This window comes from Papio anubis, chromosome 1 (assembly GCF_008728515.1).
Source record: "Papio anubis isolate 15944 chromosome 1, Panubis1.0, whole genome shotgun sequence".
NCBI lineage: Eukaryota > Metazoa > Chordata > Mammalia > Primates > Cercopithecidae > Papio > Papio anubis.
In genome coordinates this window covers 58,309,600-58,381,688 of record NC_044976.1, presented here as the reverse complement: position 1 = coordinate 58,381,688, position 72,089 = coordinate 58,309,600, and the positions used below count along the sequence as shown (strand labels likewise).

Below are 72,089 nucleotides of genomic sequence, written 5' to 3'. Positions count from 1 at the left end.
TGATGTAAGTGAATGAATTGCAGGAGCATAAAGTGTTGAGGCAATCAAGGAGTGAAGTTTGGAAGAAAATATATCAGAAAAACTGGAAAGATGGGAGAATGGGATGCTAAAAACTGAGATTTTTGGAGGTTGTTCGCATAGAGATAATTGCATGGTCTAGGGTATAAGCATAGGAAAGTGTGGCTAACATGAATAGAAGACCAGATTCTTGACAGTAAGGAGGTTAAGGACCTAAGTGATTAAGGTGTTGGATGGAGAATGAATCATATCTGTAATATGGTGGTTAAGAATGATGAAAAGAGGAGATGTGGAAAAAAAGAGAATAAGCTATATGCCAAGTCAATGAACAAGAGCAGCAGACAGCTAGCTCGATGGTGACTACCTGCAGCACTCTGGGGTGGAGGGCCTGGGGCTTCCAGAGAATTGGGATGTTCTAAGAAGGAAAGGGCAAGTGGCAATGAAAAAGACCCCTGCCCACCTCCAGTTCCAGTGATACCAGGGCCTGAGAGGACAAAAACAGCTAACAGAACTGTAACCAAATGACTATGGGGGAGGCAGTATTCCCAGAGGAGAACCTAGTTTCAGTTAGAGCAAGACATTGAAGCCCTCTTTTGGACAAGAGGTTAAGGATATGGAGAATTTTGTTGATAATAAACTGTGAATTCCAAAGGGCACAGTGGAAGGATTGGGGCATTGGGTAAGGTGAAATGTTTGGCAAATCTGGATATACAGAATGTATAGGGATACAGGTCTGGATAATGTGGGAAGATCTAGGAATGCAGGGCTTCTGGGGACAGTGTTTAGAGTAGTAAAGCAGAATGAACGTGTCCTGATGTGTTCTGTTAGGAGAAATTGGGTAATCAGTTCTAATTTTAGCTTCCTTCATAGAACTGTTATTTTAGGCAGCTTTTAGCAGTAAAGAGAGAAATATTCAGAGACCATATTGTCTTGTCAAGAGCACAGAGATCTGTGTTCCTTACCATCAATTTAAATCCTGCTAAGGAGTGTGCCAAGACAGTATTCATGGTATTGCTCCATAATTCCCTAGTATCGCTTCCAGAAGGCTAATGCCATTATTCTATTTTATTCTTTGAATGGCATCTCATTCCCATCCTATGGTGTCTCTTAGAGTAATCTGTTTATCCCGATGCTCTGAAATTTTAAGACCATGTGTCATTGTGTGGGCCTTCTTTATTCATTGAGTTCAATACTTGGTAAGCCTTTTGCCTTTTTAGTCTGGAAATTAATGTTCGTGTGTGTGTATGTGTGTGTGTAAATATTTCTCATAATGGAACTTTCCTTACTTGTTTATCATGGCTAAGAAGGATCCACTTGAAAATGGATTGGAGGATGTGAGTGAATGGGTAGAAGGGAACTGAGGATTTCACTACAGGCCTTTACTGAATCCTCCTGGTTTTAGTGTAGCAGCTCTCCCTCAGGGTCTGCTATGCCTGGTGTTGTCAAGTTCAGAGCTCTTGTGGTTCAATTTACCCACAGAGCACATGTCCTGTTCCTTGCTGGGATAAAGAAGAGGTAACTGCCTGGCTCAGAGAAAATAGGTTTACTTATTTACAATATAGAAATATAATAATACAATATTATTTCTAGCCTCATGCCCTACCCCCACCTTCCTCGGTAGCTGGTCCTCCAACTTCTAGATCTTTCCAAGATTCTGCTATGTTAATGGAATTTCTTTTTGCTGCCATTTCCCTTCTGCAGATCCTACTATTCAGCTGTCTCCTGTCTTTCAATACCTCCATCTCCTTTCCCTCTATGAGCTGGTTACCTATCATTGTGTTGAACAAACCATCCTAAAACTTAATGGTTTAAAACAAAAACAATTATTTTCTTTCCTCTCACAGTTTCTGTGGGCCAATAATTTTGGAAGCATCCAAGTGGGGGGCTCTGTCATGCAGTTTTACTCAAAGGGGATAGGCCAGGATCGCCCTCCATGCAGTCTAAGGATTTTTCCATGTGATCCCTCCACATGGGTCACTTTAGTGGCCTGAAGGTAATAGGGCCTCTTGCATGGTGGCTTATGGCTAAGATAAGCAGAAGCTACATGTGTGTTCTGACCCAGCATCAAAAGCCACCAAATGCTACTTCAGCTTTCCTATTGTTCCACCAGTTAGCAGATTCAAGGGAAGGGCCATAGAAATTCCACCACTCAGTGAAAAACAGATAATTTCCAGCATGTTTTAAACCGATGCATTCCTTTTCTAATTATATTTTTCTTATTTCTTTTCAAGGATAGGAGGTTAGAAACAGCTGTCATTTAGATCCTGAATATCAGTTGCCAGCCTTTGAAACAGCAGGTAAAGTAAGTTGGAATTAATTAGCATTTAGAAAACCTGTACACTGTATCACACCAATGCAAGGAAATGCCTGTTGTTTCTTGCAAATTACTTTGTCTATTAAAATTAGTTTGGATAAAAAGACAAAAACGTTGCCAGAGTTGAAACATTGACAAAAGAGAAGAGAGTCCTCTTCTCTTTCTAAAATACTGTACTCATATTCATAAGTTCAAAGGTTTCACCAGACGAAAAATACATTTGAGTTTATTGCACTCAGGAGCACATTATAATTTCATATTCTGATGGAATATCTAATACACACTTCCTTATGACCATCTCTACCACTGACCAACACAATGGCTCTACAGAAATTTTTTTTCTCTTTACTTTTTGTTTGAAAATAATTTCAAACTTGTAGAACAGTTGCATGAATAAAGATAGTATACTGAACACCAAGATACTCTTTACCCATTTTCACTTACTGTTAACATTTTGATCTATTTGCCACTTGTTCTATAATTTGAGTGTCTCCTCTCTTTCTCTTTCCCATTCACTTTCTCCCCATATATGTGTGTACATAGGTAGGCACATGCATCTAACATATGCATATGTATACATCTCTGTATACATAAATGCATAATAACTTTACAAGCCAAGTGAGAATAAAGTTGCATGAGGTCATGAGGCATGCAACTTTACCCTCAAATGGTTCAGAAAAAATAAACACACATGCAGGCATACACACACACACACACACACACTTGATGTCCTTTATAGCATTTTTTCCATGTGTCATCTCATTGGTTTCCTGTATATTAGAACATTTCCCCAGCCTTTCCTTTTCTTTTAAAGCATTGGCATTTTGAAGAATACAGCCAACCCCCTTCTTCACTTTTTAAATAGAACCTTCCTCATTTTATCTAATGTTTCCTCAAGTATAGATTAAGTTTATGGGTTCTAGCCCAGAATACTACACACATGATGTTGTATTGTTGTCTGGGTATCAAAATCAGAGGCATAGGATGTGTCCCTCATTGGTGATGTTTATAATAATTACCTGGTCTTAGTGTTGCCCAGTATCTTCACTATATGGTCACTATTTTTTCTTTGCGAGTAAAAAGCAATCAGTGGGAAGGCACTTTAAGATCATGAAAACATCCTGCTCCTCGTCAAAATGTCCCCTTAGATTAAGCATCCATTGATGATTCTCGCCTGAATCAGTCTTCATTATGATGATATTATTAAATGATTAATTTCCAGGGCCATCTCTCCCTCCCATCTGCCAGTTGGCACTCAGCATTCTCTTGTAAGCAAGAACCCTTCCTTATCCATATATACATATGGATATATATACACACACATATATATATGCATACATACACACGTGGATATGCACATATTTTATTTATTTATTTACTTATTTATTTTAATTTTGGGGACAGTCTGACTCTATCGCCAGGCTGAAATACAGTGAGTGGCATAATCTTGGCTCACTGCAACATCTACCTCCCAGGCTCAAGCAATCCTCCCACCTCAGCCTCCCGAGTAGCTGGGACTACAGATGCGCATTACCACACCCAACTAATTTTTGTATTTTTTTTTGTAGAGAAGGGGTTGTGCCATGTTGCCCAGGCTGGTATCAAATGCCTGGACTGAAGTGATCCGCCCACCTCAGCCTCCCAAAGTGCTGAAATTACAGGCATGAGCCACCATGCCTGGCTACATTTTAAATATGTAAGAAATCATGAGGCCAAACATACCTCTAAATATAACCCAGCTTCACTGGATTTCTTCATGCTTTCCTTCATTCCATTGTTTTATGTCTCCTCCTTCACAATGAGAATCTTGGTTCCCCAAGACATTAACACATTTACTCATGGGCTTGACCCTATAATGTATTTAAAATATTTCAAAAATTGCTTTGCCCATATCTTTGCAACAAACGAAACTACTAATAAGAGTTTAGGCTTTGTTTGCATCCACCACCACCAAGACTGAGGATATATTATTATGTTATTGTATTCCTTAGATGATTTCCCCCCTTCAAAATGGTTATTTAATTCATTTGAAACAAAATATGTTCCTTTATTTACTCTTCATTCATTTGTATGTCTTGTCATCTATTATCTGTTGTCTTCTCCTCTTCCAATCATGTCCAACGTTATATCTTTGCTCTCATATTAGTAGCGTTTGGAGGAAATGTGGAAAGATAGGCACATTACTCACAATATTAACTGAACCAAAGTGATTTTTAAACATGTAAATTAAATTAAATGTGTATTTGTCACAATAGACTTAGTTATGCAGCAGAACAATCACAAAATTTCAGCACTTAACATAGTCTTCCTTTTTCTCATTCATTCTACGTATACTGCATAGATGAGCTGAGTAATTGCAGTCACCCAGATACCCAGGCTGATGGAGGAGTGGATGTGACACACTTCTGTGAATATCAGGATGGGGGAAGTAGAAAGTGATAAATAAGACACTGACTCAAAGATTTTACTGAAGCATGACATATGTTACTTCTCACAATTTATTGGCCATGTCTAACTTAAAAGCGGGCTGGAAAGTGTAATCCTACCATGTGACCATAGGAAGAGAGAACATTTGTGCACAGAGCTAACAGCTGCAGCAAAATTTCTGGTCCCAAGTTCTCCAGTGTCTTTCTGTCACTCCTAAAATAAAATCCACACCCCTTACCATGGCCTAAAATCTCTCCATAATATGACCCTTACTACTACCACAGGCTCATCTTCCGCTACTCTCCCCATTGGACTGTACTCCACACTAGTCTCCTTGCTATTTTTCAGAATTACCAAATTTTTGCCACATTGAAAACATTTTGCAATGCTTCCCCTCTCTGGATCACTTTCTCTAAGACCCTCATGTGGCCTACTGCCTCCATTCATTTAGATCTCCATTCAAATGCCACTTCCCCACTGAGACTCTTTATGACATATGTTACTGCTCACATCTTCTTGGCCACGTCTAACTTAAAAGCGTGCAGGAAAAGTGTAATCACCCTCTATAAGCGCGCACACACACACACACACATGCATACACTGGTGTCTCTCTCTATCCACTTATGCTACTTAACATCCTTTATACCAATTATCACTGCCCAATATATTATCACATATTCATTTTTTCTTTTTTCATTTGCTCTTTTTCTCTAGAATAAAGGCAGACTGTTTTCACGGGGTTTATAAACATTATCACCTTAGTCCTAGGACCTAGAACAGCATTGAGCACAGAAGGGGCTGCCCAATAAACATTTGTTGAAGGCATGATTAAATGCTTCCCACACTAATCATTAGACTAAGCCCCATCACAAGCCTCATTTAGACCGGTGCTGAGGGCTTAGTGAGCATTCAAGTAGAGAACTTCCCTGGACTCTGACACAAAGGGCAGCCACCCATTGTGGCCACCCATGTGGCCATAAGTGGTTTGACCTTCCTCACCTTTGACCTTTTGCATCATGTGTATCCCCACACTTGGAAGAGCTACTAGGCAGGCCAGAGGAGAGCTTTTCCTTGACCTTCCTAGGTTTTCTCTAACTCTATGGTCTTACTTAATTCTCTGACTACATACGTTTGCATTTCACTCTCTTCCAGTTGCTGAATTTCCTTTCCATGCCTTACTTACTGTGTACCTGATCCCCTTTCCCTAAAGCAAAGTGAACCATTCATTTTGCTTATTCTACTGGATGAATGCACTTAATCATTTTCATGCAAACAAAAGATAGGTAGAGGAGGGACCATGTCTTGTTGGCTGCTATATCTCCAGTGCCTCTTTGCGTTGGATGTGTCCTGGTGCACAGCAGGACTCAACACATATTTGTTGGATGAACACATGAATAAGTGATGAGTCCCAGTTTATATTTGCTATACATTGATTGAGTACTTGTATTTCTGATGTACTGTGCCGGCTACTGAGGACTCAGAAAATAGCTAGTCTTTATTCTAGAGTTGTCCTTGTCTTCTCTGGTTCTGCCTGGCTCACTGAGCAGCAGTCTCCCCCTTCTGGGAAGGGTTCTTCCTAATATCCTTTTCAGCTGTCCTCACTGCCTCCAACACCAATTAGACAATGCCTGATAACTTCACCTGGCATTCTGTATGTTGGCATCTGGATTCCCCACCCCTAACAAGTCCCATGCCTCCTCTTGAATCTGCCATTGCTAAGCACCAGCTGATGATTGCCCAGACCGAAGCCATCTGCTGATTATTAAGGAAAGTTAAATAAGCAAAGATGCTCCAGGGAAGTTAGGAAAAAAAAAAAGAAGAAGAGCATACACATGGAGAATTGGCAACTGGTTGACCCATGTGACACAATGTTCATTGTGGCTATGTTGGGCATGCGTCCCTCAGGATTACTCAGCTTACTGGCTCATGGGAAGCCCTTCTGGTGAAACCTGCCCTCATGCTCCTCCCTAGCACAAAGGCAGCCTCCAGCACTTCATTAGATGCTTCTGTCATTCACTCTATCTGAAACACAGTTTCATTTGGGACCAGGGTGGGCCTGGTTAAGTGCATAAGTTTGGTGCTAGCCTTACAGTATTTAGTGAACTTTGTATTGGGTAGCCAGAAAAAGAATAAAAGACACTACCCCCGATCTTATGAAGAAGCTAAGAGAGTGGTCAAAGCTATAGTTTAGATGACAGAGATGGGAAGTTGGGTAGGAGATTTGATCAAAAGTGCTGCTCAGAGGGCAATAGGGTCAAAAACAAGAATATCAAAACCAACAGTTAAAAGCTGAGCCAAAGATATAGTATTAACTCAAGAACCAGAAGCTGGCTGGATATGCAATGTGGAAAGAGCAAGGTCAGGAGAAAAGACAGGAGGGTCCTTGGTAACTAATAAGGATGGGATTAAGACCCTCAGAGCTTACTTTCAGTCACCATACACTTCTTGGTGCACTAAGAGGTCAGAAGGGGTTTTCAGAAATAAGGCAGGCTCATTCCATGACCAGTCAATTAGTATTTGTTAATTACTACTATGTACTAGTCTTACACTATATGATCCAAGAGATAGACAGATATATAAAACCCAAGCCTAGTTACAGGGTTCTTAACAGGCTTATGGGGAAGATAAGGACCACCTATATTGCTTAACATATTAAAACACTCAAAGAAGGATCTGCTTCAGTTATCTGATTTTTTGCTGTATTATTTTTTTAAATGTGAAAAACCTTACGAAAAATGCTATGAAAGTTGAAGCTGGAGAACTATTTATTTCAAGCTTAGAAAAATAGGGAAAGTGACACTTTTCTGGGCTTTGAAAGCCATTTGAGAATTGAACATAAAACCATGTAGTCAGGAGAAGCACCAGAGATAAATAAAAAGGAAGTTGTAAAGCAACAGAATATAGAGGTAAAGAACATGAACACGGGTATTGAACTGATCAAGCTCAAATCTTGGTCCAGCTACTTAGCTGCTTGGGCAAGTAACTTGGGCAAGTAACTTAACCATTTCTATGTCTCAGTTTCCTTAGCTAGTGTGGAAGTTGTTTTCAAAAGTGGCCACAATTCCTCCCATACTCCTTACAAAGGTATGTTGCCATTCTTTCCTTCAAGAGGGGAATCTAGTTCCCCTCCTTTCCATTTGGGCTGGTTACTTGCTTTGAGGAACAGAATCTGGCAGAAGTGGTGCTGTGCTGGTCCAGGCTCAGGCCTTAAGAAGCCTGGCAGCTTCTGCTTTCACCCTCTTAGAAGCCAGCCAGCACGGAAAAAAATTCCAGCTAGACCACTGAACGGTCAGAGACCACGTGGACAGAAGGGACATGTGGAGGAGAATTGAGGTGCCCAGCGGACAGCCAGCATCAATGCCTCAGATGTCAAACGAGACCGTTTTGGATCTCCTCATCTTAGTTGAGCCACAGCAGGCTGTGCACACAGGACTGAGATGAACAGTCTTGCTGAGCTCTGCCCAAAGTCCTGGCCCATAGACTTGGGAGCAAAGAAATGGCTTCTGGTCAAGCCACTATGGTCGGGGGTGATTTAAATTACCCTCTTCATTGTAAACAGCCCAACTATCTTCTTTGTTCACTACCTCATTACCACAAGAGATGGCAGAGTTTGGTTAGCAATGCAGAAAAATCTCCAAGTATTCCAGGTGTAAAGAACTTACTCATCCACTTGGAAAACTGGGAAGTAAATGTCAGGGAAGCCAACACTGAAGATTCAGCCTGAGGATCTGAAATGGGCTCTAAAGAGTTTGCCTTCAAGTCGATGAAATACGAAGAGCTCTGGGAAGCTCTTCATTGTGCCATTCTGTTGCAGCAAAGCAAATGGTCTTGAGAGCTCACAGAAGAACCTCTCTGAATTTTGTACCTGTACCTACTTAGGGTGCAACCAACTGGAGAAGAGCAGCATCTCCTTCCCTTATACCTACCAAATCTCCTGTTTCTACTGCTCATTGGTAAGCTCTAACCCAAACTGCATAGGAAGGAGACTCTGGGAAATGGAGTCCATGGCTTCTTAGAGTCTTTAGCTAGAGTGCTGATAATACCGAGTTGACAACAGACCATTCAGTTCAAAGTGCAATTCATTAGTTGTTAGAGAGTCTTGACCTATTCAGATCTTTGAAATAGACTATGCTTCTTCCCCATTCCCAAAAGTTTAATTCAGTCAGATGATACAGAACAACAGGAGGAAAAAGAACTGAGTGTCCAAGAATACCAACAGAATATTCCCCTCCTTTTCCCTTGAAAGTAGTAAGGCAAACAATAGCTGCAGTCCTGGGGTGGAACTGAGAGGGTGGAGCAGAATACTCCGGGTGACTGGAGCCATTAAAAAAAAAAAAAAGTACCTGGCAAGAAGACTTCTGTAAAGGAAGGGAAAAATAAGTATCTGCTGAGAGCTACTTCCACTCAATAAAACTTTGCACTCGTTCAAAAAAAAAAAAAAAAAAAGCATCCAGACACAGATCAAGATATCCCAGTAGAGAAATTAGGACCTGCTCCTTCTAGTGATTGGGGGTTACCGGGGTTTATTCATGATGGAATTGTCTGAGAGATGTACTTAGTCTGCAAACTTTATGGAAGATATTGGTGTTCACTTATTTACTCCATAAACATTTCTTGAACTCCATGAACTTGGAAAGTTGTCAAGGATATACAATTTCTTCCCTCAAATCTAGCAGTAAATTGATACCAATAAGCCAAAAATATACAATATACTAAAAAAATGTGTATTTAGTCAAAGGAAACATAAGGATGTTATCCAAACACCAAATGAGGAAGCAGTCAAATCCAGGAGTCAGGGGTAGGATTTGGAAAACCTCAAAGACAGATAGCTTTTATATTCATACTTTTGAAAAATGACTAGAAATCCAAAGCAGACAAAGAGGATCAAGGACGTTCCATGCATACACAAAAACATAGAAATAGAACATTATGTGGTACTCCATGGACCCATAAGTTGTGCAATAGGTCTGAGATCCAGTATGTCAGGAATATAGGAAACAACAGAGACAGGGTAGAAGGAGGAGTTGGACCAGCCTGTGAAGACTTCTGAATGCTATCAGGAGAGTTCGAATTCTGTTCTTTTTCTTTCTTTTTTTTTCAGAGATGTGGTCTCACTATGTTGCCCAAGCTGCAGTTCAGTGACCATTCACAGGCACAATCATAGCACACTACAGCCTCTAACTGCTAGGCTCAAGCCATCCTCCTGCCTCAGCCTCCTGAGAAGCTGGGACTACAGGTGTGAGTCACTTCACCCAGCTTGGATTTTCTTCTTTAAGTCAGTGTTTTCCAAAATGGATTTGCGTTTGCACCCAGGGTTGCACTACATTCTCCATCAGGATGCTGAAAAAAATTGTGACAACAATATCACTACAGCAGTCCTTTAAATGAAATACCCCAATAAACTGAAAGTAGAACAACACAGGATTTAACTGAGGTTTTCAAAATAATCAAATGCATCCAATTGCATTGCTGTCATCAAAAATATGATTATTAGTGCAATAAGGTAGTATATACTGCTAATATCAGGTTGATGCAAAAGTAATTGTGGTTTTTGCCATTACAGAAAAACCTTTTGCACCAATCTAATAACAATATGAATATTAATATTTTTCTATCTTTGTTCTTTTATTTTTATTTTTATATTTTTTATAACATATATAATTTATGACCATAGTAGTACAGGTATGTGATTTATAAATGCCTAAATAAATGTATGTTGTGGGTGCATGCTGCAAAGTATTTTACTAATAGATGTGCATAATCAAAACATCTGAAGGCCACTCTGGCAATTGATGGACGTATAAAACAGTGGCCTCTTACTGTGAGTTTTTGGACATACCACTCTCATAACTGTTTAGAGAATAACTGAGGGAGAAGAGAATGGATGCAAGGAGACCGCTTAAGAGTAGTCAAGGTGGGAAATAGGGATGCCAGATTAGGTGATTCTGATTATTTAAAACTCTTGAAATAAAATGCAATAAGCAAAGGGCATCAACTTTCTAGCGGGCACCAACTTTCACGAGAATAGTGAAGATTTTCCATCTTCATCCTGACAGAGAATGCTGTGCAACCCCTGGCACAAATGCCAATCCACCTAATCTTAGGGGTCTGGGAGATGCAAAGCCAAAAGAACCATCGCATTCTTCCCAAAATAACTCAGGCTCTTGGTGGCAGAGACACAAGGGTTACAGATAATTTTTAAGCTAGGTTTTCAAATATTATGGAGACTTCTTCCAGTAGAAAGGGATGCATAGGACATTCCAACCCACAAGATTATACATGCAGAATCACAGAGCAATGAGTGTGCCTCACATATGGAGGAAATAAAGATGCCCATAGATGGAGCCAAGGATGGGAAGTTAAGCTGGCCCAGATTATGAACGGCTAGGAATGCTGTGCTTTCTCAGGAATTCACACCTTATCATACAGTCAGTTCGACAACGAATATTCCCTAACGGGCGTGATCACTCTCATCGATGACTTTAGATCTGGAGACATAGTGGTTGGAAGGAAACATGAAAACAGCCAAGCTCTCCCAGCAACTTTGGGAGTTGGCTTGCTTCTGTAGTTGCACCTTAAGACCACATGGGGGCGGATTCAACTCATCGCATCCCAGAAGCTCTCTGGCTCAGCTCAGAACGCCCACCAGATTTTACCTAAGCTCTCCAGTAAAGTGCACTCTTGGGTGCTGTCCTATATTGCCTGTCTTCAGGGGAATGCACTTTTTCTGCAGTTAATGATGCTTTATGGGTTTTCGCCAAATAGTCCTTGGGATTCTCCAGGTAAAATTCTAATCTGTTGTTTTGGTGTTTTCGTTTTCAAACTACACAGATGATATTCCATGAGATTTGGCAGTGCAGACACTGAGAGACCGTGCAAACACCGTTTTGCTTTACAAAATTTAGCACATCGTGTAGCCTAACCTCATACCCTCCATGTTGTAGACAAAAAAAAAAAAAAAAGCCTCAAGGAGGAGCATAGTACAGTGGAGAAATAAAAGTAGCTAGAGAGAACAGCACAGTGGTCAGGAGACTGCGTGGGTCTGAATCCTGTCTTCATCACTTAATGGATGAGTAGTTTGGAGCTATCCTTCACTTCACTCCTATGTCTTCATTTTCCCATCTTATCTTCCTCAAATTAAATTAGTTTTTTTTACAAAATGCTTTTAAAATGCTTCAAAAGTTGCCAGGAATTAATAAGAACTATATACATTAGGCATTATAATTTCAAAGATTATATTTTCACATTTAGAAATTGTATTGGTGCTATTGTAAATATAAAAGTTATTTTGTTACGTGTAAACGCTTCCATTTTTACCTTACGAAATCTAATCTCTTTATCGTCTTTTAAGACATTTGACATACCTTAATGTCTCTTTCAGATTGCTTTATTTTCTGTACTTCTTAGAGTGTGAATTTTTTCCTTTTGTTTTGTATCTCTTGACTCAGTCAACAAATGTTTGTCGAATATTTACTATGTACAGATCATTGGTGACATAGCAGTGAACAAAACAGACGAAAACCTCTCCCCTCATGGAGCTTACATTCTAGTGTGAGGAGCAGAGGGGGAATAAACTATCAGTGCAAGTCATATGCTAAATGAGAATTAATGGTGTATGAAAAAAATAAAGTAGGAAAGAAAGGAGTTGCAGTTTTACATCGAGTAGTCAGAAAAAAAATTCTTATTGAGATAATAATTTCTGAGCAAAGACTAGAAAGAGATTAGGAAAAAGGACATACAGCTATCTTGGGAAGCAGCTTTGCAGGCAGAGGAAAGAATAGGGGCAGAGGCTCTGAGTGAGGAGCGTACCTGGCACATTTCAGGAGGGCAGTGTGCCAGCAGTAGACTAAAAGAGGGTGAGAATCCTAGATCAAGTCAGAGAGATCACAAAAGCCAGGCCATATAGGGCCTTTCAGAACATCGTGAGGACAGTGGTTTTTACTTTGAGTAAGATGGGACGGCATTAGACAGGTACTTTAGCAATGGAATGAAATGATCTGATTTTGTTTTTAAACTAAGGCATGATTGTGCATGAATGTTCACAGGGCAGCCATAAAAGCAGGAAGACTACTAAAGCAGGCTTTTGCAGTAATGGAGATGAGAGATAAGGATGATTTGTGAAAAGATGCTAGCAGTGGAGGCAGTGAAACATGATTGGCTTCTGGATAGATTCACAAGGTAGACTGAAGTAGATTTGCCAATTAACACTTGAAGTATAAGAATGAGAAAAAATAGGATGATTCCAAAATTCTTAGCCTGAGAAGCCAGAAGGACGGAGTTTTCATTTCTAAGATGTAGAAGACTGAGAGAGGAGCAGGTTTGATAGGAACCTATTCAAGTTGCCAACAGGACTTTTCTCGTAATTGGCTAGAGCAGCTGATTCTCAAGTTTATAATGAAAATCGAAATTTAAAGAATAGCCAGGGAATTCTGAAGAAAAGGAAATTGGGAAGTATGGGGACTAAGTCTAAAATGTATGGACGATAATAATTAAGCTTCTATAATTTAAAAAAGGCTCATGTTAGCATATAAGTAGATAGAAAGCTCAATAGAGCCAGTGGTGGCCCCAAATAGTTTTAACTGGATAGATAAGTAGGTAGATAGATAGATAGATAATATATAGCTAAATAGATGACAGAAAGAGTTAGAGAGAATTTTACTTTCTGATTAAGATAGCATTTTAAATCAGTAGGAAGAAGATAGATTAGTTAGCAAATTGAATAGCCATGGTAGAAAAAAAAATGAAGTAAGATCTCTGTCTATATCTCATAACAAAATAAGTGTCGGATGGGTCAAAAATATTACAGCAAAAATTAAACCACAAAAGAATTCAAAGAAAATTTGGCAACATGATATTATTGCAATAAAAATGGTATTTCTAAGCATGACACAAAATTGTGAAGCCTCACTCCCCAAAAAAGCTTGATAATTCTGGCTACATTTTAAAAACAAAATTTATATGTGGTAAAAATACCATAGTCAAGGTCAAAGACCAGAAAAAATGTAAAGAAAATACTAGCAACATAAGTAATAGATAAATATCTAGTTCCCTTAGTGTATTGTGGTATATTCAAGCCAACAGGAAAAGGATTAACTACCGAATAGAAGAAATCTGGGTGAAGGTCATGATTTCAAAAAAAAAAAAAATGCAGATGGCTTTTTTTAAAAGTGGCATTTAAAATAACGTGATTAAAATAATGCATTTTTTGAAATTCAAAGTTTTTTGAGCTTTACAATGATGTAATTAAAAGTAATAAACAATAAAATTGAAACTAAATGTAGTCATTTTTTACTAATCCAACTGGCAAATAACCACAAGCTCTGAATTGGCAAGCAGGGAAGAAACAGATGTTCTTGTACATAGGAAATAGAGACTCCTGGCAAGGAAATCCAGTCAGATTTTTCGGTATTTAAATGAAAATACCCTTTTGCCCAATAGTTCTCCTTTTATGAATTTGTCCTACAGACATACTCAAGAATTTTTAGGCCAGGCACGGCGGCTTGTCCTTGTAATCCCAGTAATTTGGGAGGCCAAGGTGGGCGGATCACTTGAGTCCAGCAGTTCAAGACCAGCCTGTCCAACATGGTGAAACCCTGGCTCTACTAAAAATACAAAAATTAACCAGCCGTGGTGGCGCAGGCCCGTAGTCCCAGCTACTTGGGGAGCTGAGGTGGGAGGATCTCTTGAGCCTGGGAAGTTGAGGCTGCAGTAAGCTGAGATCACCATTGTACTCCGCCTGGGTGACAAAGCGAGACCCTGTCTCAAAATATATAAATAAATATGACTACAAACACCTTCTCTGAAGCATTGTTTATAACATTAGACAGCTAGACACAATACCAGTGCTCACTGTATGAGACATTATATATAGTCATTTTTTAAACAGTAGAAATCTATACACACTTAAAAAATGGCTAAGATAGTTTATTAAATGAAAATTTCAAGGTTTAGGATCATATCTCTAGCAAGCAAGCAACAATTTGTACATTAAAGGGGCCAGTAAGTATACAAATGCATATATGTATATATTAAGCTACATTTTGAAGGAATTTCCTTTAGTTGCTATCTCCACTTCAACTCCCATTTCTTCAGCATACCATAATCAAGCTTCCTTTCTAGCCACTCAACTGAGACACTGTGAGATCACCAGTGACCTCCACACTGACAACTCTGAGTACCACCTCTCTGTTCTTATCTCATTTTTTCTCCGCAAAGTCAACACACTGACCAATCCCTTCTTTTTGAAAATCTTTTCTCTTACATTCTTGGTGATGATGTCAGACTTTCTCTTCTTTCCCTACAACGCTTTGTGGAGGGGTGGGGGGGAAACTGCTTGAGATATTTTCTGCAATACTTTTGCAAGCTCTTGAACTCAGTTATCTTGCTAAACCCAAAATCATGGCATATACTCATCAGAACTTGCTAAAATTGACTGTTTCCTTGCTAAACTTCAACTGCAGACCATACTTTCCTGGACTTGTTTACCTGTAGCCTGTCTAATTTTGACCACTCTTGCTAACCTCTGCATTGCCCCAACCACATATTCCTCTCCCTCCATCCGTATTTTCTCACAAGAAATCTATGTGCCCAGAAAACATCAGTTAATCACCAGGGGTGGATGAGTTGTACTTCGAGACCCTCCCTCCTGCTAGCAGTTATGAAAAGTTTCCTCTCTCTTTCTCCATTTGGCTGGTCTTTATTTCAGGACTCTTGTTGGCTCCTTCTCCTCTCTTCTATTTCTAAGCTTTGGCAGATCCAAGACTCTTTCAGTACCTCTTGATTCTCTCTATATATTTTTCCTAGGTGATTTCATCTAGTCCCATGACCTAACAATACTTCTTCCCAAATCATCAGACCTGAATAATCAGCTTTCTACTTGACACTTCCACTTGGATAACTAATAAATACATCAAGTTTAACACGGCCAGAAGATAATTCTTTATTGTTCCACTTAAACCTGTTCTCCTTTCATTTTTTTCTCATATCAACAAATAGTACCACCACCCAAAATTGAAACATTAACTATTTTTACTTAGTTGTTAAAAATTAGATACTTTACCTTTAGTTTCTTCATTTGTAAAACAGGGTTCATAAGAGTACCTACTTCAGAGTATGGTTATGCAGATTGAGTGAGTTACTCTGTGCCCAGCACATAGTAGGTTCTTAAAAGATATTATCATTATTATCATTATTTTTATTACTCTCTTCTCATCAACAAGCTCATTTTAACTCGGCTTCCAAAAACACGTGTTGAATTCCATCTGCTTTTCTTCACTCCCTCTGCTACGGCTAATCTAAGCCAATGCCATCCACCAGCCTGTTCACTACAATGATCTCCTAACCTGTCTCTCCTACTTCTGCTCTCACAGTCCACAATCTTTAAGGAAGGCATGGAAGTTTAGCAGGAAAAAAAAATCAGATCATGTCACTCCTTGATTAAAAAGCTTCAATGGCTTCTAATCAAACTTAAAATATAAACCAAACTGGCCCTGGCTTACACATTCCTTGCCCTACCTGATGTCTATCCTCCAACCCTCAAACATTGCCCCACTCCTCCCTCTCCTTCACCTACTCTGCCCCAGCCACAGGAATATGCCAAGATTCTTCCCATTTCAGGAGAAGAACCTGTTAGGCGAATCTTTACACTATCTAGTCCTTCTTCATGGAATGCTTCCCCCTCCCCTCAACTATAACTAGTTCTTTTCTGGCTCCTTCTTGGCATTCAGGGGCAAATTGCTATTCCTGCTCATGGAGACCCTCCTAGGTCACCGAATCTCATGCAGACACCAGTCACTTTCTTTCACCTAGCTTTATTTTATTTTTTTGGACAATTATCTGAATTATCTGATTTTTAATTTTTGGTTTATTGGTTTATTATCAGCTGCCTCCAACCAGAACATAAGTTTCACAAAAAATGTGGTACAAAATACAAAAAAATAAAAAAAGTTACTTCTGTATAAGGCACTTATCACGAAGGGTGCTTGCAACACTGAAAGTTGTCTTGGGTGAGTCAGTGTGTGAGTGGAGAGTGAATGTGAAGGCCTAGGACATTACTATACTTGACTATAGGCTTCATAAACTAAATAACTTTTTCCTTCAATAATAAATTAATCTTAGCTTAATGTAAGTTTTTTACTTTATAAACTTTTAAATTTGTTTAACTTTTGATTCAATTACACAGCTTAAAACACATTGTACAGCTGTACAAAAATGTTTTCTTTCTTTATGTCATTATTCTATACATGTTTTTCTATTTTTTAAAATTTTTAGTTTTTTTAACTTTTAAAAACTTTTTATTAAAAACTAACACACCAGCACACACATTAGCCTAGGCCTACACAGGGTCGGAATCATCAATATTACTGTCTTCCACCTCAACGTCTTCTCCCATTGGAAAATCTTCAGGGCAATAACATGCACCTCCTATGATGACAATGCCTTCTTCTGGAATACCTTCTGAAAGACCTGCCTGAGGCTGTTTTACAGTTAACTTTTTTTTTAATAAGTAGAATGAGTACACTCTAAAATCATGATTTAAAAGTATAGTAAATACATAAACCAGTAACATAGCTGTTTATCATTAGCAAGTATTAGGTACTGTACATAATTATTTGTACTACACTTTTATATGACTAACAGCACAATAGGTCTGTTCACACCAGCATTATCACAAACGTGGGAGTAATGTGTTGCACTATGGCATTACAATAACTACAACATCACTAGGAGATAGGAATTTTTCAGCTCCATTATAATTTTATGGCACCACTGTCATATAGGCAGGCCATCATTGACTGAAACATCATTTTGCAGTGTATGACTGCACATAACCTAAGCCAGGTCAGCAGAAGTCATTCTCTTCAAACTTTGAAGTGCTCAAAAATCAGGAAAAGGTGTGTTAGAGTTCAATCTGTCACAGAGTACATTGTTGTTAACTACAGTTATCTTACTCTGCTATCCAACATTAGAATGTATTCCATCTACTGAACTGTATATTTGTATCCATTAAGCTACCTGTCTTTCTCCTTCATCCTTTTTACCCAAACACACACCATTCCAAGACTCTGGTAACTATTAATCTACTCTCTACTTCCATAAAGTCAACTTTTTAAGCTGCCACATATGAGTGGGAATGTATTTGTCTTTCTGTGCCTGGCTTATTTCACTTAATATAATAACTTTCAGTTCCATCCATATTGCTAAAAATAACATGATTTCATTTTTTATGGGCAAATAGTATTCCACTGTGTATATATACTACATTTTCTTTATGTATTAATATATTGATGGACACTTGTCCAGTCATACTAATAGATCAATAGATATGTTGATTTCATATGTTTGCTATTATGAATAGTGCTGCGGTAAACATACAAATCTTTTTGATATAATGATTTATTTCCCTTTGGGTATGCACTCAGTAGTTGGACTGCTAGATTGAAGGGTAGTTCTATTTTTAGTTCTTTGCAAAATCTCCATACTGTTTTTCCTAAAGGTTGTACTATTAGTTTGGTGCAAAAGTAATTGCAGTTTTGCCACTAAAAATAATGGCCATCATTTCAATGGCCATTAAAAATAATGACCATTATTTCAATGGCCATTACAAGTTTGGTTGGTATCCAAGATGCAAGACAGTAGGACAGGGCACCAGTCAGAGTCATGAGACCCCCTTTCCAGGACCTAGCTACCAGATAACATTTCTAGACACACCCTGCATAAGAGGGGAACTTGCTGCCTTGAAAGGAAAGATCCAGTCCAGGATTCATCAATTGCTAACTGAAGAGTCCTTGGGCCCTTATAGTGAGCAGCAATACCCAGGTAGTAAATTGTGGGCCTTGGGTGAGACTCTGAGACTTGCTAGCTTTAGGAGAGACTTAGCACATTCCCAGGGGTGGTGCCTATGGTAAGAAACTCCTTCTTCTTGAGAAAAGTGAGGGAAAAATAAAGGGCACTTTGGCATCTTAAGGTCCAGCTCTGCCACAGTGGGGTAGAGTACAAAGTGGGCTCTTGGGAGTCTGCGATTCCAGGCCTTGGCTCTTGGATGGCACTTCTGGACCTTCCTTGGGCCAGGGGGGAACCCACTGCCCTAAAAGGTGAGTCCCAGGTGAGGCAGTATTCACCACAAGCTGACTGAAAAGCCCTCAGGCCTTAAGGAAACATTGGTGGTAGCCCAGTAGTACTCCCTATGGGCTTGTGGTGGTGGTGGCCATGGGAGAAGGCTCTTCTGCCTTTGAAAATAGGAGGGAAAAATGGGAAGAGCTATGTCTTGTGGTTTTAGTTCTGGCTCAGCCGCAGTACAATAGAACATAAGGTAGGCTTCTAAGGCTTTTGACTCTAGTCCCTGGCTCCTGAACAGTACCTCTGGACCTGCCCTGGGCTTAGAGGAACTTGACCCCTGAAGGGAAGAACACATCTAGCTGGCTTTGCCATCTACAGCCCCAGAGCCTTGCGTAAACATAGGTGGTAGCCAGGGAGTGGTCATAGCAGACCTTAGGTGAGATGCAGTGCTGGGCTGGATTAGGTCTGAACCAGTGCAATCCTAGTGGTGGTGGCCACAGGGGTGTTTTTGTCATTCCACCCCCGACTCTAGGCAGTTTGGAACAGAGAGAGAGAGACTCTATGTTTGAGAGAAACTAAGAGGAGCGAACAAGAGTCTTTTACTTACAAGCCTGAGAATTCTTCCAGATCTTGTCTAAGACCATCAAGGCATTACCTCTATGAATCTGTAAGAACCACAGTGTTACTGGGCTTGGGATGTCCCATAATACAGATACAGCTTAGATCACAACATCTAAGTTTTTTCAGATACCTGGAAATTCTTCCCAAGAAGAATGAAGACAAACAAGCCCAGACTGTGAAGACTACGATAAATATCTAGTCATTCAATTGTAGGGAAAAGAAAGAGAAATCAGACTGTTACTGTGTATATGTAGAAAGGGAAGACATAAGAAATTCCATTTTGACCTGTACCCTAAACAATTGCTTTGCCCTGAAATGCTGTTAATCTGTAACTTTGCCCCAACCTCTTTGCCCCAACCTTGAGCTTGCAAAAACATGTGTTGTATGGAATCAAGGTTGAAGGGATCTAGGGCTGTGCAAGATGTGCCTTGTTAACAAAATGTTTACAAGCAGTATGCTTGGTAAAAGTCATTGCCATTCTCTAGTCTCGATAAACCAGGGGCACAATGCACTGTGGAAAGCCACAGGGACCTCTGCCCTGGAAAGCCAGGTATTGTCCAAGGTTTCTCCCCATGTGATAGTCTGAAATATGGCCTCGGGGGATGGGAAAGACCTGACTGTCCCCCAGCCCGACATCCATGAAGGGTCTGTGCTGAGGAGGATTAGTAAAAGAGGAAAGCCTCTTGCAGTTAAGATAGAGGAATCCCTCTGTCTCCTGCCTGCCCCGGGAATGGAACGTCTTGGTATAAAACCCGATTGTACATTTGTTCAATTCTGAGATAGGAGAAAAAACGCCCTATGGTGGGAGGTGAGACATGTTGGCAGCAATGCTGCTTTGTTAGTCTTTACTCCACTGAGATGTTTGGGTGGAGAGCATAAATCTGGCCTACGTGCACATCCAGTCATAGTACCTTCCCTTGAACTTATTTGTGACACAGAGTCCTTTGCTCACATGTTTTCTTGCTGAGCTTCTCCCCACTATCACCCTGCTCTCCTACCGCATTCCTCTTGCTGAGATAGTGAAAATAGGAATTAATAAATACTTAGGGAACTCAGAGACCAGTGCCAGTGCAGGTCCTCTGCATGCTGAGCGTTGGTCCCCCACATGCTAAGCGCCAGTCCCCTTGGCCCACTGTTCTTTCTCTTTACTTTGTCTCTGTGTCTTATTTCTTTTCTCAGTCTCTCGTCCCACCTGACGAGAAATATCCACAGGTGTGGAGGGGCTGGCCCCCTTCATTCAATGTCCGGAGACAGATAACCATCCACAAGTATGAAGACAATCCAGGAAAACATGCCTTCACCAAATGAACTAAATAGGCACCAGGGACCAATCCTAGAGAAACGAAGATATGTGACATTTTACACAGAGAATTCAAAATAGTTCTTTTGAGGAAACTCAAAGAAATTCAAGATAACAGAGAAAAGGAATTCAGAATTGCATCAGATAAATGTAACAAAAAGATTGAGATAATTAAAAAGAATCAAGCAGAAATTCTGGAGCTGAAAAATGTAATTGACATACTGAAGAATACCTCAGAGTCTTTTAATAGCAGAGTTGATAAGCAGAAGAAAGAATTAGTGAGCTCAAAGATGGGCTATTTGACAATACACATCAGAAGAGACAAAAGAACGAAGAATAAGACACAATAAAGCATGCCTACAGAATCTAGAAAATAGCATCAAAAGGGCAAATCTAAGAGTTATTGGCCTGAAAGATGAGATCAAGAAAGAGAGAGGGGCAGAAAGTTTATTCAAAGGGGTAATAACGGAGAGCTCCCCAAACCTAGAGAAAGATATCAATATCCAAGAAGGTTATATAAACAAGAAAATTATAGAACGCTAAGCAGATTTAACCCAAAGAAGACTACTTCGAGGCATTTAATAATCAAACTTTCAAAAATCAAAATAAAGAGTACATCCTGAAAGGAGCAAGAAAAAAAGAGACAAATAACACACAGTGGATCTCCAGTGTGTCTGGCAGCAGGTTTTTCAGTCAGAAGACAGTGACATGACATATTTAACGTGCTAGAATCTTATATCTAGCAAAACTATCCTTCAAACATGAGGGAAAAATAAAGACTTTTCCAGGCAAATAAAAGCTGAGGGAGTTCATCAACACCAGATCTGTCCTACAAGAAATGCTAAAAGCAGTACTTAACCAGAAAGAAAAGGATGCTAATGAGCAATAAGAAATCGTCCGAAGGTACAAAACTCATCAGTAATAGTAAGTACACAGAAATACACAGAATATTATAACACCATAACTGTGGTGTATAAACTATTCTTAAGTAAAAAGACTAAATAAACCAATAAAAAACAATAATATAACAACTTTTCAAGACATAAATACAATAAGATATAAATGAAAGTTACAAAAAGTTAAAAAGTGGAGGATAAAGTTAAGATGTTGAGTTTTTATTAGTTTTATTTTTGTTTCTTCATTTGTTTGCTTATATAAACAGTGTTAAGTTGTTATCAGTTTAAAATAATGGGTTATAAGATAGTATTTGCAAGCCTCATGGTCACCTCAAATTAAAAAAAAACAGTAGATACATACACACAAGAAGTAATGAATTACATTATATCACAAGAGAAAAATCACCTTCACTAAAGGGTATATAGGGCGAAAGAAAAGAAGAAAGAGAAGACCACAGAACAACCAGAAAACAAACAACAAAATGGCAGGAGTAAGTCCTTTCTTATCAATAGTAACATTGAATGTAATTGGACTAAACTCACCAATCGAAAGACAAAGAGTGGCTAAATAGAAAAGAAAAAGAAAAAAAACCAAGACTGAATTAAATGATCTGTTGCCTTCAAGAAACACACTTCACCTATGAAGACACATGGACTGAAAATAAGGGGATGTCAATGGAAACCAGAAAAGAGCAGGAGTCACTCAACTTTTATCAGATGAAATATTTGCAAACTACCCATCTGACAAGGGATTAATAACCAGGATATATAAGGAATTCAAACAACTCTTTAGGTAAAAATTCTAATAATCCAATGGAAAAATTGGCATAAGGTTTGAATACACATTTCTCAAATGAAGACGTCCAAATGCCAAACAGGCATACAAAAAGATGCCCAACATTATTGATCATCAGACAAATGCAAATCAAAATTACAATGAGATAACATCTTACCTCAATTAAAATGCCTTTTATTCAAAAGACTGGCAATAACAAATGCTGGCGAGGACATAAAGAAAAGAAGGCACTCATACACTGTTGGTGGGAATGTAAACTAGTACAACCATTGTGGAGAACAGTTTGGAGGTTTATCAATAAACTCAAAAAAGAGCTACCATACAATCCAGCAATTTCACTCCTAGGTATATACCCCCCGAAAAAAGGAAATCCGTATGTTGAAGAGGTATCTGCACTCCCATATTTATTGCAGCACTATTCACAATAACCAAAATTTGGAAGCAACATAAGTATCTATCAACAGACCAGTGGATAAAGGAAATGTGGACATACGGACAATGAAGTACTATTCAGTCATTAAAGAAAAAGAATGAGATCCTGTCGTTTGCAATAACATTCATGGAACTGGAGGTCATTATGTTAAGTGAAATAAACCAGGTGCAAAAAGGCAAATATCATATGTTCTCATTTATCTGTGGGAGGTAACAATTAAAACAACTGAACTCATAGAGACAGAGAGTAGGATGGTTACCAGAAGCTAGGAAGAGTAGTTGGGGGAAAGGTGGAAAGGGTAATGGTTAATGAGTATTAAAAAAAGTTAGAAAAAATAAATAAGACCTAGTATTTACTAGCACAACAGGGTGACAATAGTAAAATTAAATAATTTAACTGTTCCTTTTGAAATAACTAAAATAGTATAATTAGACGGTTTGAAATAGAAAGGATAAATGTTTGAGGTGATAGATAACCTATTTACCCTTAAATGATTTTTACATATGGCATGCCTGTATCAAAATATCTCGTGTAACCCATAAATACATACACCTACTATGTACCAACAAAAATTTTAAAAAGAACACTCTTCGTGTCCTTTGCCCACTTTTTAATGAGGCTATTTGCGGTTTTTTATTGTTGAGTTGTTTGAGTTCCTTGTAGGTTCTAGATATTAGCCCTATGTCAGATGCATAGTTTGCAAATATTTTTCCCATTCTGTAGGTTGTCTGTTTACTGCTGATTGTTTCCTTTGCTGTGCTGAAGTCTTTTAGTTTAATATACTCCTATATGTCTACATACTCCCTGTGCTTTTGAGGTCTCAGCCATAAAGTCTTTGTCTGGACCAATGTCTTGAAGTGTTCCACTTATGTTTTCTTCTAGTATTTTTATAGTTTCAGGTTTCACATTTAAGTCTTTAGTCCATCTTGAGTTCATTTTGTATATGGTAAGAAATGTGGAGTACAGTTTTATTCTGCATGTGGATATACAATTTTCCCAGCACCATTTATTGAAGATGGTGTCCTTTCTCCAGTGTTTGTTCTTAGCACCTTTATCAAAAATTCGTTGGCTGCAAATACATAAAATTATTTTTTAGTCAGCTGGCCATGTCTGTTACATCAGTCTATGAGACTGTTTTTATACCAATAGCATGCTTTTTTGGTTACCATTGCCCTATTTTGCAACTTTGATCCAAGGCAAACTACTTGAATTCTGACTCTGACCTAGAAGATTCCTAACTGTGTTTAAGTTAGTTCCCAATAAGCTTGGCACACAGCCTATGGCTAACACTAATTACACCCTTAAATATCCATTTTCCTTTTTTTTTTTTTTTTTTTTTTTGTCATTTAGTAATAGAATACCTTGGGTTTTAGACACATGACTACTAGCTGGAAACTACATTTGCCAGTCTCCCTTGCCAACTAGCCATAGCCATTATTACTAGATTCTGGGCAAAGGGATATGAGTGTAAGTGATGAAGACAATTTTCAGATCATGGCTTTCAAAAAATAGATGCTTGCCATTTTAATGTTTTTCTTCCAACAGACTAGAATATGGCTGCTGTGCTGTTGAACCAGATATGCATTTGGGGATAAAGACTACATCATAGGAAATGGAGAGGTAACAAGAGGTAAAGAAACTGGAACCCTGGCCGGGCGCAGTGGCTCAAGCCTGTCATCTCAGCACTTTGGGAGGCCGAGACGGGCGGATCACGAGGTCAGGAGATCGAGACCATCCTGGCTAACACGGTGAAACTCCGTCTCCACTAAAAAATACAAAAAACAAGCCGAGTGAGGTGGCAGGCGCCTGTAGTCCCAGCTACTCAGGAGGCTGAGGCAGGAGAATGGCATAAACCCAGGAGGCGGAGCTTGCAGTGAGCGGAGATCTGGCCACTGAACTCCAGCCTGGGTGACAGAGCGAGACTCCGTCTCAAAAAAAAAAAAGAAAGAAAGAAACTGGAACCCTGAAAGGTTCGTGGAACAGAACCACCTATCTAGTGGCCAGACCAGCTCCCAATCTCTGGAATGTTCTGTTAGAGACAAACTTTAATCCTGTTTGAATCACTTGCATTTGGGATCATTGCTACAGCAGCTTACCCTATGCCTGAGCTAATATTCAGGACACTCATTGCTTTTTATAAACCAATAAGTAACCTGAGTTACTCTGAGTAGAAATCATTTTATGGTTGTGATATGTGATCATAATAACTGAACATTTATTCCTAAAGTTAGTGTGTAATCTGCTTGATACCTCACTGGCCAGATAACAATTCCTTTGAAACTGGTTCCGGATATCACTCCATCAGGGAATATCTAATCCCATGTCCTGGGACAGTGAGCCTTTGACCTGGCCCTTGATGTTTGTGCAGAATTTCAATATTTATTCTAGGCAGAGACAGCAGGGGAAAAAAAACAAAAGTAAATAATCAAGATAGAGCAAGGTACAAAAGTACATAATGTCCTGGCAGAAGTAGGACCTAAACTGAAGATAAACAGGATTTTGATGAACAGAAGGACTAGAGACGGCATCCCAAGGAAGTCCAAGGTCCATGTGTTTAAAGGTAAAAATATTTATGCAGAGGAAAGGTGGAGTCACTGGGGCTAAAGTGCGTCTTTCAAAATAATTGATTCAATCAGAGGGCTAGGCTGGAGAGGAAGGGTGGCATGATTATGGAGTTTTGGGAGACTAAGCAGAGGTGTTCACGTGTGACGCAGGGTAAAGGAATTCACTCCTGATTTTATAGTTTAGGAAAACAACAAAAATTCTGCTCTCAAGCAGAGCTGGGTTTCAGTTTTTGCTTTGTCACTCACTGGCATTTTAAACTTGAACAAATGATTTCAAATGCACAAACTTCAGTTTCTTAATCTGAAAAATTAGGACAAGAGCACCTACATCTGAAGTCTGTTCTAAGAATTTAGTGAAATAGTAACTATAAAAAGTCCCATTATGACATTCGGCACATAGGTAACTGGAGGATTAATATTCACATCTCAAGTGTAAGAGAGTATATTCTGGGCTGGATGCAGTGGCTCACACTTGTAATCTAGCACTTTGGGAAGCTGAGGCGGGTGGATCACTGGAGGTCAGGAGTTCAAGACCAGCCTGGCCACACATGGTGAAACCCCTGTCTCTACCAAAAACAACAAAAAAAATTAGCTGGGCATGGTGGCAGGCACCAGTAATCCTAGCTACTCAGGAGGCTGAGGCAGGAGAATCGCTTGAACCTGGGAGTAGGTTGCAGTGAACCAAGATCACACCATTGCACTGCAGCCTGGGTGACAAGAGCAAAGCTCCGTCTCACACACACACACACACACACATACACACACACGCGGATGCACGAGTATATTCTACTCAGAAGAAGTGAAGTATTTCCAGGCTGAAAAGAGGACATCAGACTGACACCTTGATGAGACTGAGTCTTTCTATGCATATACGTGGGATATATCTTCACTTATTTACACCTCCTATGATTTTCATCGGAGTTTTGTAGTTTACTTCGTATACATTTTTACATGTTTTGCTAGATATATACCTAAGTATTTCTCTTTTTATTTTCTTTTGAGTGATCTTTTATGTTTTTCTGCTTTATTGAAATATAATTGATAAATAAAATTTGTATATATTCAAGGTGAACAATGTGATGCATTGATATATGTATATATTATGAAGTGATAACTGATATCAAGTTGCTTAACATATTCAACTCACATACTTACATGCATGTGCATGTGCATGGTGAGAATCCTTAAGATCTACTCTATTAGCAAATTTCAAGTATACAATGTACTATTTTTTTTTATACTTTATGTTCTAGGGTACATGTGCACAATGTGCAGGTTTGTTACATATGTATACATGTGCCATATTGGTGTGCTGCACCCATTAACTCATCATATACATTAGGTATATCTCCTAATGCTATCCCTCCCCCTCACCACACCCCACAACAGGCCCCAGTGTGTGATGTTCCCCTTCCTGTGTCCAAGTGTTCTCCTTGTTCAATTCCCACCTATGAGTGAGAACATGCGGTGTTTGGTTTTCTGTTCTTGCGATAGTTTGCTGAGAATGATGGTTTTCTAGCTGCATCCATGTCCCTACAAAGGACATGAACTCATCCTTTATTATGGCTGCATAGTATTCCATGGTGTATATGTGCCACATTTTCTTAATCTAGTCTATCATTGATGGACATTTGGGTTGGTTCCAAGTCTCTGCTATTGTGAATAGTGCCGCAATAAACACACGTGTGCATGTGTCTTTATAGCAGCATGATTTATAATCCTTTGGGTATATACCCACTAATGGGATGGCTGGGTCAAATGGTATTTCTAGTTCTAGATCCTTGAGGAATCACCACACTGTCTTCCACAATGGTTGAACTAGTTTACAGTACCACCAACAGAGTAAAAGTGTTCCTATTTCTCCATATCCTCTCCAGCACCTGTTGTTTCCTGACTTTTTAATCTGCTCAGTGAAATAAAAGAGGACACAAACAAATGGAAGAACATTCCATGCTCATAGAGAGGAAGAATCAATATCGTGAAAATGGCCATATTGCCAAAGGTAATTTATAGGTTCAATGCCATTCCCATTAAGCTACCAATGACTTTCTTCACAGAATTGGAAAAAACTACTTTAAAGTTCATATGGAACCAAAAAAGAGCCTGCATTGCCAAGACAATCCTAAACCAAAGGAACAAATTTGGAGGAATCACACTACCTGACTTCAAACTATACTACAAGGCTACAGTAACCAAAACAGCATGGTACTGTACCAAAACAGAGATATAGACCAATGGAACAGAACAGAGCCCTCAAAAATAATACCACACATCTACAATCATCTGATCTTTGACAAACCTGACAAAAACAAGAAATGGGGAAAGGATTCCCTATTTAATAAATGGTGCTGGGAAAACTGGCTAGCCATATGTAGAAAGCTGAAACTGGATCCCTTCCTTACACCTTATACAAAAATTAATTCAAGATAGATTAGAGACTTAAATGTTAGACCGAAAACTATAAAAACCCTAGAAGAAAACTTAGGTAACACCATTCAGAACATCAGCATGGGCAAGGACTTTGTGTCTAAAACACCAAAAGCAATGGCAACAAAAGCGAAAATTGACAATGGGATCTAATTAAACTAAAGAGCTTCTGCACAGCAAAAGAAACTACCATCAGAGTGAACAGGCAACCTACAGAATGGGAGAACATTTTCGCAATCTACTCATCTGACAAAGGGCTACTATCCAGAACCTACAAAGCGGTCAAACAAATTTACAAGAAAAAAACAAACGACCCCATCAAAAAGTGGGCAAAGGACATGAACAGACACTTCTTAAAAGAAGACATTTATGCAGCCAGCAGACACATGAAAAAATGCTCATTATCACTTGCCATCAGAGAAATGCAAATCAAAACCACAATGAGATACCATCTCACACCAGTTAGAATGGCAATCATTAAAAAGCCCCTTTCTTTCTTAGCAAAATCACACCCGAGGAACAGCGCAGAGGTGGTGACTGACTGGGGAAATAGTGATGCCCATTCTAAACTTCGGGCTCAGCTTCTCATTGTTTGGGGGCCTGAAGGTAAATTTTTGCACAAGGGAAGTGAAGAAAATAAACAGCTCAGTCCTGGCCAACTGTTCTCCGAGGCATGCCCGCTTTCCTGTAAGACAAAATCAAAAGATGGGTTATCTTCTCAGGTGGCATTTGTGCCTAGCAGAGATAGATGTCCTCAATCATATCCCAAAAAACTGGAGCAGAGGAAGGGCCTGTAGGCCCCAGGGTGTTATGGCCAGCAGCTTATTTAAGTCTGACAACCACTTGGGTTCATCAATGCATAGAAAGCAGAAGTCCAGGAACACAAAGTCAAATGCTGTCAGGGGTCTGGCATGCGAGCTTCCAGGGTGAAGTTGCAGGGTGTAGGACCATAGAAGTGGAAGGTGAGGGCTGACCTAGAAAGGGGGTGTTTAGCCTAAGAGCTTTAAAAAAATAATTTAACAAACATGACAAAAAAAGACAACAAAAACAACCAAATATGTTAACTTTTTCAATCCCTACAAAAATTGTTGAAAATACAAGGAATTAAATGTCAGAGCAGAGTTCCTAAGGTATAAGTCATCTTTTCCCTGTGCCACTTTTCGTCCTTAATCATAGGGGCCTTCTGGCATGGGTGGCCCTCTATATTGTGACTGCTTTGGCCTTCGTCCTTCAATGGTTCTTTTTATGCACAGTGGCCCTTTCCCTTTGCAGGCCCTTTCCCTTCCCATTTCTTCTAAAGTGTGGTCCAAGGCTGGGTCCTGGTCTCCACAGCTGATACCTAACACTGTCCTGACCTCATCCCACTCCCTGTTATGTGTGGATGAAGTGGAGGCAGAAGGACAGAGATTCAATTCAGCTTCTCCTACCTCTTAACCACATGATTGGGGCAAATTAACCTCTCTAGGCATCCGTGAAAATGTACGTGTGCATATTAGTGAAAATGAATACGTGTTTAAGATGAGAACTTTATATACTGTGTGAGCTACATGCTGAATCCAAATAGGCCAAATAATTTAATAATTTATACCTCAAAACAAAGTATTTTAACATGTCACCTAGGTAATAATAAACAGCTGTACAATTGCTTATTATTAACTGGATCTGGTTAATTCTCAAAAAAACAGAAGAATACAATTTAAAAGATGACCTTTAAAGAAAACCTTTTGGGTGGTAGCATTACTCAAACAGCTTTCTGTATATTACAATTCTTTACTGTGATACTTTCCATAATGTACCTTTCATTCTGAAATAATTTCAAATGTACAAAAAACTTGGAGAGATAAGACAAAGAACCTGGCTCTCCTGAATTGTTTGGGAGTACATTGTCTACATTACCCATGAAATCTTCAGTATGTATTTTCTAAAAAGAAGGACATTCTCCAACATAATCAAAATGCAACCATCCAAGCCAGAAAATTAACACTGATGAATGGCCATCTTCTCCTGAGGTCCCATTCAGGGTTACCAGCTGTCCCAATGTCCTTCATTAGAAAAGGGTCCAGTAGAGCCAGTACAGGATCACGGTCTGCATTTAGCTGTCATGTCACCTTAGTTCTTCAGTCTGGAATAAGTCCTCACTCTTTATACAACTTTCATGGCACTGGCCTTTTTAAAGATTACAGACCAGCAGTTGTTTTGTAAATGCTTCTCATGCTGTCTCATGATTGGATTCAGGCTGTGAAGTTTTGCAGTTTTGGTAGGAATATCACCAAAGTGATACTGTGTTCTTCTCTTTTTATCCTAGCAAGTGCTGTACAATTTTGATGTGTGACATTATTGGTACTCACTTGATTAAGGTGGTGTCTGCCAAGTTCTCTTGTAAAATTATTCTTTTTCTCTGTAACTAATAAGTACTTCGAGACTATGTCAACAAACCATTCTCATTAAACTGTGATCCACTCTTTTCCATTGCTATTTCTTGACCATATTATTAATTGCTGATAGCTACCAAATTGCGATTTTTAAAATTCTGTCATTTCTTCCACATTTAATAGTTAGCACTCTACTAAAGGAAATGCTTGCTCCCCTTCCCATTTATTTATTGACTCATTTATTGATATCAGTTGGATTCATGGGATTCCTGTTTTTATTCAAAGGGTTATAATCTGTTACTATCATTACTTGTTCTGATGCTCAAAATATTCCAGATTTGACCATTAGACGCCCATTCAACCTGTCACTTCCTGACTTTTGGCACAACAATCTATTCCAGGTTGATCTTATACTTTCCCTTTCCCAGCCCTGGAATCAGTCATTTTTTCCAAAAGTCCTGGTTTCTTTTAGTGGATAATAATATGTAGAAATCAAGATCTGGGCATTAGGCATGCTCATTGCTCTCCAGATATTGTTGCCCCTCGCTCATATCGGTGGCCAGAGCTAGGGAATATATGTATGTATATAATGTGGGTATATGTCCAAAACTGTGTGTGTATACATTATATATATATACACACACACACACACCCCATATTTAATCTACATTTCTATATTTATTGACTTATCTATTGAAAATCTGAGTTCATTATAGATTATCTCAGATTCCAATCCAACACCACAAAGTTTGATTTTCTCCCTTTCTTTATTTGCAACTTCCTCTCATTATCCTCAATATATTTATTTATTGGATCAGTATCCCTTGTATATAACTTACCCCTCATCACTGCCACAGCCACCCTGTGCATATTCCACCTCATACCATTTGTGCTCTGAGACCAGCTCTCAGCTTCCACCACCCCCTCCCCTGTGTGAATGTCCTCCTCACCCCACTTGGGCTACATTACCCCACACAAGTCACTACCGCCATCTCTATTGTGTGCATTTTTAACAGCTTACTTTCTCCCTAAGTAATACATATTCACAGCAATAATTTAAAAAAGCATGACAAAGAAAAGTATAAAGACAAAACCATAAAATGTTTGTAATCCCATAATCTAGACAAAACCATTGTCAACATTTTAACATATTTCCTTATTGTCCTTGTGGAGATTCTTTGTACATCATAACAAATATGATTCCCTGTAGTCAATTCTCTATGCTGCTTTTACCTCTTTGTATTTTCCCATGTAATTTAATATTCTTGGAAATGTATGTATGCCTAAGTTTTGTCCTCTGTCTGTAACAGGTTGTTAAGGAAATAAAGTTAGATCATATATGCAAAAGTGCTTAGTAAAGGCAAACGTGCTTCATGGTTATGTCATTATTATATTATTTGTGCCTGTGTTTCCCACCAGTGTGTGTCTAATTCATCTCTGTTCCCCTCACCTTTATCTCTTTATCCATCACAAATAGTACAATTAGCAACAGGTTAAAATGATACCAAATCAGTTTATTGTAAATATACCCAAGATTCTCCTAGAAGAATCCATATATCATGGCAAACTGGACCTAGCAAGTCAGGAACCAGGATTAAAGAACTGGCTTCATCAGTAACCAACTGTGTGACTATTAGTAAAGCATTCATTCTCGCAAACCTAAACTTATCTCATTTGTCAAATGCATGAAATAAATTCTCTCCTAACTATGTTACACAGCTAGGCAAGGATCCCAATGTAATGGCAATGTGAATTTGCTTTTAAAAGCATGAAAATTAGGACTGTTAGGTGTCAAACTTATGCCTGGAAGAAAGGAAACTTGGCTCCCATCCCTGGTGCTTCCCCAAACTATCACTAACCAAACAGGCCAGTTACCTCAGTAGTAAAATGAGAGAATTGACCTACATTTTTGGCAAATTTCTTTCCAGCCCTATCTCCTAGAATCTAAAGATTTTAACTGGAAAGAGAGGAACTGGGTTCATCTATTTCATGAAGTTGCTTCCTGCTTTGATGGATCAAACAGGAAGCATTTAAATGAGGAAAAATAAATATAAATTTTCGGTAAAACTTTGAAACCTGTCCTGATTATGCACACTTTAGAAGCTGTTACATCTTGTAAAGTGAGGACTTCGGAAGAGTCCTCTAGAAGACTCTTTACCACGAGCAAAGGAACAGCAAGGAAAAGCAACTGCGTGCCAAGAGTGGGCATGTGATTAAAAAGACAGTTGTGTTGATGTTTTGTTAACCCTTTGGATTCTTCAGATTTCTATCTCCTGATCCATTTAACTGGTCCTCATCCTATCACATCTTCTGTGGGACATCCCAGATACATTGCTTGCCTTCTATGAATTTCATTCTTCTCAGAAAAAGAGATGGTAAGAACAAAGCAGCCTCAATTTCCCCCTCTTCTTGGATCCACATCATTTGTAATGTGATGTCATAGCTCTTCCCATTAAAAATTGTAGTAATATCCCCTCCCCTTAAACTGGGGCTGGCCTTATGACTGGCATTGGCCAACATAATGCAATGGAAGTGATGGTGTGTCAGTTCCCAGTCCGGACCTTAAGAGGCCTGTGTACTTCCATTCTCCCTCTTTTGACCTTATCACCACCATGTGACTAAGCCACGGCAGCTTGCTGGAGGATGAGGGATAATGTGAGAAGGGCCTCACTGTCCCAAATGAAGATATCCTAGATCAGCCATCAGCCTGCTGACCTCTAGTCAAGATCAGAGAGACCAAGGGGGCCGAGCCAAGATTGGCAGAGCCACATATCTGACTTACAGACTTGTGAGCAATAATTCATGCTTACTGTTTTAAGCTGCAGAGTTTTGAACTGTTTGTTATGTAGCAATATGCTAACTGATGCATGTGTTATGAAATTAGTGAATCTTAAAGTAGAGAGGACTTTAAGTAAGCTACATTCTAGTCTTACTAGAGAGAACACTAGACTAGAAGTATAAAAACTTGAGTTTTAGGTCCTGTTCTGCAAATTCCTTGAGCATATGATCTTGGATAGGAAACAACTCTCTCTTATTTTTAGTTATCTTAAATTAAAAAGAGATCCCAATCCATTTCCTGCCTATTAATAACTGGGCTGTTGTAAGGATTAAATTAGACAATTTTCTTGCAAATGAAGTCTCTAAGAGGGTGCAATACAACTCTCAATAGCAAAGCAGCAGTGAGTCACTGCGTATAGTTTTTAAAAAGACTACTGCTAATTCAGATAAGATAATTTTTTAAAAACAGGAGACATGAAGCAACTCTGAGAAAGAGGCTTGTGATACGAAGAAAAGATATCCAGGCATCACTTAGCCCAGAGTATCCTTTTTCCTTTTAAAGCCATGACCTTCTAATAAGATTCCTCTCATCACAGTTGCAGATGGCATTAGGTGAAGCATTTTTGTGGAATGTAGAAAAGGTCACATTTCTACCATTTCCACATGGATGTTGTGCAAGAGTCAAAGAACAGGAATAATTAATTATAATAATTGGAACATAATAGCTGAAACGTTGTGCTATAATACAAAATTTGAAACTATCGTAGACAGGAAGACTGGAAGATATTCCTACATCTTATATCAGCTTTCACATTCGAAGTGAATTGTCCAATGTGAGCGGAGGTGACAGAATCAGATGAAGAAAGACAAAGACAGCACTGATCGTCAGAATCAGCCCAGAGACATCTAAGCCAAGACAGCACAAGACAGCACAGTGGGAGAGCATGGGCTTCGGAGTCATACCAACATGGGTCATTCTGTTTCTGTCCTTTCTGAGCCTTAGGGTCATCCTCAACAAAATGATGTTGTCTCAGAACATCAATACGTATTTTAAATTAACAATAAGAAAACTATCATGCATTCCACAGGGTAAGTCTGTGTAGCATTTAGTTATTTTCAGTAGAGAGTGTTAGGAAGAACGCACATTTTAGTTTTTGATAAATGTGGTCGACACTGATCCTAGCTCTGCCACATGAGTTTTATGACTTCAGTTTCTATACTGGGTTAAGCTTCAGCTTCCTCATCACTAAAAAGTGGTTACAGTAACATAAACTTTATATGATTACACTAGAACATATGCACCATGGGAGCAGTTTTGTTTTGTTTTGTTTTGTTTTCTGTTTCACTCATTCATTGTCATATCACCAGGGCTGAATGCTTGACACATAATAGATGCTCAATAAATACTGATGGAACTAAAGAATTGTGAAATTATTTGAAATAAACTATGCAACATATCTAACTCAAAACCTGGAACATACTAAGAATTTTTGTTATTGATTTTTCAATGTCATGAGTTAAAAATATATTTTTGGACCTGGTTATCTTAAAAACAGGAGAAAAAAGAGAGTTTTCACTGCCTCTTCTTTCTTAATTTTCAAGTTACACATTATATAAATGTATTAATTAGATTTAAAAAATGAATTAAATTTACAAAGGCCAAAGAACCTTTTCGAGGGCGTACTTAGAGAGTAGAATCCAATCTAGTGAAGCCACTGACTGATGCCCATGTGGCAAATAAGTTTCTCCTTCCCCTTGTCCCTCTCTATCGCCTTATTATAGATCAGCTCTATTTCTCTGTGAGTGGGCAGTCCTTAAAAAGAACTGAGGACATTTTAAAATTTAGTAAAGATGGCAGCACTCCACCGGGTGCAGTGGCTCATGCCTGTAATCCCAACACTTTGGGAGGCCGAGGTGGGTGGATCATCTGAGGTCAGGACTTCGAGACCAGCCTGGCCAACATGGTGAAACCTTGTCTCTACTAAAAATACAAAAAATTAGCCTGGCATGGTGGCGCATGCCTGTAATCCCAGCTACTTGGGAGGCTGAGGCAGGAGAATCACTTGAACCTGAGAGACAGAGTTGTAGTGAGCTGAGATCACGCCATCGCATTCCAGCCTGGAGCAACAAGAGTGAAACTACGTCTCAAAAAAACAAAAAACAAAAAGCAAACAAACAAAAAGCAGCACCCAATCCTCTTTGTGAGCTGGAAGTGGAGTCTGGGTCTCTGTCCCCAGTGTTCCAGAGGACAGAACACAGGAAAGCTGAAATCTCCAGCAGAGGCAATGGAGGGCTTAGGAAGTAAGGGCAGGCTGAAGCAACACCCAGCCCTGGAAATCCCAGGGCTGACCCCTACAGCAAGATGGAGTGATTGCACTGGCCAGGCTGTCTGGAGATGTTCCATTGAAAGCAAGGGAATACAGGGAGAGAGCAGGGGAGTGTTGGGAGAGGGGCCCTGGACTCCCATATGCCTGTTTATTACAACTTACCTATTGAGAAGGGTAGAAAGGCTTCTCTTTTCTTAAACTGTCCATTCTCCAGAAAATGCTCTGGATTGAACGTGTCAGGGGTGGCCCACTCTGTGGGGTCCCTGTGCAGCGCCGTCAAATTGGTCAGGATCATGGTCCCCTAGAGAAAGCAGCAGAGACTCAGGCAAGGCTTGACCCATGAAAAAGCACACCAATGCAGAGGGTGGTCATATTCGGGCTTCCATGCCGGAGGCTGAACATACTCTGAACTGCCCCACCCTCCCCAACTGCGGTACACGGTCTCCTGTGTCCCCCAACCCAGGACCCTCCTCTTTGTCTGGGACAGCCTACAAATTAGATTGGATTTCCCTGCTGGGAATTTTAACAGGGATGTTTGGCTACTCTTGAGTGCAGGATGGATCTTCCTTACAGGGACAGGTCAGTTTAGGTAGGTCTCAGAGGGAGGGGACATGAATTCACTGATGAGAGAATAATCCAACAGTCAGTCTGCAGTGTACCAAAACCAACCCAGCTGCTCAGTGAAGCTATAACGATGGCGGCTCTACAAAGGTAAAAGACATCTCATTCATCTTGGCTTCGCCATTCTCTTTCCTCCAATGTCTAGTACACGGTACCCCACTCCCCACAGTAGGTTTAGTAATAGAATCAGGCAGACCCATGAAAGGAGCCCCTGTCCACCCAGGTATATATTAAGAAACACAGGAGTTCCCAGAGGGAGCTTTTCCTTTACTCTGCCTTTATCCAACCCATCAACGAGATTGGTCAATGTTACTTTCACCTCCATTCCATGTCCACCATGCCCACTTAGTCCAGACTTCTTCCCAGCTTGCCTGGACCCCTGTTACAGTTTCCTAACTATACCCCAAATCCTGTCGCTCCTTTCAATCTGCTTCAGACTCCGGAAGAGAGTGAGCTTCCAGCATGATTTGGTCATGTCACTCCCCACCCCCACAGCCCCCACTGCTCATATCTAGGACTTGACACACTTCAGTAGTCACCCATTGCTCTCAGGGCAAAGACTCATCACCTGGTCCCAGTCTGGGCCACTCTTCCCCTCTGCCTGCACTCCCACTACAGGGCTCTTCTTTCAGTTTCTCAAACATGCCGTGTTCCTACTTAGTTCAATACCCTTTTTAAATGCTAATTGCCTTGCCAGGAATGTTCTTCTTCCCCACTTTGTCATCAAGCTAACTCTTAATGATCCATTAATCCTCAAACATCACTTGCTTTTGGAAGCCTTCCCTGACCACTCCTGCTAGTCTGTGTTTTTAAAGACCACAGTGAGTTTTCTCCTTTGGGCAGTTATCATGTTTCTAAATATGTACTTGCACGATTAATTTTCTCAGGGTTATTTTGCCAGACCTGAGCATTTCAGGTATGTAATGTTTGTTGAATTCATTCAAATATTAACATATTAATATAATATTAATTCAAGGAATTTAAATCATTAGTTTTCAATATTAGTATAACTCTTTCTTTCTTTTCCTTTTTCTTTTTTTTTTTTTTTTTTTTAGACGGAGTCTAGCTCTGTCGCCCAGGCTGGAGTGCAGTGGCGCAATCTCAGCTCACTCACTGCAAGCTCCATCTCCCCGGTTCAGGCCATTCTCTGCCTCAGCCTCCTAAGTAGCTGGGACTACAGGCATCACCATCACACCCAGCTAATTTTTTTCTATTTTTAGTAGAGATGGGGTTTCACTGTGTTAGCCAGGATAGTCTCGGTCTCCTATCTCGTGATCCGCCTGCCTTGGCCTCCCAAAGTGCTGAGATTACAGGCATGAGCCACTGTGCCCAGCTTTTTTTTTTTTTTTTTTTTTGAGACAGAATCTCACTCTGTCACCGAGGCAGGAGTACAGTGGCACTGTGTCGGCTCACTGCAACCTCCGTCTCCTGGGTTCAAGCAATTCTCCTGCCTCAGCCTCCCAAGTAGCTGGGATTACAAGCACCCACCACCATACTTGGCTAGTTTTTATATGTTTAGTAGAGATGAGTTTCACCATGTTGGACAGGCTGGTCTTGCTCCTGATCTCAGGTGATTCACCCGTCTCAGCCTCCCAAAGTGCTGGGATTATAGGCGTGAGCCACCACGCCCAGCCAATAACTGCTATTTTAAGCACTTTCTGTACTAAGTACTAAGTTAAATACCCTACATGCATGATCTCATTTTACCTCCACGTGGATCTTGTAAAGTAGGTTTAAATGCATTTTTTCAGATGAAGAAATTGAAGCTATGAGAGGTAAAATAATGGGCCCAGAGTCAGACAGTGGGAAGAGGCAGAGCCATGATTTGAACTAGGTCTATTTGATGTCAAAGTCATAGCTTGTAGACTGTGTAACACACGGTTATTTCAATTTGTCAGTTCCCAAGATGATTATTAAAGCTGACAAAAATCAGTGGCAGAAGTCTGTTGAGCCGAGCTGGTTTCCTTGAGTTAAATAAATTGCTAGAAAAATGCAAACAGCACCAGGGGAATTTAGACCTCAGCCTTTATCCACTAGATGGCCAATGAGTAAGGAAATAGTAAATGTAACAGCTGCTTTTCCTGGCTCTGCAGGGATAGTAACCAAGCAATGTCCAATGGGTAAGCTCTTCTGATTCTACTTCTTGAGATTTTCCCCAGGTATGACACACTCAGAGGTACTTAGACAAACTGGAATAGATCCACAGAGGCTGACCAAAGTGGTTAGAAAGCAAGGAAAGGAACTGAAAATATGCAATGTGGGGAGAGGGCACTAGAGGGCACATGATAGCTATCTGCAGAGATCCTAAGCGTGGTGAGTGGAGTGACATCAGAATTCTGTTTGTTGCAGAAGCAGAAAATGAAATACTGCATGTTCTTACTTATAAGGGTAGCTAAACATTGGATAGACATGGACATAAAGATAGGAACAATAGACACTGGAGACTACTGGAGGAGAGAGGAGGGCAAGGGTTGAAAAACTACCAACTGGATACTATGCCAGTCACCTGGGTAATGGTTCAATCATACTCCAAACTTCAGCATCATGCAATGTACCCTTGTAACAAACCTACACATATACTGCCTGAATCTAATACAAAAGTTGAAAGAAAAAGAAAGAAAGAGTTCCACTTGTGAGTATAGGGAATCTAACCGAGAGCAAATGAAAAAATAGCAGGGAGATGCTTTTAAAGTGGACGCAAAGCACCTCCTGTGAAGGGAGAATGGTGTCATGCAAAAAAACAAAACAAATCTGCTTCCAGATCCCAACTCTTCATAGTTGAGAGATCTCATGCAAACCTAATTTTTCTGAGCCTCTACTTCTCAATCCATAACATGGAAATAACAAGCTTCTTTTGAATAAACTTACTCTGAGAATTAAGACATTTTGAAAGAGGCCACATTGTTCACAACACATAATCATTGCTTAATACATGTTCGCTCCTTTCTTTCCCTTTCCAGTAATGAATATTGCACATGCTTAGATTGGCTTCCTTATAAGATAATAAATTACACATCTGCTGGACGTGGTGGCTCACACGTGTAATCCCAGCACTTTAGGAGGCTGAGGCGGTGGATCATGATGTCAAGAGATCGAGACCATCCTAACCAACCAACATGGTGAAACCCCATCTCTACTAAAAATACAAAAATTTGCTGGACATAGTGGTGCATGCCTGTAGTCCCAGCTACTTGGGAGCAACAGAGCGAAACTCTGTGTCAAATAAATAAATAAATAAATAAATAAATTAATAATACATCACAGGACTATAAGAAAAAACTGGAAAAATGCCTGTGGGGATATTATGTTAAAAACACCAGCATTAAATGTGGTGTTGTCCCAGGTGGTCTTAAATGTCCTTTCACATTTCAGCATTCTAGAACCCCAGGATCATGAAGCAGAATTTCCCAAAATTTGGCAGATCCCTAGTCTGGTGAGATGTTCTACCAAAACAAAGAAAACTGACCTAGAAAAAGTCTGACCTAGAACTGCTGCCTGTCGCGTGCCCGCAGACTCACAATGCACATTAACATGGTAAAAACACTGAGAAGCACCACAGGAAAGAAACGCCAGTCTTTATCTAAACATATGTAACGTAAGAATCCTTCCTGCTCCCCTCCCCACAATACCTATTTATATCTAGCTGACACATGGAGAAAATCTAGTATCATATCAGGTATAAGATATCTTTCTCTTCCATTTAAATGACTCCTCAGGACAAGAATAAATGTCACTTCTCAAGTTCAGGTTTTCACCCCATCTAAAAGATGGGCTTGAAGATGTGGGGCTAAGCATGCTTAGTTACCTTGGGCAGGTGGTACCCAGCCAAAGTAGTATCAACTGTCGCTTCCCTGGGAACGTTCAGGGGGATGATGTTGCCCATTCTCTGCACCTCATGGATGACGGCATTGGTGTAGGGCATGGACTCCCGGGCGGCTGTGCTCGGCTGCTGCCCCTGGCCGATCACTCTGTCAATCTCAGCTTGTACTTTTTCTGGTAAAGAGGGAAGGGTTCTATTATTTTTTAAGCTTTTATGCTTTATTATAAAGAGGTATGAGTGGTCTCCAAGATCTCATCTGTTGTATTTAAATTACTGACCAGGTTGCAAGAAATAAAATGGTTTGTAACTTTTTGAAAGGCTTATTCAGAAAACTACCAACTCTGTAAATCTCCTTGAGCCTGGTTAGGCTATGGGATGGAATGACCAGGATTAACATGGCTAAACTCCATCATATCAGACCCCAGCAGCCTTGGTGTCTGGTGAAGACCCACTTTCTGGTATACAAATGGCACATTCTCACTGTGTCCTTACATAGTAGAAGGAGTGAGGCAGCTCTCTGGAGTCTCTTTCATAACAGTATTACTCCCATCCCTGAAGGCTAATCACCTCCCAAAGGCCCCACCTCCTAATATCATCACACTGGGAATGAGCTTTCAACATATACATTAGGGCTGGAGTGGGCCCAAATATTCAACCCTTAGCAGATCTACAGACTCTAATTTCTCAGGTAGACACGTAAGAGTGGAAAGCGGGCCCTGGGGTAAGACCCATCGGATTGCAAACTTGCTCTACCACATTGATGCCTCAAGTTACTTACACTCTTTAAATCTCAGTTTCCTTATTTGATGAGGGAGGATAAATCTACCTTCATCTTAAGGATGTTTTGAGATTTACATGAACTGATGTTTTGAGATTTGTGTGACCAGATAGGACTGCTACCAGTTTCTTTCGCTGGTTGAGTGCTCACCTAGCCAGTGAGAGAAACTGCAGCAGTCTTACCTCTTTTCTCTTTTTCTAGAGTAATAGAGATTTTAGCTGGAGACCTGACTGCCCAGCTAAAGAATATATTTTCCAGGTCCTATTGTAACTGAGTGTGACCATATGACTAAATTCTGACTAATAGAATGTAAGCAGAAGTGACGTTTAATCCTTGGAACAAGTTCTTAAAGAAAGGATATGCGCTTCCTTCCCCCTTTCGCTTCCTACTGGAGGAAAGCCTATTGGTGAGCTGTCTTAGTGCTAACAAGAGCATCATTCTAATCACAACAGAGCAACAAGTTGGAAAGAGTTGGGAACCCTAATGACTTTGCAAAGCCTAGTTTGGATTTTTTTTTTTTTTTACCTGAAAGTGAAATAAATTATAATTTTTGAAAAACATTTTATTTGTGGGTAAAATACCCACAACATAAAATTTACTATGTTAGCATTTTTAAATGAACAGTTCAGTAGTATTCAATATATTTACACTGTTGGGCAATCACTCTCCAGAACTTTTTCATCTTGCAGAACTAAAGCTCTACATCTCCTCCCTCAGCCTCGGGCCACCACCATTCTACTTTGTGTCTCTAGGCGTTTCACTATTCTTGATAACTCATGTAAGTGGAATCATACAGTGCTTGTGTGTTTGTTACTAGCCTTTTTAACTGAGCATGACCCTGGATGCATATACCTAAATACACACATATAAAGCATACATTATGCAGATACAGATGAAAAAATAAAGTTCTGTAAACAAACTTACCTTAGTACATGGGAAGCACTCTGATCTTTTCTATTTTTATCTTAAGAAAAAAAGTTGGTCTTGATCCACTAAATTGATTTTATGACTCATTAATAAATGGTTACCCACAATTCGTAAAACTGTATTGTTAAGCATTCCCATCCCCCATATGTTCAAACTGTTCTGGAAGCTGGAGGAAGAAAAATGATGTGAACATCATTCTTGAGTGGACTATAGTCTGTGGGGAAGCTATAGAAATAATACATGATAAGCCTAGTAACAAAGGCACATTACATCATCTCTGGAGGGAGAAAATGTTAATAATTTCCTAGGGGGGTGCAGAAACATCTTAGAGAGGTAGTATTTGAACAGATTCTTCAAGAAGAGCTAGGAGTTTACTATGTAGGAAAACTGGGCAAATAGAGGGAAAAGCATATATCATGACATAGAGCCATAAATACAGACTACAAAGAAAATGACGTGTCACTTAGTGAGGCCACCATGGAGGGTAGGTGGGGCCAAGGCTAGACAGGCAGAAGGGGCATATCGGAGGGTGACATATACCAGACTAAGGTGTTTGAACATTATTCAGGGGGAAATGGGAAGGCATCACTTAAAAGAAGGGAAAGACACAACTAGACTTTCACATCAGAAAGTAACTGTTTCCTGGAACTCTCTCAATGTCGATTGACTTCATGGATTTCCCTCTTGCCTCTGAGCTTCTTGAGGACAGGGATTCTCTCTCACATTTGTATTACCTGGGCCCATCACAGTTCAGACAGAATATGTGAAGAATGTGCAGTTTCCAAGACCTCATCACTCATGACTGTTCTGCCTCTCTTTTCATCCTACAATGAGATCTTCTGGCTCTGACTTCAGGCAGCACGTCCCAGGAGGCACTATTCTGTCCTGGTCCAGGCTCACTCACTGACATGCTCACCTTGGATTTCTGGGTAGAGGGCCATATAAAGCAGAGCCCATCGTAGAGTCGTAGAAGTTGTCTCGGTTCCAGCAAAGAAGAGGTCCAGAGTGCTGCAGATGAGGTTTTCTTCATGGAAACTTGAAGTAGAATTGCCTGTGTGCTAGAAAAGACAATGTTTAATGTTATTTATTGGTTTATTCAGAGGATTCCTGATTGCTGTAACACACAGGGGCTTCATCCTAGGAGGAAATTTGGAAGAAAAGGTCCCCAAAAGAAACAGTTTTCCCTTTGGCCTCTTTAGAAGGCAGACTTTTATTACAGCAATATCGTTAGCACTGTCCTGCCCCAAGTGCTGGACACCTTTGGATGGATGAAAATCAAGACAATTGTTTTCTTTCGCCTGTAATTTGGGGGAAGCTTTTAGTACAGTGAAAGGAGAATGGGATGTGAATAAGACAGATTTGGCTTCCAATATTAACCACTTCAATTAGCAGCTGTATGACCTAGGGCAAGTTACTTAACCTCTCTGTTCTTCAGTTTCCCATTTTATACACTGGAAATAGGAGTGCACACCCCTTAAGAGGGCATTGTGGTTTACATGAATGCAAGGACGCATAGCAAATACTTGAGAAATGTTTGTACTGATAACAGAAAAGACAAATGGAATTCTTCTTGTGAACAACAATTCTTATATCTCCTCATTCATCTTTTCCTTTCCAATTTGAACCTCACTGATTCTAACAAGCATTCCTCATGACACTGTCATCTTTAACATCAGCTTCTGGAAACTTCAATTTGTCCAATGTTGCTCTTGATGTTAATGGTCCCTTCCTTACCTGCACAACATATAGCGAATCTCCTCCTCTGAGGTGAAAACAATACTTCTATAAATGTCATGCCAATAAGGTTAAATAAGAGGGAAAGAAATCCACCATTCTTTCCAATCCAGAAGGAGGATTGGATGTATAAAGATGACAGTATTGACACAGAGATACATGTTAACCAGAGGGGTAACTGTGTTCAAGGTCATGCATCCAATTTGGTTTCCTCTTTACTTCTGGCCTGTAATGTTGGAAAGTGAAAGGTACAAGACAGAAGGAAAGGCAAAAGCCCAACTCAGGCCTTAATAAAGTTGGCCTTTAAACTCTGGCATCCAACTCAGCTTTACTTGTATTCTCTATGGGGGCTGAGAAAAGGGTATGGGTTATTGGGTCCAGGCCCAACTAATGATAGAACAGAGCTTTGAGGATTAACTGCTATGTTCCCCCTTTGTGTATACCTCCAAATAACAGTAGAGGGTAGGGGATGGGGGATGAAAGGGCAGTATTTGAGCATTCACAGGACCTCAAACCAAATGCCATTAACCCCCATCTTTATCTCTAATTGCATCATCAATACTGAGTTAATGTTACTCTACATTTTCTGAAATATTGCCCTTATTTTTACTCCTGTAGCAGGCTGAATAATGACCCCCAAAGATGCCCATCCACATCCTAATGTCTGGAATCTAGGGATGTTACTTTATAGGGAAAAAGGAACGTTGCAGATGTGGTTAAGGATTTTGAGATGGGTAGATTATCCTGGAACATCCCAGTGGGCCCAGTGTTATCATAATAGTCTTTATTAGAGGGAAATAAGAGGGACAAAGTCAGAGAAAGGATGCCAGGATGGAAGCAGATACCAGAGAGAAGAGAAGATGCTGTGCTTCTGGCTTTGAAGATGAAGGAGGTGGCCCCAAGCCAAGGGATATAGGCAGCTCCTAGAAGCTGGGAGAGTAATAGAAACAGATTCACCTCCAGCACCTCCAAAGAGAGCCAGCCTAGCCAAAACCTTACCTGTAACTCAGTGAAGCTGATTTCATACTTCTGACATCTAGAACTGTGAGAGAATGAATCTGTGCTATTTTAGGCACCAAGTTTGTGATCATTTGTTATAGCAGCAGCTGGAAACTAATACACCCCTATTTGTGCTGTAAGAAAAAAATACAAAATGACTTTGGTTTTCTCACCTTTGACATTTCTTTGAGGTAAGCATCAATAAAGTCTCTTGTTTCTGCAGGATTCCAATCCTTCCTGTGTTTTTCAATCATATGAGAAACAAACAATTTCAGTTTTTCCCAGTTGCTGAAAAGAGTTTGGTGGGGTCCAGGCAGGAATTTCATTAGCCATGGAAAGATATTGTAGAGCTAATTGAGAAAAACAAAACAATCATGCAGATAACATTGTGCCTTTTTTTCACTTTTTAAGACAACAGAAACCATCTTCTCTTTCTATCGCTTTTATTTGCTCACACTTAAACCTTGGTTATCCTTGACCCCTCTTTTCTCTCTCACCCCTCTAGTGAAACAGTTCAGCTCTCTGTCAAAAATATATCCAGCCTCAGACCACTTGTCACCACTCCAACAGCTTGCCACCAAAAAAAAAATACTTATGAGACATCTGGGAACATCTGAGCACTGGCTGAGTGTTTGAAGGCATTAAATAACTATTGTTCATATTTTTCAGGCACGATGGTATTTTATTTTTGTTAAAATGGATCTTTTTATAAATATATGCTGAAATATTTATGTATCAAATAATTGAGGTCTATAATTTGCTCCAAAATAATTCAGGGACAGTGGGAATGTGGTAGTAGGGCACAGATGCAGACACAGTGAGAATGGCCATGTGCTGATAATTGTTAGAGCTCATTGACGAGTACACAGTGATTCATGATTGTATTCTTTTATGTACATTTGTAATTTTCAAAAACAGAGTCATTTTTTAAACAAAGGAAATTTTTAAAAATTTTGATAATGGCACACTGCATAATTCAAGGGCACTATTTCTATTGAGAACACCAAGAAAAGATACATGTGTATGCATTTAAGCACACATATATACAAACCAAGATAGTGAGGAAGTTTCCAGGATAAGGCTTAGGGGAAGAAGAAAGCCCAGGGTATGAACTCAATACTTAGGGTCATCTTCTCCCCCTGCCCCCCAGCTCCCAGAAATGTCTTCCAAATTCAGAAAAGTGACTGAGGAACCAAGAAACTGAGCAGAGTTTTTGACAAAGACTCAAAGGCTTATATGGACAAAAATTGGGGTGCAGGGCCCACCAAGGGAGGAATGAGTTTGAACCCCAAACAGCTACATTCTATGGAATTAGAAGATTGATGATATTAAGTGCTGATGGGCAGACAAATAATGCAATGAGCTTGGCAATCTTTAAACATCTTTTATCTCCAGATACATATATAAAAAATTAGTGGATGTAACCACAAGAACACTTGTACAAGAATGTTCATGGCAGGTTTATTCATAGCATCCAAAACTTGGAAACCATTTAAATGTCCGTCAGTACAGAACAGATTGACAAAAAGTGGCACATTCATACAATGAAATACTAATCTGCATTTAAAAAGAGCAACCAACACAGATGAATCTCAAAGCAACTTGCTGAGGAAGAAAGCGGATACAGAAGAGAACCTCTGAGGGAGGAGGGAAATGGACAAGTTGGGGAAGGACACAGCGAGGAGAGACTCAAGGGCAACGGCAATATTGTTGTTCTTTTTAAAAAGAACAATATAGGTGGATAGGCGTATGTCATATAACATGTTGCACCTTACATGCATGTTAGAAATGGTTTTTGCATATAAATATTTCATATTATTTAAAAAACTAAAGTCAACAGACTGATTTCAAATAAGTTTGTGTTGAAATCAGTTTTGAAAGGTTATGTTTTAGCTTCAAAAACCCACAAAAAACTAAAAGGAAAAACCCATATGTGTCTGACATTGTCCCCAATTTGCTGAACCAAGATGAGGCTTACCTGGCACGTTTTTGAAGCCTCCAAGTATGTGACTTCATCCAATAACTTCAGCAGCTCCTGAAACTGACTATCCTGGTACTCAAAGCGTTCTCCAAAGGTGATGGAGCAAATGATATTGGAAACTGCATTGTTTATCTTGAAGTGAGGGTCAAAAGGCTGTCCTGAAGGTGGAGGAAGGGCAAGATGGATCCTTCTGATGGATTTGTCTTCATTTCCTACTAAGAGTCTACTCTATATGGCATAAGACATACCTAGTGCAGAACCATATATGCGGCTCTGGCCACATGACCTTACACTGCGTCTGACATACAACTAGTATTCAGTCAACTCCAGGGAAGTCAAACTGTGGACCAGGGCTTAAATTCAGTAATGTGTTTAGTGCCCATCTTTGCGTATTTACTTCTAAAACTCTTTGAGGACAGAGTCGTGGTTAAGTTGTTCACTGTTCTATCTTCCATTCCTAGCACACTGCTGGGCATAGAACAAGTACTTACTCACTTAGTAAGTATCTGTCCAATGAACAAATGGGCCATAGTCTCTCACATTTGTCATATGCAATGCTCACCGTTCTCCTCTTTTATTGCTTCAGTGAGGTGTTGGGCCTCCTCCTGAATGCGTTCCTCTAAGCTCTTCTTTCCTAAACCAAAGTTCCTTAGTGCTGTCAGAGTGAACCGTCTTTGCTCCTTCCATATCTGGCCACTTGACATAATCAATCCTGGGAAAAAGAAAGTCAACATTACAGTATTCTGATTCCATAATGTGAATATCCCGCAAATGATACGGGGATGTGTATCAGATGAAGGACAGGAGAAGATCATTAAGGCACTTGAAAACTGCCCAGAGAAATAATCCCAAAGCAATGGATAAAATGGCTAATATTTACTGATTGCTTGCAATGTCAGGCACTTTAATATGTATTTTGTTGTGCATTACATAATTTAGTACTCATAGAAACTCTTTGGGATAGGTACAATTATTACCACTCCTCACCCACTCATTTTGCTCATGAAAAAACTGAGGAACAAGGGATAAAGGATAAAATACACTTTACAAGGTCTCACAGTAAGTAAGCAACTAAACAGATGTTCAATTTCAGGTCTGCCTGATTCCAAATCCCATGCTTTGATTATTAGTTACATAAGTGAAGTATTTATGTTATGCTAAAGACTAGGAATGCACTAAGGGATAAGACGGTATCTATACTCTTAAAGAGGCTAAGAAAGGCTTTATAGGAGAGGTCCTATCTAACCCGGACATTAAAAGATGACATAAGGAATCAAGAGAGCAAGGAGGAGTGAATGTTCCATGCAGAAAGAAGAGTACAAGCAAAGAAAAAAAATTTTGGTGGGCTTAACAGACCATCATTTGTTTTATAACACAGGTAATGCCACATTCCTTTCAATTTCAATTCCAGAGCACTCCTCAACACCTTTTAATATCTGACTATGGCCTTCTCACTCACTGAATTGGTCTGCCTCGTTGTCATATGCAGGGATACCTTTTGACCTCGTCTTACTTGCAGCTGCAGTAGATGCTTCTTTCTTGAAATACTGCCTTCCAGTGGTGCTCAGAATACCATTGTCTCCAGATTTTCTTCCTAATTCTCTACCAGCAATTTCCTATGTCTTTTGCTGGTTCATATTCCATTAGATCTTGAAATGGTGGAGTTCTTCAGGAACTTCTTCATCTAAAACTTCTTTTTCTCACCCTATACTCTATTTCTGGTAAATCTTATCAACTCCTAAAATTTTAAATAACATCTATTGATAGTGACCATCTATTTCTGTCCCTGAGCTCCAGAATCTTATATACAACACTGCCTGCTTGACTTCGCTGATTTAAAGGCATTTTGAATTCAGCATATCCATGACTGAACTCACAATTTTCTCCATATGACTTTTCACCCATGCCCAACTAAACCAAATACCTTGTACTAAGTGTTCCTTTTCTCCATCATATACCCATCTGAGTGTCACCTCAACACCTCCTTCTCCCTGCACCTATGTCATCAGGTCTTAAGAGGTATACTTCCTGGATATCTCAAATCCAGGTCTTCCCTGCTGTTATCTTGGTGTAACCTACTGTTATTTCCCTACTGTTATTGGACCTCCCTAGCCTGAGCTACCACTGTCTGTAACCTAAAATGCTACAAAAGTCTCTTGCTCCTTTTCTTCTATTCTCTGAATAGCAGCCTAAATAAAACCTAAAAATGTACAGTGTAAGTATAGTTCCCTTCTCTACTTAAAGCCATTCAAGAGCTTCCATTCATGTTAGGATAAAAACTAATATCCTTAACAGGAACTTGCACGAACTATTCCTGGCCAAGCTCAGTAGTTTCATCTCCCTTTAATTATCTCCTTTTAATCCCCATCCTTGTCATATTGGCCACCTTTCATTTCTCAAGTTCCCTGTCCTTTTCATGTCAGGGACTTTTCATATTCTTTTCTGTCTGCCAGATTGTTTCACCGGTTTATTAAATGAGTATTTACTTACTTTTTCTGCATCCCAGGACTGCATTAATAAGTACATCCTGCACTCGACTTCAAAACACTGTAGACTTCTAACTATTATAGTTAATTGATGCTATTTTTTCTCTCTGCATAGAATATAAACTACATAGGATATGGATTTTATCTATTCTTCTCACTGTTACATCACTCATGCCTAGTACTGTGCTTCACAAGGCAGATAATACAGTGAACGGATATAGAATTAATTGAGGACCTATTTCAAAGAATTGAGAAGCACCTAAAAGTGGTGCTTTGATAGAGTAATAGATTTGAGATTGTCATTTCAATTTTTAAATGTTTCCATATATTTAACGGTAATTTTAAGTGTTCATGCCAATCTGTTCTATCATAGACCAGAAGGCTCAAGATCCTCTGTGTGGCACAACCTTAATGAAAGAGAATAAAGAACTAGAGACAGGAAGAAGCAGCAACAGAATGAGGAAGATCCACATCCATTTTCCTAAGGGGAGAGGGTTGGAAGAGGAAAACAGAGAGAACACGTTCCTCTGCTATAAATGGGTAATGTGGTTACTTCATTAGAAAAGCATCCACAGTAGGTTTGGGCAGGGCATGTGGCTTCTCCCAAATCCCAGTGAGGGATGATCTTATCAAATCTTCTGAGGGAGTGACTTCAGTCAGGAAATGTGAATACCCAGCTTCCTTTAGTGGCAGGAAGTTTACTGTGGGGCTGGTTTCTAGGAGTGTTGTAAAATTATAGCCACCAAGGTGCCTTTAGCAGACTATAGGACTATCAACATCAAACACTCACCTTTCATTGGCCAAGAAACTTACCATTTTTCTTAAAGGTACGTTCTCGCATAGGGGTCATGGGGCGGTTCCCAAAGTTTTGGTCCATGTGGATAAGGGCTTCTTTGATTAAGGGCAAGCCAGTAATAAGAACTGCAGATATGTCACCAAGCTCCAAGCTAAAAAGGTTCCCATATTTCTTCACAAACTGAAAAATAGTTAAATAGTAACAGTTGAATATGCACATATCCATGTGTTCAGAGATGGCGGATGTGTGTAGCTGGAGGGGCTCATACTGAGAGAAGTGTGTGTGTGTCTGTGTGTGTGTGAGAGAGAGAGAGAGAGAGTACATTGATCTCACAGGAATAATTTTATTTCTTTTTCTCCTCCTCTCAACAAGGCTCAGATTCAATTCACTTCAGAATGTGAATGTTTCTTTATAAAATATCTATTTATGTATTCAACCAACATGAATTGAGTGAGCATCTATCATGTGTCCCTAGGGCAAAGGCATGAGGATAAAACTGTAATAAAATAAATAAGTTCTGGCCATGTGGAGTGGCTCATGCCTGTAATCCCAACACTTTGGGGGGCCGAGGTAGGCAGATTGTTTGAGCCCAGGAGTCCGAGACCAGTCTGGGTAACACAGTGAGACCCTGTCTTTACAAAAAAATGAAAAATTAGCTGGGTATGGTTGTACACGCCTGTGGTCCCAGCTACTCAGGAGTCTGAGGTGGGAAGGTCACTTGAGCCTGAGAGGTTGAGCCTGCAGTGAGCCATAATCGTGCCACTGCACTCCAACCTGGGTGACAGAGTGAAAACCTGCCTCAATATATAGACGTAGTAAACAAGATTTCTAACCCCAAGCATCCTAGAGTGTAGCGAACAGAGAGAATTCAGCACATCTGCATTCTCTTCTGAACACTAATCATGTCTCAGCCACTTAAGAAGGCTGAGACTTCTTCAGTCTGGACTTCCTAGTAAATCGTAACTATCTGTTTAATCGAATGAGAATGCCCCCTTCCTAGACTGGGCATAGATTATAGAAACATATGCTAGATAATAGAAGGTGCATTATAGGGCAGGGGCCAAGCATGGAGGAAAGTCCTCAAGCTCTGGAGTTAGGCGGCAATCTGGGGTGTACAGTTCAATCTTTTTGGGCTCTTGGGGAAGTTGCTTTATTTTTTGAGCCTCAGCTCAGCTCCCCAGCTATAAAAGGGAGAAAATTACTCCTCCCTCTTAAGGTTCTGTGAGGAAGAATGAGAGCAGCAATGTGAAAGGCACTTTGTTTTCTGGTTCCAGGCGCACAGCCACCCGGCGAGTCTCTGAGGAATGAAAGAGCTCTGTGTGCAAAGGGCCGTGGATGCATTCTTACGGTGGCAAAGGGGACAAGAACCCACTGGTGTGTGGGAAGAAGGCACTCATGGTCACAGGCAGCCATTGCTAAGCACCTTTCATATTTTATCTCATTAATCTCACAACCACCCTACAGTAGTAATAATTTTTCTCCTCTTTCAAGAGGGAAAACCTGCGTGACAAAGTTTAGTGGGAGTGACAGAGTGAAAGTAAGAATGAGTGAGAGTGAGAGAGTTGGGGTGGGAGAGAGAGAGAGAATGGGGGTGTAAATATCTGCAAATATAGGTTGGAGGACAGTGTACAGTCACGAATCAAAACCCTTCCTAATCTACCTATTCGACAAAGGGTCCCAGGTAGACCCTGCCTTTTGTCTGCCTGGGTTGTGTGTAGCTGCAGGCAGTGGTAACAATCCAAAGGACTTCATTTCCCTTAGGTGTTTGTGGCCTCTTCTCCACAATCCAGATGCTTTTGCACTTACGCTCCACCATGTTCCTCTCAGAGTCCTGTACCCAACAGTCCCCATCTAGGCAAATACAATGGGTTCAGTCCTGAACTCAGTCCTTGTATTCTTTTGGCCCAGAGTCCTCCATCAATCTTTATCTCCTACACAGGATTTCCTGTCTTGCTAGGAAAAGCAGAGCTGAGATTCAATCTCAAGTCAGTTTGCTCCTAAAGTAAGCATCTTTGCTTCTATGAAATGGCAGTAATGGAACCACACACGTTAAGCATTTTTTTAAATGTACACTTGCTGAATTCCTGGATGAACTTCTTAGGCCTGACAAGAAGGATTTCTTGACTAATTTAGAACATTAAATAAGGATGTTTTTGGTAGAGCTGAAAAATATCAGGTTAAGTTAAATGACGTCTAACTAGCAAAGTATACAGCCTAGAATCTCAGCTTGTACTTGGGAGGGATTCAGAACTCCATTACTATTTACTGAAATAAACTTCTTAAGAATTTTATCTCTACCAACTCTCTGCCATTGCATATTTCTAGTTAAACAGAACTAGATCAACAACTTGTATGATATTATCAACTGTTTAAAGATGGAGTAGGAGCCCTGGGATGAGAATGGTGATGTCTAACAATTCTTACAAGCACCCTGTCAGTCATTTTATCCATTGCTTTAGAAAGATTAAATGACCCAGAGGGCTTCTGAGAAGATTTTATAAGGTAGGGCACACTTTTCAATTGCATATCATTAAATGAACCACGAATAAAAAAAAAAAACCTCAACAGAATAAAACAAAAGGAGATAAAAATAAGATGCTTTGAAAGGCAAAAACAGTCTTAAAATCAGAAATGAAAATAGAAAAAGAAAAGAAATGAAACAGAATCTTTAAAAGTCAAACAAACAAAAGTAATAAGGGACAGGAAATGTAATGCTAGGAATAAAAATTCCAAATGTAGCATAAGCATTTTAAAAAGTGTGGAACAAAATAAATGTTTACAGTAAAGAGGAAGAAGTAAAGGATTAGTGGGAGAAGAGATTGAACTATTGAACCATGGCTACCAAGAGATATAAAGTTGACAGAGATTCCACTTAATCTACGTTCTTAAATTTAATAACCAACAGAACAAACACATGAAAAGAGGAAAAGAAAAACAGGAAAAGAGTGTATTAATTCACACTCCCGCCAGCAGTAGGTCAGAGGGTCTGTTCCTGAGCTGTGCCTCTGTGTGTGTGTGTGTGTGTGTGTGTGTGTGTGCGTGCGCACGCGCGCGTGTGTGTGTGTGAGAGAGACAGACAGAGAGAGAGAAATCCTAATAGGCACAAAAATGCATGCTGTTTCTATATTTCTCTAAAGTTTAACATGTTTCCCTCAATCTGGATGTTGTATTTTTAAAGTCATATGTTTATGTCTTTCAAATATTTCCGTATCAAGGTATTCAACTTTTTTTCTCATTGATATATGGAATTTCTAATAAAAAGTTGGAAATATAACTTTATTTTCATTTATATGCAAATCTGGAAAGATATCCACCAAGGTCCTATAGAGGTACTGCTGAGTGTGTGTGTATGTGTGTGTACGTGTGTGTGTGTATGCACATGCGCACGTGTGCACGCATTCACAGTGATGGCAGGATAGGCACAAGGACTCTCTCTTGTTAAACTGTATTTTAATATGCTGTCTCACCGTGTATGGATTGTTGCCTTTACAGTTGAAAAGCTTTTTTATCCAATAAAGAAAAAAAATAAACAAGAAAATGGGAAATAAAGCTTTAAAACAGTGGTTCTTTACTTTTTTGAGTTATAGAATCCTTTGAAAATATAATGTATATCATAGACCTGCTCTCCAGTAAACACATACACAGCTATACACATAAACAGCTTTGCATGCAGTTTCAGGAGTTACCAGTCCCCTGGGGCCCATGAACTCCTTCTAAGAATAATGGTTTCACAGATAGTTCTTGGGGCTGTGCTGGTTTCTGAGAACAGGCTGTGGAGATCAAATTCATGTTCAATTTAACAGGCTTTTATGAGATGCTTAAGAGTTGCCAGGCACCTTCTGGCACTGGTGTATTATAAATGGAGGTAATACAAAGATCAACATGATATGATGTTTTCCTAAAGTGTCAACGTCTCTTGCGAGAGACTGACTGTGCAGAAAAAAATTGGAATGCACAGCAGATGACATGTGTTATTATGCTGATAGAGAGGGACATAAAGCTATCACAAGAAGAGATGACTTTCCACCACAGATATAAGAAAAATATCTTTTTAAAGAGTAGATGGTATCTGAGCCAGATTTTAAATGAAGGTCAGGATGTCACCAAAAAACAAACAGACAAAAACCAACAACCCCCAAACCACAACAATAATAAAAAAACACATGGTAAGAAATTAAAGGCATTCTAGGTTGTGGGAACATCATATACAGATGTAAAGGGGAAATGCAGAAGGTGTTTGGGAGCAAGAGAGCTACCTTGTCTGACTGAAGGATAGGGTTCATTATTTAAAGAGCACTGACCATGTGCCAGGTCAAGACCAGGTGCTGGGGAGTGCAACAAGTCCTTCACTTCAAGAAGCTAACAATCTAATGGAGCATATAGATAAATAATCACTTCTCATTATTATCTATTATCATTCTTTACAATAAAACATTTGATGGGAGGAAGTTAAGAACCACATAAGAGGACCAGGGTTGAGGCAGGCTCCTGGGAAAAGCATCTTCTCAGTCGGTAAGGGAGATGGAAGACAAGGCTGACAAGGTAATCTGAGCTAGGCTGAGGAGAGTCTTAACATCAGGTATAATATTTTGGATCTTGTTTGGTTTTCAATCAGAATTCTAAGATGTTTAAGTAGGAGAGGTGATGCAAGGGAGTGCTTAAGAGTTTGGATTTTGAAGTTATACAAACTTGTTTGAATCCAGGTTCTGCTTCTTAGTTTCTGTGTGATTTGGGAGAAAGTTATTTAACTTTTCTCTGTCTTAGTTTCCAAGTCTATAAAATGGGGGATGTTATTAGTTCCCATGTTTAGTATTGTTGTGATAAGTAATCACGATACTAAAATTAATAATAAAATTATTATGGCTCAGACCATTTTCCCCTATTAAAAATCTTCTGTCCCTTTACTCCATTTAGCCACTTGCCAAAAATCAAAATTTTCTTTAAAATTCAGCCCAATTTCTTCCAACATTCTACAAAAGGTTATCCCCAGGGTTTCCATTTAGTGATCCAATCTCCTTATATCCCATTTGGTTGCCAAGTGTGTACACTATACATTTAGTCATATACAGCCTTGTACTTTGCCTGACATATGATAAGCACTTAATAAATGTCTGTTGAATGAATAAACATGTGAGTAAACCAATTGTCCTCTAACTATGTCATGAAAAGTCAGGCAACATAAAGTAGATAACGGGTATATGTAGGGAGACTCCCTGAAACTATTACTACAGAATAAAAGATGAAATGCTCCTGATTATTGTAAATGCAAAATTGCATGCAGGATTGTGTAAAGACAATGCCAGCTGGGCTGCCAGAATGAGCCAACAGCACGTGATGTGCTTCCCCCTGTAGAGAGCCTGTAAATGGATGTGCAGTCAGGGAGGTTTCACATCACCAAGATTCCTATCCCAGAAAAGCAGATGTTCAAAGCTCTGGGAATGGAATGCAACCCTTGTGGAGAGCCTATAAATGGACGCATGAGGGGCACCTGTTCATATGGATAAGATAGGGCTATAAATGCCCTTATCTTGCCACGGTTCTTCTAGGTCTCTTTAGGGTTAAGGCATACTCCATTCTGGGAATTTTTGGTCTAACTGGTTGTCTAGCTTCACATCCTGTTTCTATTGATTGTTTGTAACCAGCTTTTGCTGCAGCTATTACTGCTGATTAATATCTTGCTAATCATAGGTATGGATGGACTGTGTTTCTGTTTTAAGGCTCTGTTAGAAATTGCTGACGCACACACTATATTGTAAATTCTTATCTCTGTATACTATACTTCTGCATACCGATGTTATGTTAAAGAATTACTTCATCTCCATGTGACCATCTCACCTCATAATCAAACGACCCCAAATCCCTCACTAACCTACCCCCACCCTCACTAAACTTAATAGTAAATGCTGGTGTATCCGGTGCATTGGCAGCATCACAGGACCAGAAGGCAGTGACCCCCCTGGACCCAGCTTTCACTATCTTGTGAGTGTCTTCTATTTCTCGACCTGCCAATCCGCCTGGGAACAAGGAAAGAGTCTCATCACATTGCGGGCCGCTGGCCAGATCCCACAATAGGTATACAAATCAAATAGTCTCAGGTTCAAATCCTTATTCGTTATTATTTAGCTGAATAACCTGGGCAGTTCACTGTTTGTTCTCAGTCAGTTTGCTCCATGGTAAAATGGAAGCAACATCAGATCATACCTAACTTGTGTGCCTATCATGAAGATGAAATGAAAATTAACATAAAAATCCTTATGTAAGATCTATTAGTTAGTACTTAATGTTTTCCAATTGCAAGAATGTAAATTTAATTATAACTAAATTACACAATTTAACTCCAATTGTCTTACACCCAGAAATACAAAAATGCAAACCTATATAAAATAAAAATAAACAGTGACAGTGTGATAAAAAAAAAATCACAGGGCCAAGGATGAGATCCTAATCTCAGTTTTATCACTGGCTAGTTTTGTGACATTAGGCAAGTCATTTAACCTCTCTAGAAACACCTATCTTAGGAATACAACAAAAGTGCAGATCAAGCTTCTTATTCCAGACAAGATTGAATGAAAGCTTTCCATTTTACTTCTATTAATCATGACACCAACGAACACAGACAAAAATATCTTCAAGAAAAGTCTACTCTCTCTAGCCAAAGGACTAGGAAAAGGAAAGCCCAACAGGACAGAAACCATTTAGCCTTTTTACTTCTTTGTTGTGGAGGCAAATACCATGAAAAACATTTGACCCTTCCCAATTCTAAAAGGTCCTACAGCCCTGGAGTACATGGACAGTACCTTGTCTTTCACCCTACTTTGCAATAACGAGGTAGTACCCTTCTCTGCTGAGGCTGTGAGCTGAATTGTGAGTTCTATTCCTAAGCTGAAGTAAAGAAACTCCCTGCAAGAGTCAGAGGGCAAATTAGGACTTCCAGCCTTCTTCTATAGTAATAAGGAGGTGCACTTCCCCTTGGAGCAGATATGGGCAGATCTCTGACTGTCTTCCCTCTGTAGTAAAGAGTAAGCTAGTGTACCAGAGGGTTTCCTGTCTTCTGTTCCATATTCCATTTCCCAAGCTTGTACTGATGAGAATGTGAGATGGGCTTCTGTGGGAGTGGGTAATACAAAGTGGAGTAGACCAGAATAGCACTGCAGAAGCTTTACAACCTGCATTAGTATTTGAATTGCCACCCACGAAAGTGAGCATTCAGAATCTAAATAGGCTATATGCTGAAATAAAAGATCTGTATAGTATCCAGGGTAAGTCTTACAACAAATATATAAAATGTCCAGGATATAGTCCATAATTACTCACCTTATCAAGAATCAAGAGAACATCAATTTGAGTGAATTGACACCAACAGTGAGATGATACAGATGTTGGAAATACAGAATAATTAAATATTTAAAAGCAGCTGTTGTAAAGCTTTTCCAATAACTATGAATAGTCTCAAAACAAACAAAAAATTAGGAAATTTTAACAAAGAAATAAAAGATAAAGAAGAACCAAGTGAAAATGTTAGAACTGAAAAATACAATAGAATAAATTTAAGAATTCAATAAAATAGCTCAATAGCAGAATGGCAGTAATAGAAGAATCTGTGAAATTGAAGACAGATCAGAACATATTCAAACTAAACAACACAGAGAAACTACATTGGAAACAACAAAAACTGAGTTTCAGGAACTTGTGACACAACAAGAGATCTAACATTTGTGCCATCAGTATCCAAGAGTCCAAGAAAGAGAGGAAAAAGAATATGTAGTTGAAGAATAGTTGAAGAAAGAGTGGCTGAAACTCCTCCAAACTGGCAAAATACAAATCTATAGTTTCAGAAACCCAAACAGGATAAACCCAAAGAAAGTGGCACCAAGATCTATCATAATTAAACCTCTAAAAATTAAACAAAAACATAAACAAAGAAAATTTCTTGAAGGAAGGCAGTGAGAAAAGGTTCATTACATATGGGGGATAACAATTCAGATGACAGTAGATTTCTTAACAGAAACCACAGAGGCCAAAAACAAGTAGCACAACATTTTAAAATGTTGAATGAAAGGAATTGTCAACCTAGAATTCTATGTCCAGTGCAAATGTACTTCAGAAATGAAGGTGAAATGAAAACATTCTTATATGAAGGAAAGCTAAGAGAATTTCTTGCCAATTACCTGCACTATAAAATGACTAAAGATAGTTCTTCAGATCCTGAAAGGATATGATAAGCATGGTAGAAAAAAGACAAATGGAAAGGGGTAAATAAAATGGGTAAAATGCAATGAACTATTATTCTCTCGAGTTTCTTTTTTTTTGAGGGAGGCCGAGGTCTCGCTCTGCTGCCCAGGCTGGAGTGCAGTGGCGGATCTCGGCTCACTGCAAGCTCTACCTCCCGGGTTCACGCCATTCTCCTGCCTCAGCCTCCTGGTACAGCTGGGACTACAGGCTCCGCCACCTCCTGCGGCTAGTTTTTGTATTTTTTTAGTAGAGACGGGGTTTCACCGTGTTAGCCAGGATGGTCTCGATCTCCTGACCTTGTGATCCGCCCACCTCGGCCTCCCATCTCTCGAGTTTTCAAAATTGAATTTAACATTTAAAAGTAAAATTATAATATTATCTGATGTAGTTCTCAACGTATATAGAGATAACACTTTGACAATTATGAAGTAGAGAGGGTAAAGGAACCTAAATGGTTGCAAGATATCTATATTTCATTTGAGGTGGTAAAATTTTTATACTAATAGACTGCAATCAGCTACATCTGCATATTGTAATCCTTAGAACAATCACTTGTAAAACACAATACAAAAAGAGCTGCTAAAATCACCTCAGATAAATAAGAATAAAATTATTTTTAATATGTTCAAGTGATTCACAGGAAGATGGGAAAAGGAAAATAGAGGCATAAAAAACAGGAAAAACAAAATAAATAATAAAATGCTAGACAAATCTTAGTATGTCAATAATTACATTAAATATAAATAGTCTACATTCAGCAATTAAAAGACAGAGATTGCCAGAATGAAAAAAAGACCCAAGTATATGCTGTTTTCAAGAAACTAATTTCAAGTATAATGATACAAGAAGGTTAAAAGTTAAAGAATAGTAATGCATATACCGAGCACATACTAATCAGAAACAAAGTTGTTGTGGCTATATTAATCAGATAAAGTAAAGTTTAGGCAAATAAATTTTGAAGAATTAAGAGGGACATTACAGGATAAAGGGATCAATTCACTAAGAAGACATGATAATCTTAAACGTGTATGTGCAAAACAACAGTTTCTAAATACATAAAGGAAAAACTACTAGAACTGGGGAGAAATAGATACTCTCAATTGTCCTTGGAAACTTCAACATTCCTCTTTCAGTAATTGATAGAATAAGTAGACAAGAAGTCAATAAGGACAGAGGCAAACCAAACAATATCATTACTCAGTAAAATCAAATTGATATTGATATCAATTACTTCACCCAATAATAATTTATATCAATTATTCCACCCAACAATACATATTTTTTTCCAGCCTGCGTGGCACATTTATCAAGATAGACTATATCTTGTGTCATTTAATCAACCTTAACATATTTAAAAGAACTGAAATTGTACAAAGTATGATGTTTGACCACAATGGAATCAAACTGGAAATAATTAACAGAATGATAACAAGAAAATCTCCACATACTTGGAAATTAAACAACATATTTACTAAACGAGGGCACAGGTTTGGGGGCTTAGCTTTAACATTCTGTGACTAATTCTGTCAGTCAGTATTACCAATGGGGTATTTCTCCCATAAAGTGATAAAACTTGTTCTATCAATATTTGAGTACAATATACAGCCATGTGTTTAAAGCACTGCAGGTATGTGTAGGGAAAGGAGAACTAATATTTGTTATGTACCAACTATAAGCCATGTCAATATTGACCACTCACTATTTTAATCTTCATAATCACTTGTCTTGCTGTTCTCTCTCAGCAAGATACCTGTGCTGAGTGGCAGGAAAACCGGCACTGGTTTCTTGAGATAGAGTTTGATGGCTGAGAGAACTTGAAAGAATTCAGTCACCAGAGTTGGGGAGTCCTGATGGGAGATTATTGCATAGAGGCAGAAAGAGGCTGCATCAAGAAGGGTCCCAGGTGGTTCAGTCAGGAGTCTGAATACCGTTTGGCAAAAATTTAAGCAGAGGAGGAACATTTTAAAATTATTACTTAGTGAGCGTGCACTGCAAGGGAAGGAGACTGAAGGTGGAGGGATCAATTAGTGTAGTGGGAATAACTCAGTTGAGAAGTGATGAAGATTCAGGTAGTATTATCACCACTTTATGTATGGGAAATGAAGTTTCTCAGAAAGAAAGTATAGCGTTTTTGAGGACAATCATATAAAAGAGGACAAGGTAATCACATTACAAATAAGGTGTTCCAATAATGTTTAACATGACCACATGCAAATTAGTAAACATTTAATAATATTCCATCCCTAGAAAGTGTAGGTGGAATCATGCCTGTTAATGGGTTAGGAAACGAAACCCAAAGTGGGTTTTACCAGGTTACTAGCGTTAGCCACACCACTTCCTGCCCTTCAACCCTGACTCCACCCACGCTCCCGGAACGTCCGGGAATGTCCCTTGTGCTGCAGAACAGGGTTAGGGTGAGGACACGCCAGGTACCTTCTCCCGCTCCTACCTGCTGAATCTCCAGGTGCGACTGCTCGAAGTTCACATGGAAGAAGTTGCCAACGAAGGGCAGGGGCCAGGGCCCCGGCGGGTAGTTCTTTGGGCGCCGTCTTTTGAGAAAGTCAGCAACGAGCAGAAAGGCGACAGTGCCCAGCAGGAGGGTTCGAGGATGGACCACTGCCCAGAGGGCAGCCGCCAGAGAGCCTAGCGCTGCGAGCATGTCGCAGACGTCCTCCTGCTCTTCTGCGGTCTAAGCAGTCGCCGGTCCCCGCAGCGCCTCCCTGCCCCGCCTCGCTCCCAGCCGCGCCCCGCCTCCCAGCCCCGCCCCTTCGCTGCACCCCGCGAAGTTGTCAGGCGCTGGATTCCTGGGAGGACACGCACCAGTCTTACAAAAGACCAGGCTAGGAGCAGTTTCTTTTCTATTCAAGAAGCCCATGGGTTTACTGAGAGCATCACAGACGTTTGAGCCTCTGTTCGTTTCAATCACCGTCTCTCCCATGATTGGAACCATGCCTGGTAAATAGTGATGACAACAGCAGTACCAAGAAACAACATTTCTTGGGCTCTTACTAAATGCCAGACAGCACATCTGCCTCTTTATAAAGATTATTATTTCATTTTGACAAAATTATGCAGGAGAAGCTCTCGGTAGTCTCATCTTGCAGTTGAGGAAACAGAAAGGTTAAGTACTAAGTATGTGGTGAACAAATAAATCCACCCTCTGAAACACATCTAAACGAGGTCCTGTGTTTGAAAGTGTTTGGAAGATTAAAAGGCACTACATTAAAGCTGCTAGCACTGAGCAGCATTCATAATAAGTGCTTAATGAACATTTGTTGAAGGAATGTCTTAGTCCTGATCCTTGCTGGTTTGCTTTGAAAGGCTCCTCTCCGAAGCCCCAAGACTGTGGGACCGCCGGGTTCTGGCCTTTCATACTATCTGGTGAGTGCCTGCTTGGGTCTCACAAATGGTGAGACTCAAAACATGAAACATAGCTCGGGAATAGTATAGTATACACTCATGTACTCAACATAGAGTCACATATTCTGCTTACAATATTTTATTTCTTTATTTATTTTTGAGATGGAGTCTTGCTCTGTCACCCAGGCTGGAGTTCAGTGTCACCATCTCAGCTCACTGCAACCTCTGCCTCCGGGTTCCAGCGATTCTTCTGCTTCAGCCTCCCATGTAGTTGGGACTACAGGCACGTGTCACCATGTTCGGCTAATTTTTGTATTTTTGGTAGAGACGGGGTTTTGCCATGTTGGTCAGGCTGGTCTCTATCTCCTGACCATAGGTGATCTTCCCACCTCAGCCTCCCAAAGTGCTGGGATTACAGGCGTGAGCCACTGCGCCCAGCCCCCTTTTATTTTTATTTTTTGCATTAAAAAAATGATGCAGGGGAATGACTTCCATAATGGCAGCATGAGAAACCCCATAAAACCTCATCCTAGTAAAAAACTGTGATTGCTAAAAATTATTTGTAAGACCAAAATAATTTAAGTCCCTGAAAATTGTTATAAAGGCAGACAGTAAATAAATAAGTTTTATTTAAGAAGAATCTACTAAACCCTAGTAAACACAGTAAGAGTCTGTGGCATTTGAACCATAACCCACTCCTTCTCCTAGTCCTCAGATCAGTGTGACAGAAACCTCATTCTAGACAGTTATATCCAAGAACACTTTCCCTAGATCCCAAATGAAGGCTACAGTATCTCCCTGAGAGGGAAAAACTGCCAGCATTTCTCATACCTAGCCCCCCAAATTTCATGTTGCAGAAGCTCTATTCTAGGCAAGACTGGCTAAGAAGTCTAGGGATATCCTCCTCCATCCAGCCCTCACTTGTAATGCAAAAACAATACCTGCCCCATGCCATAATTGCCCTCATCCCAGCTTGCTCATGAGATAGAGGTTCCACAGTGGGAGAGGTTAGCCACAAACACCACAGATGAATGCCTGAAACAATAGAGATTTTGGTGGTAAGCAATTAAGAGAAGGCTGGCAGTTCTATGAGAACAAGAAGCTAAACCATAGGCTAACTAGAAGTTTACCAAGTCAGTCAGCACAAGAGTTAGCCAGGAAGAGCCTTCCTGGGATCAGGACAAATCTCAAAGTCTGGCCTCAAAGACTATTCCTGAGAAGCAGCCCAAATTTAATTGGATCAAATTGTGTGGCAATGTATGCCCCAAGGCATTGTTGAAAACAATAGAGCAGTCAGCTGGAAGTCAGCAGAGACTGTGTGTAATACCAACAGAGGCAGACGGTTTTAAATATAGAACAGAGAAAAAGATAGTCAAAGAGAGCCCTGCTAAAGCCAATGTCATTGTATTGTGACTGTGTGCACACCCAAGTCCATGCCCTCAGGTAAGTGACATCAGAGGCTTTACACTGTGGGGAAATATGTTTCACTAAATTAGTCAGTCTTGTCAAGTCAGTAAACAAATGAAAGTACAAACAAAAAGAATTGGAAGAGAAAGGCAGATCATTAGCCATAATTGCCATAATATATTATCTAAAATGTACAGTTTTCAACAAAAAATGATAAGACATGCAAAGAAGCAAGAAAGTGTGACCCAACAGAGGAAAGAAAGCAGGCAACTGAAACTGCCTGTGAGACAGCCCAGATGTCAAACAGCCAGGACTGTAAAGCAACTTAATTATAAATATGTCCAAAGAACTAAAGAAAATCATGGTGAAGAAAGTAAAGGAATGTATGAGACAATGTCTCAACAGATAGAGGATATCAATAATGAGATAGAAATTATCAAAAAAAAAAAGTGGAAATTGAATTCAAAATTGCAATAACTGAAATTTTAAAAATCACTACAGGGGATCAACAGTAGATGTAAAGTAGAAAAGGAAAGAATCAGTGAGCTTGAAGATAGCTTGATAGAGATTATGCAATGTAGAGGACACAGACAGAAAAAAAGAATAAACTATCTCGGAGAAATGTGGGACATCACTAAACACACCAGCGTATATGTCATCAGAATACCATAGAATACAATGGCGAGAAAAGAGCAGAAATGTATTTGAGGAAATAATAGCTGTAAAATTTCCAAAATTTCATGAAAAACATTAATCTATGTATCCAAAAATTCCAGTGAGCTCCAAATAGGATAAATGCAAAGGAATCCACATGCAAATACATCATAGTAAAAATACCTCATAGTAAAAATACTGAAAGACAAAGACAAAGAGAAAATCCTGCAAGCAGCATGAGAAAAATAGTTCATCCAATAAATTGGAAATCCAAAAAGATTAACAGCTGACTTGTAATTAGAGAAAATGGAGACCAAAAGGCAGTAGGATGATATATTCAAAGTGCTAAAAAGAAAAGAAAAAAACTCAGAAAACTGTTAATCCACTTGAGGTGTGTCCACCTCTTGGTTATTGTGAATAACTGCTGCTACAAATGAAGGTGTGTAAATATCTCTGAGATTCTGCTTTCAATTCTTTTGGGTGTGTTCCCAGAGACAGAGTTGCTGGATCATATAGTAGCTCTATTTCTTAATATTTGTAGGAACTACCATGCTGTTTTTCATAGGGATTACACCATTTTGCATTCCTAGAAGCTGTGCCCAAGATTTTCAGTATCTCCACAACTTCATCTGTATTTGTTATCTTCTGTTATTTTTTGTTATACTATTCATCCTAATATGTATAAAGTAGAATCTTACTGTGATTTTGATCTTAATTTCCCTAATAATTAGCGATGCTAAGTATATTTTCATGTTATGGTTGTTCATTTGCATATGTTCTTTGGAAAAATGTGTATTCAGGTTCTTTGCCAGTTTTTAACTAGGCTGTTTAATTTTTTACTGTTTAATTATGGGAGTTATTTATGTATTCTGTATATTAATCTTATCAAATATATGATTTGTGAATGTTTTATCCAAAAAAAGGTGTCAGCCAAGAATCTTATATGAAGCAGATGGTTCATTTTTTAAAAAATGAAAGGAAAAACAGTTATCTTCAGATTTAAAAAATACAACAACTGAGAGAATTTACTGCTAGCAGACTTTAATTTTTAAGAAAGTCCTTAGATTGAAAGCAAATGACCCTAGGTAGTAATTAGACTACGTGGAAACACAAATTGCAAAGTTCATTATGTGATTATGAAAGATGCCATAAATGCATATTTCTTCTCCTTTCTCCTCTTAACTGCTATAAAAGTATTTGTAAATATGTCTGGTTTCTAGTCCAGTGTGAATGGAGCTTGGAAGTCATCACTCCTATCTTTGCAACAGAAAAAAGCTGAACAAACAGAAAGTTAACAACTCTTCTTAGATTGATCTGAAAAGTAAGATAACAGGGCAAACTCTTACCCCCAAAATAGAGACACACAGTCTGGGTAAATACAAACAATCATAGGTTAATGGATCAGAGCCTAGGGAGCAGAAACCAGCAGTACCACAGTAGGAAAATTTAAACTTTAAATTTAAAATTGAAATTTTATATTTAAGCTGTAATTGACAAATTGCTAGATGCTCAGTGTGAATAAGATTCAGAGTTTAGAAATTCTGGGGAGCCTAGACTTAGAGGGACCCCAGATTATCATTAGTTTTTCCTCTGGGAGCCCAACCAAGTTCTCAGCATTGTAGTGACCAATCCCCCAAATCATCGAGTTGATATTTTAAAAAGAAAGAAGGAAAAAGCTTGACATTGTGTACATGTTTTAATTTTTTTAAAAAAATTAAAGCACACACATGGAAAAATACAAGTGAAACTGAGTAGAATATATATGACATATTGACTTAGTATTACTAGTGGGCAGAATACCAATAAGAAATTATCAGATTATTCCCTTTATTGGTCCTTATGCCACCCACATTTCTGAATAAACCAATAACCCATTAATCAATCATTACTAGTGATGACAACTAGTAAGTGATATTTTTCAGCATTAAAAACTGTTGAAAACCTGTTTATCCAAAAAGTGAACTCTATAAATATTAACATAAAATTTAGCTAGAATATTTCTAGGTATTAAATTATATACCAAAAATTTAAAATGTATTTGAGATAAAAAAGTAAGGCGTATTTCCCAAGCAACAGTGATAATTTCTTATTTTGCAAATTTCTTATTTCAGAAATCAGGATAATTTGAGATTTAAAAATTTCATTAGTGATCTTACATCTTCTTCCACAACATAGATGCATTGTTTGACAACTAGAAGACACAAATGCTTTTTGAATGCTTTAAGGATTTAGTTAAACTTTAATTGATGTGATGTATTTTTTTACTAAGTAGTAACTTGGTCATCATAACTTTTATGTTTGCTTAGGATTTATTTTTTATTACATAAAAGTTGAAGGCATTTCTGTCATAACTGTAAGCAAACTTAACCTAAGTATGTGAAAAATATTCTGAGGTACTCTGTATATTTTCAGTGTCCTGGAAATTGGAAGGCTAATCTATACAGGTATGTTTTAGGATATTCAATAAGAAAAAAATCATTACTTTTACTATCAATCTTTTAGATTTCATGAAAATTTTATTGAGTAATAATAGTATATGCTATAAGCATTGACAAAACTGCAAGTTTTTTTTCTATAAGATATAAAATTCTCAATATCTAAATTAAGTCAGGCATAGGAGATTCAATTTAGAGTGTTTTGTGTTTTATATTCATCTAATAATGTTCAAACTGCAGTTACAACATTTTAATATTTGTCAGCATGCTTTTATAAAAGTAAATTCTAAGTTTCTAAGCTTCAAAAAAGTGAACAAGAAGTAAAAAGCAAAAATTGAGGGAGTTTGTTACTAGTAGACATGCCTTAAAAGAACTAGTAAAACAAGTTATTTAGAAAGAAGGAAAATATTTAGGCCAGAAACTGAGATATACATACAGAAAGGAAGAATACCAGAGAAGAGAAGAGATAAATGAAAATAAGGTAAATATTATATTTTATTTTTATTTTTATTTTGAGACAGAGCTTTGCTCTGTTGCTCAGGCTGGAGTGCAGTGGTGCAATCATGGTTCACTGCAGCCTCTGTCTTCCAGATTCAAGCAATTAAACCTGAAGTATTCAGGTTCAATTGAACCTTGAAGGGTTGTTGTGTTGCTATATCCATTATCCCATTATTTACAACAGCCAAGATATGGAAACAATCTAAGTGCCTGCTGATAGATAGAGGGATAAAGAATATATATATATATATAACAGAATGTTACTCACTCTTGAAAAAGGAGGACATACTGCCATTTGCAACAACATGGATGAATGTGGAGGACATTATGCTAAATGAAATAAGCCAGTTACAGAAAGGCAAATACTGTATGATTTCAATTTTATGTGGAATTCAAAAAAGTCAAATTCATTGAAACAGAGTGAAAGGGCAGTTTACCTGGCCTTGCAGGTGGGGAAAGGGGAGATGTTGGTCAAAGGGTACAAACTTGCAGTTATAAGATATATAAGTTTGGAGACCTAATGTATGGAATTGTGATGATAGTTAATAGTGCATTGTAGATCAAAGAAGATCCTGGATGGCTGAATAGAAACAGCTCCAGCCTCCAGCTGCCAGCGTGAGCAACACAGAAGATGTGTGATTTCTTCATTTCCAACTGAGGTACTGGGTTCATCTCACTGGGGCATATCAGACAGTGGGTGCTGGTCAGTGGGAGCAGTCCACCAAGCAAGAGCCAAAGCAGGGCAAGGCATCACTTCTCCTGGGAAGTGCAAGGGGGAAGGGAATTCCCTTTCCTAACCAAGGGAAACCGTGACACTCAATACCTGGAAAATTAGGTCACTCCCACCCTAATACTGTGCTTTACCAAGGGTCTTAGCATAACGGCACACCAGGAGATTATATCCCATGCCTGGCCCAGAGGGTCCCATGCCCACAGAGCCTCCCTCATTGCTAGCAGAGCAGTCTGAGATCTAACTGCAAGGTGGCAGTGAGGCTAGGGGAGGGGCGCCCGCCATTGCTGAGGCTTGAGTAGGTAAACAAAGCGGCCAGGAAGCTCGAACTGGGTGGAGCCCATCGCAGCTCAAGGAGGCCTGCCTGCCTCTGTAGACTCCACCTCTGGGGACATGGCATAGCCAAACAAAAGGCAGCAGAAAACTCTGCAGATTTAAATGTCCCTGTCTGGCAGCTTTGAAGAGAGTAGTGGTTCTCCCAGCATGGAGTTTGAGATCTGAGAACGGACAGACTGCCTCCTCAAGTGGGTCCCTGACCACCAAGTAGCCTAACTGGGAGACACCTCCCACTGGGGGCAGACTGACACTTCACACCTCACATGGCCGGGTACTCCTCTGAGACGAAGCTTCCAGACGAACGATCAGGCAGCAACATTTGCTGTTCAGAAAGATTCACTCTTCTGCAGCCTCCGCTGCTGACACCCAGGCAAACAGGGTCTGGAGTGGCCCTCCAGCAAACTCCAACAGACCTGCAGCCGAGGGTCCTGACTGTTAGAAGGAAAACTAACAAACAGAAAGAACATCCACACCAAAACCCCATCTGTACGTCACTATCATCAAAGACCAAAGGTAGATAAAACCACAAAGATGGGGAAAAAACAGAGCAGAAAAGCTGAAAATTCTAAAAATCAGAGCACTTCTCCCTCTCCAAAGGAATGCAGTTCCTTGCCAGCAATGGAACAAAGCTGGATGGAGAATGACTTTGACAAGTTGAGAGAAGGCTTCAGAGCTGAAAACCATGGCACGAGAACTACGTGACAAATGCACAAGCTTCAGTAACTGATTCAATCAACTGGAAGAAGATCAAATGAATAAAATGAAGTGAGAAGAGAAGTTTAGAGAAAAAAGAGTAAAAAGAAATGAACAAAGACTCCAAGAAATATAGGACTATGTGAAAAAACAAAATCTATGTCTGATTGGTGTACCTGAAAGTGACAGGGAGAATGGAACAAAGTTGGAAAACACTCTGCAAGATATTATCCAGGAGAACTTCCCCAATCTAGCAAGGCAGGCCAATGTTCAAATTCAGGAAATACAGAAAATGCCACAAAGATACTCCCCAAAAAGAGCAACTCCAAGACACAGAATTGTCAGATTCACCAAAGTTGAAATGAAGGAAAAAATGTTAAGGGCAGCCAGAGAGAAAGGTCGGGTTACCCACAAAGGGAAGCCCATCAGACTAACAGAGGGTCTCTTGGCAGAAACTCCACAAGCCAGAAGAGAGTGGGGGCCAATATTCAACATTCTTAAAGAAAAGAATTTTCAACCCAGAATTTCATATCCAGTCAAACTACGTTGCATAAGTGAAGAAGAAATAAAATCCTTTACAGACAAGCAAATACCGAGAGATTTTGTCACCACCAGGCCTGCCCTATAAGAGCTCCTGAAGGAAGCACTAAATATGGAAAGGAACAACTGTTACCAGCTACTGCAAAAACATGCCAAAAGGTAAAGACCATCGATGCTAGGAAGAAACTACATCAACTAACGAGCAACATAACCAGCTAACATCATAATGACAGGATCAAGTTCACACATAACAATATTAACCTTAAATGTAAATGGGCTAAATGCTATAATTAAAAGACACAGACTGGAAAATTGGATAGAGTCAAGACTCATCAGTTTGCTGTAATCAGGAAACCCATCTGACGTTCAGAGACACACATGGGCTCAAAATAAAGGAATGGAGGAAGATCTACCAAGCTAATGGAAAACAAAAAAAGGCAGGAGTTGCAATCCTAGTCTCTGATAAAACAGACTTTAAACCAACAAAGATCAAAAGAGACAAAGAAGGTCATTACATAATGGTAAAGGGATCAATTCAACAAGAAGAGCTAACTATTCTAAATATATATGCACCCAATACAGGAGCACTCAGATTCATAAAGCAAGTCCTTAGAGACTTACAAAGAGACTTAGACTCCCACACAATAATAACGGGAGACTTTAACACCCCACTGCCAACATTAGACAGATCAACGAGATGAAAGGTTAACAAGGATATTCAGGACTTGAACTCAGCTCTGCACCAAGTGGACCTAATAGAGGTCTACAGAACTCTCCACTCCAAATCAACAGCATATACATTCTTTGAGAAGCACCACATTGCACTTATTCCAAAATTGACCGCGTAGTTGGAAGTAAAGCACTCCTCAGCAAATGTAAAAGAACAGAAATTATAGCAAACTGTCTCTCAGATCACAGTGCAATCAAACTAGAACTTGAATTAAGAAACTCACTCAAAACCGCTCGACTACATGGAAACTGAACAACCTGCTCCTGAATGAATACTGGATACATAACGAAATGAAGGCAGAAATAAAGATGTTCTTTGCAACCAATGAGAACAAAGATACAACATACCAGAATCTCTGGGACACATTTAAAGCAGTGTGTAGAGGGAAATTTATAGCACTAAATGCCCACAAGAGAAAGCAGGAAAGATCTAAAATTGACACGCTAACGTCACAATTAAAAGAACTAGAGAAACAAGAGCAAACACATTCAAAAGCTAGCAGAAGGCAAGAAATAACGAAGATCAGAGCAGAACTGAAGGAGATAGAGGCACAGAAAACCCTCCAAAAAATCAATGAATCCAGGAGCTGGTTTTTTGAAAAGATCAACAAAATTGATAGACCGCTAGCAACACTAACAAAGAAGAAAAGAGAGAAGAATCAAATAGAAGCAATAAAAAATGATAAAGGGAATATCACTATCGACCCCACAGAAATACAAACTACCATCAGAGAATACTATAAACACCTATATGCAAATAAACTAGAAAACCTAGAAGAAATGGATAATTTCCTGGACACATACACTCTCATAAGACTAAACCAGGAAGAAGATGAATGCTTGAATAGACCAATAACAGGGTCTGAAATTGAGGCAATAATTAATAGCTTACCAGCCAAAAAAAGTACAGGACCAGATGGGTTCACAGCCAAATTCTACCAGAGGTACAAGGAGGAGCTGGTGCCATTCCTTCTGAAACTATTCCAATCAACAGAAAAAGAGGGATTCCTCCGTAACTCATTTTATGAGGCCAACATCATCCTGATACCAAAGTCTGGCAGAGACACAACAAAAAAAAGAGAATTTTAGACCAATATCCCTGATGAACATTGATGCAAAAATCCTCAATAAAATACTGGCAAACTGAATCCAGCAGCACATCAAAAAGCTTATCCACCATGATCAAGTGGGCTTCATCCCTGGGATGCAAGGCTGGTTCAATATACACAAATCAATAAATGTAATCCAGTACACAAAGAGAACCAAATACAAAAATCACATGATTATCTCAATAGATGCAGAAAAGGCCTTTGACAAAATTCAACAACCCTTCGTGCTAAAAACCCTCAATAAATTTGGTATTGATGGAATGTATCTCAAAATAATACGAGCTATTTAGGTCAAAGCCACAGCCAATATCACACTGAATGGGCAAAAACTGGAAGCATTCCCTTTGAAAACTGGCACAAGACTGGGATGCCCTCTCTCACCATTCCTATTCAACATAGTGTTGCAAGTTCTGGCCAGGGCAATCAGGCAGGAGAAAGAAATAAAGGGTATTCAACTAGGAAAAGATGAAGTCGAATTGTCCCTGTTTGCAGATGACATGATTGTATATTTAGAAAACCCCATTGTCTCAGCCCAAAATCTCCTTAAGCTGATAAGCAACTTCAGCAAAGTCTCAGGATTCACAATTCCCTCCCATTCAGTCCCACAATTCACTCCCACTCACAATTGCTTCAAACAGAATAAAATACCTAGGGATACAAATTACAAGCGATGTGGAGGACATCTTCAAGGAGAACTACAAACCACTGCTCAATGAAATAAAAGAGGACACAAACAAATGGAAGAACATTCCATGCTCATGGATAGGAAGAATCAATGTCGTGAAAATGGCCATACTGCCCAAGGTAATTTATAGATTCAATGCCATCTCCATTAAACTACCAATTACTTTCTTCACAGAATTGGAAAAAACTACTTTAAAGTTCATATGGAACCAAAAAAGAGCCCACATTGCCAAGACAATCCTAAGTCAAAAGAACAAAGCTGGAGGCATCACGTTACCTGACTTCAAACTATACAACAAGGCTATAGTAACCAAAAAAGCATGGTACTGGTACCAAAACAGAGATATAGACCAATGGAACAGAACAAAGCCCTCAGAAATAATACCACACATCTACAACCATCTGATCTTTGACAAACCTGAGAGAAACAAGAAATGGGGAAAGGATTCCCTATTTAATAAATGGTGCTGGGAAAACTGGCTAGCCATAAGTAGAAAGCTGAAACTGGATCCCATACTTACAACTTATACAAAAATTAATTCAAGATGGATTAGAGACTTAAATGTTAGACCTAAAACCATAAAAAACCTAGAAGAAAACCTAGGCAATACTATTCAGGACATCAGCATGGGCAAGGACTTCATGTCTAAAACACCAAGAGCAAAGGCAACAAAAGCCAAAATTGACAAATGGGATCTAATTAAACTAAAGAGCTTCTGCACAGCAAAAGAAACTACCATCAGAGTGAACAGGCAACCTACAGAATGGGAGAAAATTTTTGCAATCTACTCATCCGACAAAGGACTAATATCCAGAACCTACAAAGAACTCAAACAACTTTACAAGATAAAAACAAACAACCCCTTCAAAAAGTGGGCAAAGGATATGAACAGACACTTCTCAAAAGAAGACATTTATGCAGCCAGCAGACACATGAAAAAATGCTCATCATCACTTGCCATCAGAGAAATGCAAATCAAAACCACAATGAGATACCATCTCTCACCAGTTAGAATGGCAGTCATTAAAAAGTTAGGAAACAACAGGTGCTGGAGAGGATATGGAGAAATAGGAACACTTTTACTCTGTTGGTGGTACTGTAAACTAGTTCAACCATTGTGGAAGACAGTGTGGTGATTCCTCAAGGATCTAGAACTAGAAATACCATTTGACCCAGCCATCCCATTACTGGGTATATACCCAAAGGAT

General features: G+C 39.4%; 1 protein-coding gene across 1 annotated transcript; it reads right to left on the bottom strand.

The window, feature by feature from the left end:
* Positions 1–28,300: 28,300 nt before the first annotated feature.
* LOC116276330 (cytochrome P450 2J2) lies at positions 28,301–60,413 on the bottom strand. The gene is made up of 9 exons (XM_031669362.1): positions 60,155–60,413; positions 49,491–49,653; positions 46,754–46,903; positions 46,189–46,349; positions 44,384–44,560; positions 42,394–42,535; positions 39,758–39,945; positions 35,494–35,632; positions 28,301–28,539 (listed from the first exon to the last, which is right to left on the bottom strand). The coding sequence occupies exons 1-9, from the start codon at positions 60,362–60,364 to the stop codon at positions 28,361–28,363; spliced, it is 1,509 nt and encodes a 502-aa protein (XP_031525222.1). The 5' UTR covers positions 60,365–60,413; the 3' UTR covers positions 28,301–28,360.
* Positions 60,414–72,089: the final 11,676 nt, after the last annotated feature.

What these genes read in the sequence shown, in the direction of transcription:
- LOC116276330 (XM_031669362.1), bottom strand. Translation starts at nt 60,364, where the DNA reads ATGCTCGCAGCGCTAGGCTCTCTGGCGGCTGCCCTCTGGGCAGTGGTC. An exon ending in AGCAATAAAAGAGGAGAACG is followed by an intron (nt 46,350 to 46,753) that starts GTGAGCATTGCA and finishes CTCCACCTTCAG; the next exon opens with GACAGCCTTTTGACCCTCAC. An exon ending in CTGGGTACCACCTGCCCAAG is followed by an intron (nt 35,633 to 39,757) that starts GTAACTAAGCAT and finishes TGCTTTCTCTAG; the next exon opens with GGGACCATGATCCTGACCAA.